Below are 72,089 nucleotides of genomic sequence, written 5' to 3'. Positions count from 1 at the left end.
CATTATACTGTATGGAGCAATATATGGGTCTCATTATACTTTATGGAGAAATATATGGGGTTCATAATTCTGTATGGAGCAATATATGGGGCTCATTAGTCTGTATGGATCTACTTATGGGGCCCATAATACCGTATGGAGCAATATAGGGGGCTCATTATTCTGTATGGAGCACTATGTGGTGCCCATAATACTGTATAGAGCAATATTTGGGGCTCATTCTGTATGGAGCAATATATGGGGCTCATTATACTGCATGGAGAAATATATGGGGCTCATTATTCTGTATGGATGAAAACCCAAAAGTCATTATCTCAGTAAATTAGAATACTTTATAACATCAGCTTAAAAAAATGATTCTAAAATCCAAAATGTTGGCCTACCGAAATGTATGTTCAGTAAATGCACTCAATACATGGTCGGGCTCCTTTTGCATCAATTACTGCATCAATGTGGCGTGGCATGGAGGTGATCAGCCTGTGGCACTGCTGAGGGGTTATGGAAGCCCAGGTTGCTTTGATAGCAGCCTTCTGCTCATCTGCATTGTTGGGTCTGGTGTCTCTCATCTTCCTCTTGACAATACTCTATAGATTATGGGGTTAAGGTCAGGCGAGTTTGCTGCCAATCAAGCACAGTGATACTGTTGTTTGTCACCAGGTATTGGTACTTTTGGCAGTGTGGACAGGTGCCAAGTCCTGCTGGAGAATGACATTTCCATCTCCAAAAATCTTGTCGGCAGAGGGAAGCATGAAGTGCTCTAAAATTTCCTGGTAGACGGCTGCGCTGACTTTGGTCTTGATAAAACACAGTGGACCTACACTAGCAGATGACATGGCTCCCAAAACCATCACTGATTGTGGAAACTTCACACTAGACCTTGGAAATCAAGGTCCCAGAGTCTGGAGGAAGAGTGGAGAGGCCACAATCCAAGCTGCTGAAGGTCTAGTGTGAAGTTTTTGCCAGGAGGAATACATTTCATTTTCTCCCAGTAGCGGGGGCTAAGTGCCTGCACTGGGCAGGATCACAGGTAGCAGGGGGCTAAGTGCCTGCACTGGGAAGGATCACAGGTAGCGGGGGGTTAAGTGCCCGCACTGGGCAGGATCATAGGTAGCAGGGGGCTAAGTGCCTGCACTGGGCAGGATCACAGGTAGCGGGGGGTTAAGTGCCCGCACTGGGCAGGATCACAGGTAGCGGGGGGTTAAGTGCCCGCACTGGGCAGGATCACAGGTAGTGGGGGGTTAAGTGCCCGCACTGGGCAGGATCACAGGTAGCGGGGGGTTAAGTGCACGCACTGGGCAGGATCACAGGTAGCGGAGGGTTAAGTGCCTGCAATGGGCAGGATCACAGGTAGCGGGGGGCTAAGTGCCCGCAATGGGCAGGATCACAGGTAGCGGGGGGCTAAGTGCCCGCACTGGGCAGGATCACAGGTAGCGGGGGGTTAAGTGCCCGCACTGGGCAGGATCACAGGTAGCGGGGGGTTAAGTGCACGCACTGGGCAGGATCACAGGTAGCGGGGGGTTAAGTGCCTGCAATGGGCAGGATCACAGGTAGCGGGGGGCTAAGTGCCCGCAATGGGCAGGATCACAGGTAGCGGGGGGCTAAGTGCCCGCACTGGGCAGGATCACAGGTAGCGGGGGTTAAGTGCCTGCAATGGGCAGGATCACAGGTAGCAGGGGGCTAAGTGCCTGCACTGGGCAGGATCACAGGTAGCGGGGGGCTAAGTGCCTGCAATGGGCAGGATCACAGGTAGCGGGGGGCTAAGTGCCTGCACTGGGCAGGATCACAGGTAGCGGGGGGCTAAGTGCCTGCACTGGGCAGGATCACAGCGCTATAAACCTGCAGATGCTCAACCACCGATCCATTCAGGACCTTCGGAGATTGTAATATTGGCACCTTCACCGATCAGCAACTTACCTTGGATCTGTGAAGGGGTCGTTTCATGATAGCTATTTGAACAAGTGTCCCACCTTTGCCCAGCGGAGCACCTTCCACCTCTTCAGGCATTATGTGGTGGGCACCCATAACATTCACCCGCTGTTGTGCCGGCACCGTACAAGTCACCCCCTACAATGGACTTTATATTTTCTGCCTCGTTCTGTGTAGCAATAACATTTTCTACCTTCTAAATAAACTGATGACTTGACGACGTGTAACCACAAGTGTCCTTCTCCTCCATGGCAGGATCAGCCATGATCTCCAACCACCGGGCGACTCATCTCAGATTAGATCCTTTCAAATCACAGGCACTTGTGAGAGCTGAGGAAGCACAAAATGGCAGGAGCCGCGCTGGGCGCGCAGACATCGCCAGGCCGGGGATCCAGATTGGGATGATGGTACCAGATCATTGGTTCCCAAAGTCTAGATGGGGCCAAAGATCTGGAAACAAATGGTGGGGGAGGGCTCCTGCTGCAGCCAGTTTCCTCACAGCCAGACAGATCTTAAAGGGACACTGTCACCTGAATTTGGAGGGAACAATCTTCAGCCATGGAGGCGGGGTTTTTGGGTGTTTGATTCACCCTTTCCCTTTCACAATCTTGCCTTGTGCAGGTGTGTAGTAGGGAGGACAGAGAATGAACTTCAATCCAATATTGCAGCCAGCATGCAGCCAGCGGGTAAGGAAAGGGTGAATCAAAAACCCAAAACCCCCGCCTCCATGGCTGAAGATTGTTCCCTCCAAATTCAGGTGACAGTGTCCCTTTAAAGGCATTTTTTTCATCATAAATAGGTAAATTGTAAAGTGCTTGTAAAAACATGTAATTGCAATGTGCGTCTTAATAAAAATCCTCTTCATAAAATAAAAAATCCCCATGTTCTTGATAATGGAGTATTCTAGCAGAGGTGGCCGGTTTCCTCGGCAAAGATGCTTCTCTCTCTGCAGCTGGATTTGGCCAGCCTCGGTATCCCTGTGCTTCAGCTAGCCCACATTACAGTCCAGTGGCATGACTCAGGTCCGAACAGTCATTCAGGAGTGGACCGTCCCCTAGAAAGTAGGACCCCATGAGCCATGGGTGATGTGTGCAATCATAAGAATAACTCATGAAAGAAGGTCAGGTCTTTGCTATGTAATCTGAGAGCAGAGACCCCGATTCCAGCAATGTATCACTTTTCTGGCTGTGGGCTATAGTTTTTATATAATCAGAGATTTATCAGCAGGAGATTATCACTAGAGGACTAGTTGTCTTGTGCCATGGAGTCTTCCAGCTCTGTATAACCCCACCCCCTCAATTGATTGGTAGCTTACTGTGTACACTGCATGGGCAGAAATCTGCCAATCAGTGGTGTGAGCGGCGTTATACAGAGCTCAGCATTTGAGCACTGCTAGATCTACAGCACAGAAAACAGGAATTTTATCAAAACTACAGCACAAAGTCCAGTAAGTGATACATTGCTGGAATCAGGGTCTCCGCCTCTACATCGTGCTGCTAGGTAGCAATAATTTAGTGACAGATTCATGTTAATCATTGACATATCAGTCAGGAGAAGATTAAAAGGAAATGTTATCTAAAAAGTTTCTTTATCGGTCGTCCATGACAGCACTACGGAGAACTACGGAGAGAGGGGATCCGCCCTTCAGGAACAGGAAACCTACAGATACATAAGGGCGGCACCTCTCCCACGCATCAGTTGGTTTCCTGTTCCTGGAGGACAGGATTCCCTTCAGATACGACGACTTCGTTCACCTATCAACACCCAGGCCGGCTGTCCAACCCGGGTAGCGAGGGGGTCTCCTACCTCGGGTAGTGCGGGTCCCTGGAAGCGCCACGGTGGGTCCGGGTAGGACTCCACGACAGTGAGCAGTGCAGAGTGGAGCGGCGTCCGGAGGAGGTCCGTCCCCAGAGGCCAGCGAGGTGAGTATGTCCCCCCCCGGGGTCCGTTCACCCTCCTGGGCCTCTGTCTTCCCCACCTCTGGTCCTCGTTGGTACGGTGCAGTGCAGGCTTCCGGGAGCACCCTCTGCGCTCCTTTCGGGTGGGGGGGGGCGGGGCCGGAGCCGGGGGTCGGACGCTGGCTTCTGCCGCGATCGCCGCTGTGCTGCGGCCGCAGGCGAATTAGTATAGTGGCGGGCGGCTGGGGGGTCCGGCGGTGCCGTCCCCGGCTTCCGGGCGCGTCCCTGAGTGCACTGCCCGATACCGGAAGTGACGCGCAGGGGGCGGGCATCGGGACCGGAAACCAAACGCCGTACAGAACGCTGCAGGGCTGCTTGTGAGCCCATCTGCAGCTATGGATGAGCCGGAAGCTACCGTCGGTCTGCTGGAGCAGGAGCAGGACAGAGCCTCGGAGAGGTCCCATGCGAACCCCAAGCCGAAGACCCGCGGACGCAGTGAGCAGCCAGTCGCAGATCTAAACAGAAGGATCTGGACCGACCCCCCAGTAATCCAGTACCTACCGCTACTGCCCGGGTAAGAGATCTTCGTGAACGTACCCTGATGCAGTCTTTTCCTATTTTTATTTCCTTAGGGGAAAAATGCGCTGGTAAGGTAAAAAACAAGGAGTGCGCGCTATGCGGTTGCCCTTTGCCAGACGACTACCCTAAGAGACTTTGTCAGTCGTGTGTGGTAGGGATAGATTGATGGGAACACTGTATAGCGGTAGCACCGGATAAATTACATAGCCTTTTTCTCCGTTCCCATAGGTGGCGGAAGAGTCTCCTGATTTTACGTCAAACCTTAGGGAGATTATCAGGAAGGAGGTGAAAGATTCCCTGAAATCCCTGTCCCGGGGGGAGCCTTCCAAAAGAAGAAGGGAGCCTAGCGCCTCAGATTCGGATTCGTCCGCTGGCCCTAGAAGGGAGAATGATTCAGACACCTCTGTCTCCTCGGCGTCCTCTTCAGAAGAGGATTCTAATCGTTTCTGCTTCCCGCTGGACCAGATGGACAAGCTGATTAAATCAGTTAGGCTAGGGTCACATTGCGTTAGTGCAACCCGTTTAGCGCTAGCGCTAGCGGGTTGCGCTAATGCAATGTTTTTAATGGGGCCGCGTCCTGGGATCTGCGAGAGCGGGGAACGGACCGCGGGCGCGCCTCGGACGCTGCAAGTAGCGTCCGCGGCGCGCCAGGAAACACCGGCGCGTCGCTAGCGCGAGCCGAACGTGGCACGTGCTAGTGCTGCGCGTTCCCATTGCCGTGAATGGGCGCGCTAACGGACGCGTTGCACGGCGTTAATTTCGCCGTGCAACGCTGTCCGTTAAGCGCGTTCCCATAACGCAATGGGAACCCAGCCTTAGATCCACCATGGGGGTGGCTGACGAAAGGCCAGAACTTTCAGCGCAGGATCTAATGTTTGGCGGTCTAGACCCAAAAAAGCGTAGGTCATTTCCGCTTAATGACAAGGTTCAGAACCTTATCAAAAGGGAATGGAAAAAGCCAGAGAAAAAAGGCTCCTTTCCACTGGCCTTTAAACGCAGATATCCCTGTGAGGACCCCCTGGTGAATACGTGGGATAAAGCACCAAAATTGGACACAGCGGTGGCTAAAGGTACCGTCACACTTAGCGACGCTGCAGCGATACCGACAACGATCCGGATCGCTGCAGCGTCGCTGTTTGGTCGCTGGAGAGCTGTCACACAGACCGCTCTCCAGCGACCAACGATGCCGGTAACCAGGGTAAACATCGGGTAACTAAGCGCAGGGCCGCGCTTAGTAACCCGATGTTTACCCTGGTTACCATCCTAAAAGTAAAAAAAAACAAACACTACATACTTACCTACAGCCGTCTGTCCTCCAGCGCTGTGCTCTGCACTCCTCCTGTACTGACTGTGTGAGCACAGCGGCCGGAAAGCAGAGCGGTGACGTCACCGCTCTGCTTTCCGGCTGACCGACGCTCACAGCCAGTACAGGAGGAGTGCAGAGCACAGCGCTGGAGGACAGACGGCTGTAGGTAAGTATGTAGTGTTTGTTTTTTTTTACTTTTAGGATGGTAACCAGGGTAAACATCGGGTTACTAAGCGCGGCCCTGCGCTTAGTTACCCGATGTTTACCCTGGTTACCAGTGAAGACATCGCTGAATCGGTGTCACACACGCCGATTCAGCGATGTCTGTGGGGAGTCCAGCGACCAAATAAAGTTCTGGACTTTCTTCCCCGACCAGCGACAGCACAGCAGGGGCCTGATCGCTGCTGCAGGTCACACTGGACGATATCGCTAGCGAGGACACTGCAACGTCACGGATCGCTAGCGATATCGTCTAGTGTGACGGTACCTTAAGGCGTCTAAAAGATCATCTATCCCCTTTGACAACATGGCTTCCCTAAGGGATCCCCTCGATAAGAAGGCTGACTCATTTCTTAAAGGGACATGGGAGATGTCAGCGGGTGCCCTAAGGCCTGCAGTAGCGGCGACATGTGCAGCCAGATCAATGATGGTCTGGCTGGATCAACTAGGGTCCAAATTGGAAGAGGGAGTCTCCAGAGAATCCATGTTAAAATTCCTGCCAACAATTCAGAATGCCGCTGCCTTTCTCGCGGACGCATCTGCAGATTCTGCAAGAATGGCAGCTAGAGCGGCAGGATTATCAAATGCGGCACGCAGGGCCCTATGGCTGAAATGTTGGCCAGGTGACCTTCAATCCAGATCCCGTCTGTGCTCTATCCCATGCGAAGGGGAATACCTGTTCGGTCCGGTCCTGGACGAGCTGCTGGAGAAAGCCGGAGACGAGAAGAAAAAATTTCCCAGTCTACCGACCACTTCTTACAGGCGCGTCCCTTCGCAGGGAAAAGGTTCTTTCGAAGGAGACCAGCTAGAGACCAGAGCAGATGGGATGATAAAAAGAAGAAAGGTACTGGATTTATGGTTGGAGGTGGGGGACGTCAGGAGCCATCCCGTGAGGTCAAAAAACCACCCCAATGACTAGTCGCCCCGGTGGGAGGTAGACTATCTGCCTTCTACCCGGCCTGGTCCAAAATCTCCAGTAGCGATTGGATTTTGGGGATAATAGCTACGGGTCTGCGGCTAGAATTCTCCTCTATCCCTCAGAATTGCTTCAGGATTACCCCGCTCAGGTCCTCTCCAGCAGAACAGGCGGCCCCAGAAACGGAAGTTCACGACCTGCTCGATAAGAATGTCCTTTCGGCGGTTCCAGAAGGAGAACAGGGTAGAGGGTTCTACTCTCCTCTATTCCTGATACGTAAACCTGACGGCTCCTTCAGAACAATTATTAACCTTAGGGCTCTTAACAATTTCCTGACCGTACAATCATTTAAAATGGAGACTATTAACACCGCAATAAAGCTACTGTTTAAAAACTGCTCTATGGTAGTATTGGATTTAAAGGACGCCTATTACCATATCCCCATTTATGCAGGACACCAACGATTCCTGAGGGTGGCGGTGCGGTTGGATGGGGTAGTCAGACACTTCCAGTATAGGGCCCTCCCCTTTGGTATATCGGTGTTTACCAAGGTAATGGCTGAAGTTATGGCACACCTACATGAGTCTGAGATTCTAATAATCCCCTACCTGGACTATCTCCCTATCGTAGGTAAAACGGCGGATCACTGTCTGGAACAGGTACATAAAGTAATGTCGGCCCTAGAGCGTCTGGGGTGGATGCTAAACGTTAAAAAACTCACGGTTACAGCCCATGAAGGTGCAGCGATTTTTAGGCCTGACCTTGGATTCCCAGGTTCAGGAATGCCGTTTGCCTCACGAGAAAATTGATCGCCTGCACCTTCAGGTGCTGAATGCCTTAAAAAACCCCACCATATCGCTACGAAGAGCCATGTCTCTGTTAGGCTCCCTCTCGTCCTGTATTCCAGCGGTCCGATGGGCCCAGTATCATACTAGGATACTTCAGGGCGAGGTGCTGATACAACAAAAAAGGTTGGGGGGGATGTCTGGAGAGCCTGCTGACCTTATCCCAAGATGCTATTGTATCCGAGTGGTGGCTAGACCGAGAGAACCTGTCGACGGGGGTCCCCTGGGAATATAATGTAACTCGTATAGTCACCTCAGACGCTAGCCCTTCTGGGTGGGGGGCTCACATGGGGGATATATTGGTCCAGGGGCTTTGGGATCAGTGTCAGATGGAAATGTCCTCCAACCTGAAGGCGTTAACGGCAGAGGCACAGGCAGTTAAAACACTCCTTGTCTATCTACAGGGCCACCACGTGCGGGTATTCTCGGACAATCGGGTCACCGTGGCATATATAAACCACCAAGGCGGGACCCGTTCCAAATCCCTAATGTGTGTAGCAGATCGTCTGTTCCAGCTAGCAGAGCAACATCTTCTCTCATGGACGGCTCTTCACATAAGAGGAGCAGAAAACACTATGGCGGATTTCTTAAGCCGCAACACGTTGAGGCAAGGAGAGTGGTCCCTGAACGGCTCCATCTTCGACCTCATCGTGGAAAGGTGGGGTCAACCGGAGGTAGACCTGTTTGCCACAAAAGGAAACAGAAAAGTGACAATTCTGCTCTCTGAACCCCCGAGAAAATCCTCTGTCAGTAGATGCCCTCCTCATAGACTGGAACTTCAGGCTAGCTTACACCTTTCCTCCCGTCTCTACTTCCTCTGGTGGCCACAGTGATAGTAATTGCCCCCTTCTGGCCCAAAAGGACGTGGTTTCCATGCCTAAGGGCTATGTCAATATCCGACCCATGGGTCTTGCCAAACATCCCGGATCTCCTATCCCAGGGCCCAGTCTACCATCCTTGGGCAGTTGGCCTTCATCTGACGGCGTGGATTTTGAGCGGGCACTGTTAAAGGATAGGGGGTTCTCTCTGGGCCTCATTAACACTCTGCTGAAGAGCAGAAAAATAATCACCACAAAAATTTATGTCAGGATCTGGAAGAGATTTCTTCAGAACTCGGGGGTAATAGTTGGTCAGTCAATACCGATAGACTAGATTTTGGAATTCTTACAGAAGGGGTTAGATATGGGGTTATCCCCAAATACTCTTAAAGTGCAGGTGTCAGCCTTAGGGGCCCTCTTTGGCTGCAACATTGCTCAGAATTACTGGGTCAGCAGATTCATCAGGACGACAAAACGGTCTAGGCCAATGGTAAAGAATAGGGTCATGCCATGGGACCTGAACCTAGTCCTCTCAGCCATGACAGAGGCCCCATTTGAGCCGATTACTTCAGCCTCTATTAAAAATCTATCCCTTAAAGTAGCCTTCCTGGTGGCTCTAACATCGGCACGTAGGATAGGAGACATCCAGGCATTATCCAGGGTTCCCCCTTACATGCTGCTTAGGGATGATAGAGTGACACTATCCCCTGATCCAGCATATCTTCCTAAAGTAGTGTCCAGATTCCACAGAACATAGGAAATAGTTCTTCCATCTTTCCTCCCCAATCCTACTAACGATAAGGAAAGGAAGTTACACACTTTAGATGTAAAAAGATGTATCCTAGAATATCTAGCGGTAACTGATCCCTGGAAGATAGATAACGCCCTATTCGTATCCTATCAGGGTAGTAGGAAAGGACATAGAGCATCAAAATCTACTCTAGCTAGATGGATCAGGGAGGCTATCTCGCTGGCATACATCTCAAAGGGCAACCGGCGCCTGAAGGTCTAAAAGCGCATTCCACTAGAGCTATGGCGGCTTCGTGGGCGGAAAGATTGGAGGTGTCGATCGACCAAATTTGTAAGGCTGCTACTTGGTCTTCTCCAAACACATTCTATAACCACTATAGATTGAACCTGGGTGCCTCTTCTGACCTCTCTTTTGGTGTAAGGGTGCTGCAAGCTGTAGTCCCTCCCTAGTTAGTTACTCTCTGTAATTCTCTCCGTAGTGCTGTCATGGACGACCGATAAAGCCTTAGTTACTCACCGGTTAACGGTGTTTCTCAGAGTCCATGACAGCACCTGTACATACCCTCCCGTCTTCTTAAATTCTGGGTGTACACGTCTTCCTTTATTTATATAATTCACGGGTAGTGAATAGTTAGTTATTGTATCATTATTATGTATGCTATTAACCTTGGTGGTCCTCTTGTGCTCTGTAAACCAACTGATGCGTGGGAGAGGTGCCGCCCTTATGTATCTGTAGGTTTCCTGTTCCTGAAGGGCGGATCCCCTCTCTCCGTAGTGCTGTCATGGACTCCGAGAAACACCGTTAACCGGTGAGTAACTAAGACTTTTTTTTTTTCACTAAGGAAAAAAAAAATATACATCTTTACCTCCGAGTGTGGTCCAATTTTTTTCACAGACTCAGATTAGGCCGGGATCACACTACAGAGAGATACGGCCAAGTTTTGGGCTAAAGGAGATTTTTAATACTTTTAGTCTCTCTTAAAGGCACCAGAATTTGATGCAAACTTCCTATACCTAATATTGATGAGACGCCACCAGCGCTGAGTCAGCAGGAGAACGGCACGGCCGGCACCTGAGGACACAGCTTTACTACATCATCCTGTCCTAAATACGGTAAAAATAATGTAACAAACCTTTTATGCCCCGAATCTATAAATTACACAGACCTATTTTATTCTAGCAGGTGACTTTACCGGTAGAGATGTGGTGTGAAGCTGCTATCAGCAATATATGGTCCAACGACCAATGCCCACCCAACCGTGGGCAACACTACAGCGCCCGCATAAGAAATCCTAGCATTGTAGTGTTTTGCTAAAGAATATCCAACACATTTGGATTTAAAGATAAAATAGTAACAAGGTTCCTTTTTTTTTATTTTTTCCTACGAGGATGCGGTCATCTGGACCTTTTTTTTGGGGGGGGGGGGTGGGGGTCAAGTAATTTTACAATTTTTCCAGTAGAGTAAAATGATAATATTCTGCTTTCTGGTAGCGGCCACTAGAGGGAGCTCATTGCAATCTATGCATAAACTACAAGACCCTGCCACTGGAGGGAGCTCATTACAATCTATGCATACATAAACTACATGACTCAGCCACTAGAGGGAGCTCATTGCAATCTATGCATAAACTACAAGACCCGGCCACTGGAGGGAGCTCATTGCAATCTATGCATACATAAACTACATGACTCAGCCACTAGAGGGAGCTCATTGCAATCTATGCATAAACTACAAGACCCGGCCACTAGAGGGAGCTCATTGCAATCTATGCATAAACTACAAGACCCTGCCACTAGAGGGAGCCCATTGCAATCTTTGCATAAACTACAAGACCCGGCCACTAGAGGGAGCTCATTAAAATCTATGCATAAACTACAAGACCCTGCCACTAGAGGGAGCCCATTGCAATCTATGCATAAACTACAAGACCCGGCCACTAGATAGAGCCCATTGCAATCTATGCATAAACTACAAGACCCGGCCACTAGAGGGAGCTCATTACAATCTATGCATAAACTACAAGACCTGGCCACTAGAGGGAGCCCATTGCAATCTATGCATAAACTACAAGACCCGGCCACTAGATAGAGCCCATTGCAATCTATGCATAAACTACAAGACCCGGCCACTAGAGGGAGCTCATTGCAATCTATGCATAAACTACAAGACCCGGCCACTAGATGGAGCCCATTGCAATCTATGCATAAACTACAAGACCCTGCCACTAGAGGGAGCCCATTGCAATCTATGCATAAACTACAAGACCCTGCCACTAGAGGGAGCTCATTGCAATCTATGCATAAGCTACAAGACTCGGCCACTAGAGGGAGCTCATTGCAATCTATGCATAAACTACAAGACCCTGCCACTAGAGGGAGCTCATTGCAATCTATGCATGAACTACAAGACCCTGCCACTAGGGGGAGCTCATTGCAATCTATGCATGAACTACAAGACCCTGCCACTAGAGGGAGCTCATTGCAATCTATGCATGAACTACAAGACCCTGCCACTAGGGGGAGCTCATTGCAATCTACGCATAAACTACAAGACCCGGCCACTAGAGGGCGCCGAAGAGCTAACTGAATAATGGATCTTATCTGTGCAGATTTGGGAATCTAGATCAATAAGTCGCAGTCACCCCAAACTATTTGTAAAACTGAAAACCGGGAACTTAAATCAGATCTGTGCTTCGGACCCACTTTTTATTCATTTTTTTTAATGCAAAATACCAAATTATGAAGAAAATGCCAATTACTCTAATGAATGGCTGTTTGGTCGGGAAAATGAGTGTGTGGCAGGGGTTCAGAGCAAGGATCCCCCCCGTAATAGATCATTAATTTATTCCCAATACCAGTAGAATGTATTGTAATCGGAATCCCTCGGGAGATGGAAGTGACGTGTAACCTTCGGCTGGTATCCGCGGGGTACAATGCACCGTATCCTCCGCTCTGTGAGGTGCAGCATATTATCTGGCATATAACAGTCAGGCAGCGCGATCCATAACTCGCTCTTTGATTTCTTGCCAGCGTTTTATTCAGGTTCTGGCTCAGCCATTTCTGGGGATATTTATAGCAGCTGATCAGTCACGGAGGGGAGGAAGAGGAGGCGCGCAGGCACTTGTGCAGCACCGTCATTTGTATCCGCCATTCCCTTAGTAGTGGGGCGGCACACCGTGGAGCTCGCCCATTTACTATGGCCTTTTATCCCGCACATCCATCTCTGCTATATTCTGCTGGGAAATACGAATCAATATTCCTCGGCTTGTAAAAGTGTAAATATTTATGCCGGCGAGTGCTCGATGCAGCTCCGACCGTCGCATTATTTTATCACGAACCGTCCACGCATCTGGCGTCAGGCCTGTCCGAAATGTAGGCGATCGTCACAACTGCCATCATAACCATAGTATCAGGGGAATAGATAGGGGGTGCAGAGGTAGCGATTGTATTACAACCCTCACATCTGCCAAAGCACGTGCGTGTGTTTTATTCCAATGGCCAAGATGTGTGCACAATACCTGGAGATCGGGCACGCGTTTCGGCAGGTGTGTTGGGTTATTACCCAATGTGGAAGTTTGCAGCCCAGGCTAATATCTTTAAAGAAGCATTTCTCCTCCTCCTATCAAAAGTTCTTATCCTCAATAAATTGCAGTCATCATATTATATAGCACTGTGTACTTACAATTGCTCATTTTCCCTTTCTACCAAGATAATTCTTCTCTTCTCTGCTCTGTGTAGAAACAGGAAGTCTCTGGTCCCTGCATTTATCATTCCCCTCTTAAACTCCTGACCCAGCTGTTCTTTCCTCCCCCTGCCATAGACTTTTGCAGTGACTCATGACATGTGCAGAGAAAATTGACCTCCTGTTTCTACATACAGCTTAGAAGGATTCAGCTAGTCCGTTTTTAATCACGTGATGTCATAGAACTAATGGAAAAGGGAATTATCTGGGTAGAAAGGCAAAATGAGCAATTGTAAGAACACAATACTATATAATATGATGACTGCAATGTATTAAGAAACAGACTTTAATGGAAAGTGATAAATCCTTATATTTATACGCTAGTACATTGCCCACAGGCTATCAGGTAGCATCATGGCCATCTGAAATATCTCCCATCAGACTAGCTGGACTTAGCTCAGTGGGGAGAGGCTCCTGCTGCAGAAATTTTATCCCACAGCCAGAAACGAGCTTGTGAGCAGGATTTTTTACACAAGAGAATGGCGGTAAACCTAAAACTCACCATATATCCATCTGATCAGCGTAGTTACACCTGTAAGATCGGCACCTTTGTAACCTTTATGGTCGCGAATGGTTTCGACCCTACCCTTCCACACAACGATATCCAATAAAAACTCTTGATACCGAGTTTCCAAAATGTCTCAACATAATTTATTTTTTTTTTAACGTTAAAATGTACAGGTTTTTTTTTCTTCTTTTTTTTCTGAAAGCACTTACTAGAAAGGAGGAAGAAGAGGTGGATGGGGAGGGAAGGAGGGGAAAACCGGGGGGATTTGGGGTGAAAGTTTTATTACATACAAACCAGACGGGGGCCGTTCAAACCCCACAACGTCAAGAAAAGGCCGGAGGAAAGGAACATAAAAAAAATAATAATAAAAAAAAATAATCATAATACAATTACAATGAGGCGGAGGAAAAAACCCATTTAGAAACAGGCAATTATTAAAACCCTAGAAATGTAGGGAAGAGACATTTGTATACATATGGTATGGACTAACTGCCTTCCTTCAGATTGGTGATCGGCGAGGAGTCACAGTGTCGAGAAGTCAGGGGTACAGAGAGCGGCCCTCACTAACCCTCGGGGGAAGCGACGAACCACAGGTCCTCCCTCTAGAAAGTGTCCGAGAACCATTATAGCTCCATCCTGAAGATGCTCTATGAATACTGATCCTTACAGAAGTGATGTGCCTCCTTCACTCACCCTATGGCTTGGGGCACACGTGCCACCTTCAGCCGGCCGTGCGATTCGGATACTAGTCAGCTGGGCTACCGCACACTGGGATCGGTCACGTACGTCAAAGTTGTTTTTTTTCCTTGTACACACTTCAATTGATGCATAGTGCTGCACCCCATTGTTATCTTATTCATTTAGCTGTGCATCCCTTTCTCTTTTTGGACGTACGTCGAGGTGATATCAGTGGTGCCACTCGTCATCCAGGGAGCGAAAAGTTAAGAATCAAACATGCCCGATCCTTGCTTTCCCTCATAGCAGACATAAAATGTTTGTGATGGGATTTTACACCGTCATCCAATCCCTCGATGCACATGTACACTCAGTTCAGCAGAGCGTGCAGTCATTTTCAAAGGAAATACTTACAGATTTGCCCCTGAAATTATCTAGAATGGCGTTGAGGACAGCAAGGATTAGACCTTTTTTTAAATTCTAGCTAATTCTTATCCTCTGGAGATAAGCGGCACCTATTATATCAGGTAAGTTCAGCCAAGCCGAAACTGCATGAATCAGAACCGAAAATGAGTCACACGGGGGACGCTGGGCAAGGTCCTATGTAGAAAATGACTGGTGGCACCGCCATACATGTCCAACCGTTACATAGTATACGGTCTTATTTTTTTGCATTACGACTGCCATCTAATACACGCGGCGCTAGTCTTCCCGATTTCCCCCTTTCCCGAGTGTCTTCTGGACCAAGTGACTAAATCACGTGAAAGTCTCTCCTAGTGTTACCTTTCATCAACCCAAGTAGATGTGTATCTTCATGCGGGTTTTTTTTCTAGTGATATTTTTCTGTATTCCTATACAAGAGCTTGACGCATCAATCCTAGTCGACATGCCAAGAATGAAAATAAGTGGGAGGTGGGGAAAGAAAGCCAGGACGCGGGAGGTGGGGAAGAAGGCGAGAGGACGCGGGAGGTGGGGAAGAAGGCGAGAGGACGCGGGAGGTGAGGAAGAAGACGAGAGGACGCGGGAGGTGAGGAAGAAGGCGAGAGGACGCGGGAGGTGAGGAAGAAGGCGAGAGGACGCGGGAGGTGAGGAAGAAGGCGAGAGGACGCGGGAGGTGAGGAAGAAGGCGAGAGGACGCGGGAGGTGGGGAAGAAGGCGAGAGGTGGGGAAGAAGGCGAGAGGACGCGGGGGGTGAAGGCGAAAGGACGCGGGGGATGGGGAAGAAGGCGAGAGGACGCGGGAGGTGGGGAAGAAGGCGGGAGGTGGGGAAGAAGGCGGGAGGTGGGGAAGAAGGCGGGAGGACGCGGGAAGTGGGGAAGAAGGCGAGAGGACGCGGGAGGTGGGGAAGAAGGCGAGAGGACGCGGGAGGTGGGGAAGGAGAGAGGACGCGGGAGGTGAAGAAGAAAGCGAGAGGACGCGGGAGGTGAGGAAGAAGGCGAGAGGACGCGGGAGGTGGGGAAGAAGGCGAGAGGACGCGGGAGGTGAAGAAGAAAGCGAGAGGACGCGGGAGGTGAGGAAGAAGGCGAGAGGACGCGGGAGGTGAGGAAGAAGACGAGAGGACGCGGGAGGTGAGGAAGAAGACGAGAGGACGCGGGAGGTGAGGAAGAAGGCGAGGACGTGGGAGGTGGGGAAGAAGGTGAGGACACGGGAGGTGAAGAAAATGAGGACACAGGAGATGGAGAAGAAAGCAAGAAGACGTGGGAGGTGAGGAAGAAGGCAAGAGGACGCAGGAGGTGAAGAAGAAGGCACGAGGACGTGGGAGGTGGGGAAGAAGGTAAGGACACGGGAGGTGAAGAAAGTGAGGACACAGGTGAAAAGGCAAGAAGACGTGGGAGGTGGGGAAGAAAGTGAAAGGACGTTGGAGGGGGGAAGAAAATGAGAGGATGCAGGAGGTGGGGAAGAAAATGAGAGGACACGGGAGGTGGAGAAGAAAGTCAGAGGACACTGGAGGTGGGAAAGAAAGCCAAAGGACGTTGGAGGTGGGGGAAGAGTGAGAGGTGAGGAAGAAAGCGAGAGGACGCAGGAGGTGGGGAAGAAAGTGAAAGGAAGTCAGAGGTGAGTAGGAAAGCGAGCTGGGGAAGAAATCAAGCGGGAACTCGCGGCAATGATGATAAATTAGGGAACGATTACGGCAGGAATGTAAAGCTTCTGTACAGAGGCACTAGTCTTGTGAGGAAGTGGGTTCAGATATGGCCAGCAGCCGTCACCTGACACAGCTGTAGTCAGCGGGTATCCCAGGTGGCAGGCACACATTATTGCTATGACAAGGCATGAATCAGCACCAATGTCAACAGCATTGCCGTACTTTGTGGTAATATTAAATCGCTTCTTTCTTTATCCTATATGTGAAGGGTGGGATTTAGAAAAAAAACAAAAAAAACAAACAAAAGAAACGCGGATCTGCCCCTTTGATAAGAATCCGGCTGGGGAGGACAGCAACGATATATAATCACAATATATACATAGGGTCTCTCGTCTATGCGACGAAACAGAAACAAAAAGTCACAAATATAAAAATATTAAAAAATAATTCTCTGCCATTTAACTAGGTTTCCCTCGCTGTAGTGATTCGACTTCCACCACTTTGCACAAGGGCGTGCATGTACAGACTTACACAGTATCACAGAGATTAATTATGGATCTAGGAACCGTCACACACTTTACAGTGAATTCCCCCCTCCCTAAACCGATGCAAAATTCTTAAAATACTTTTTTCTCTAGCAGTTGAGAACTTCATTTTTCTGATCTAGAACTCCAAAAAAAACAAACAAAAAAACCTCCTGCATAGATATAAAATGTCAAATACTTGGCACTACCAGCAGTTACCACCAGAGGGAGCCTGTGAGTTACTTTGTACATAGGATGTTAGCTCCACCTAGTGGTGACTGCAGGGAGCCAGAATTTTTTTTATTTGCCAAACGGATGTAAGAAAATGTAAAGGAGCTCCGACGGCTATAAATAAAAATATATTAAGAATTTTATACGGGGATAAAAGATGGGCACTCTTCGTGAAGAGACGAGGGGGGAAAAGGCGACAAATGCGGTAATTCTGGTGGACAAATGCCAACTTCTCGAGCCTGAAGACAAACTTTTCTTATGCGGCAATAAGTGCTTATTATAAACGGAAGGTAATCGAGTCCAAGTAGTATACAGCAGAGGGAGATTAAGATGGCGGAGGACTACCTCTCCCACAAGCTATAGTATAGCAAAAGAGACCATAATAATACGCGTATAACCGCTCCTTTTGCTATATACCATAGCCCGTATTTTGGCTACCTCTATGTATGTGCTTAATGCCCCTCTGCCACACCTAAGAGCCATTTTTAAGTGTTTTCTCCCTTCAAACCCCATCCTAAAAATTGGAAACAATGAGCCAAAAAAAAAAAAAATGCAGCGGACGCACGGTTAATGTGGACAGTTGCCGCGGCTCAGTGAAAAGCCCACAGCGGAATAAGGCTACAGGGTTACATATTTTTTATTTTTTTTGTCTTTCTATTTTTTTTTCTTTTAAACTTGATTTCTAAAAATGAGATTTGTCAAACTTCCTATTTCCGTGCGATTTTTTTTTCCCGCTAAAACTGTTTTTTTGTCTGTAGTTTTTTAGATTTTTTCTTTAAAAAAAAAAAAAAAAGGAAGGGCTTCAAATAAAATAAATCCACCGACGCTTTTTGTATAAACTGGAGAGTGAAAGAAATTGAGGGGAAAAAAAAAAAAAGAAAATTCTTTCTACAGAAAAAAAACAGGAAAATTATATATATATTTTTTTGCAAGGGTTGGAAATAAAATAATAATTAAAAAAAAAAAAAAAAAAACATAATATTAAATCTACAGCAAAGGGATATAAGGAACAGGGGGATAAAAGTCCTGTCAGTATAAAAGGCCGTATTTATAGTCTGCAAGAAGACGAGGGGCAGGAGGGCATCTTTTTTGGGTGGATCCGGTGCCCCCCTCATCTCCTCATATAGGGGGAGTTGAGAGTTTGTTTCGGGACGGGAGGGGAATTCATATAGGAGTGGTGAGGAGGAGGTGTGTACATCATATTTCCATGGGGGTTCGGCTGCATAGGTTGCTGGGTATAGGCCTGGGCACCCATCATGCCCATGCCAACTTGCATGGGGTATTGTGTTGTCTGGTTCATATAGGCCGCATTGCTGTGATAAGAACTGTTGACCATAGGTTGGGACATGCGGTAGCCACCCATGGCATTCAAAGGGTTCATGGTGTTGACATTATACGGTGAGGTGGGCATAAGATTGACTCCCATGTTCATGCTCCGCTGGACGGCGAGTGCTCGGGTAGCGGGCTGCATACCTGGCGTGCTGCGCCCATACAACTGCTGCTGGTGAGGGGATGGTGCAGCAGGGAGAGGCGCAGATTTGGAGCGGATAGAGATGTGCCCCTTGACGGGCATTTGACTCTGGATACGCTGGCTATGGGAGATGCCAAGGTTGCCCGCTGACATATTACACGAAAGTAGGTTCATAGCAGGAGGTGGGGTCATGGTGGCTTGTGCTTGGGGTGTCCCCGCCAACGGGTGTGAAGACGTGAGCTGGGACAAGCCCGGATTTGAAAGGGACACGCTGTTTGCATAGGAGGTGACGGCCGGAGCGTGGCTGTAAGGCATAGGATGAGTGTCCATGATAGTGTTGGTAAGCTGCTGCAACTTTGCCAGGCTGAAAGTGGCCGAGGGCTGGGAGTAGCCGCCGGCCCCAAAATCCCCGGGGTAGATGCTGAGATTGCCGCCGTTGCTCTGGTCCGGTATCTCCATGATCATGGGTGAGGGGCCAAAGCTGTTGTTCATGCTGCACTGTGACATCGGCGGCTGCTGCTGGGGCGGCGGCTGTGGCTGCTGTGGGGGCAATGGCGGCGGTGGAGGGGGCGGTGGTGGCGGCTGGTTGTTACCGCTGCTGCTGGGAGGACGTTCGGAGGCACAACTCTGCGGAGATTTTATGCTACAAGCCTGGGTTGTCTGTAACATGCTTGCCATTCCAGCCATTTGCTGGCTCACGGCACAACCATTCTGTACCAAGCTGGCGGAGGAGGGCAGCCCGCCAGCTCCGCTGCCGTTTCCCCCATTGGCATAGGAACAGCTGCTCTGCGAGGAAATGCTGCCACCCCCCATGCTGGAGTCATAACTGCTGGGATTTTCATAGTTTTCAGTTGTGCTCTCAATGCTGCCCAAGTCGCTGAAGCCGCTGTCCACCACTTGCTGCGAATGGTCCGACACCGAGGGCACATCCATCATTGGACTGGTCGTTTCCAGATTCTGCATAGATGGGGCAGAGAGGGAGCCCGCGTCTGGGCTGATCTGAGGGTACCCGCCTGTCCCATTATTCTCCAGAGCTGGAGGCACACTCGGGCTGCTTGCTGACCGCACTGACTGACTAGGGTGAGAGTGAACAGAGGAGATTGGGCTGTCGTGAGCAGAGGGATGGCACTCATCTGACAAACCCAGCTGCGGGTCGTCCTCTGCCGCCGTAAAACTCTGCAAAGTCTGGCAAGCTGTCAGGGTCTCATCCTCACAATCCCCATAGGCCCCATCATCCCGCTCGCTCCCTTCTTCCTGGGTCAATGATTGCACTGCTTGTACAGTCTCTAAATCAAGTTCTGTGTGAGGGATTTCTTCTTCACCTTCCTCTTCCTCCTCTTCTTCGTCTTCCTCCTCCTCTTTGGGTTCCTCCTCTACCTTTTCTGGGCTGTTTTCTTCTTCAAGACAAGGCGGCTGATCGTTGCCTTCGCTTGTTTCCTGTTCACCATCAGCCTTGTCTTCCTCTTCGCTACTTCCCAAGCTCGTCTCTTGTTGCTCCGCTTCCTCGTTCACAGGGTCCTGTTGTAGCGGTTCCCTTTCATCTGCCTCTTTTACTCCTTCATCCTCATCATCTGCATCATGGTCTTCTTGCTGGTTAGATGCTGGTACTGCTACAGCCTCTTTTTCGTCAGTCGCCCTCTCTTCCTCCTCCTCTTCTGGCTCTGCTTCCTCAGGGATAGGTTGGAGTTCTTCCACAGGCTGCCTCTGGGGTTCTGGAGACGCTGGATGGGTTTCAGGTTCACGGGAGGAAACCTCACTGCTGCTGGTACTGCTGCTGCTTTCCGAAGGTGATGCTGGCGGCACGGTAGCAATGGCTGTCTCCTCTTCTTCATTAGCTTTTGTATCTACCACCGTTGCCTCAACCTCCTCTTCGGGTTCCTTTACCTCAGGGACCTTCTCTTCTGCAGGAAGCGGCGGTGGTTCCTCCCTAACCCTGGGCTTGCGCCCTGGTCTTGAAGGAGCCGGAGGAGTAGGTGCTGGTTCTGGAGGGGGATCTCGCTTCAGCTTAAAACCTGGTTTGCGTCCAGGTCGCTTTTTCCAGTGAAGAGGTTTTCTGCTCTTGCCCTTCGGCCACCCTTTCTTCTTTACAGGAGGTGGAGGATTAGGATCCGGCACTGTGACTGCTTCCTCTGAGGGTCTCAGGTTTGCAGGAGGTGGTTGTACTGATGACGACACTGGAATGACAGAATTGCCATACAATGGTATTCGATTTTCCACGTAACACTGTAAAATGTAACATCTCACACAAACTAGACGTTAAAAACTGACCTTGAAGCTGTTGACTGCTTGATCTGGTTTTGCCTAATTGGCGGCTTCGTCTTAGAAATGGGTGTGGGGGGAGGTAGGAGAAGTAATCCGGTGGTAAGCTGGCACGACGGCCTTTGCTTTCTTCTTCAGGCTCCAGTGTTGGCATCGGACGCTCCGAGTCAGAGTCGTCAAATGGTTCATCCAGAACCTGAGTGGTCTCAGAGATGGTTTCTGTAACCACGCTGCTGTTGTGATGGTGCTTGCGCCTCCGCACACGTCTTTTTCTATGAGGTCCAGGTTTCTGGAAGGAGAAAAGGGGTAGAACAAAATATAAAATATTAAGTGTAGCTGATCATAAGGGTTTTCCTACATTACCCCCATTAGTCACCAAGAGAACGAATCTGAGAACATGCACCAACGCAGCAAATGTCTTCTCACCTTCCGTTTCAACATGGGCTTTGTTAGGATCGGTGGGGAGTCTGATCGCAGGCTGTGGTTCTCCTCGTCCTCCTCATCTTCGCTGCTCTCGCTAAACCGTCTCAGCTGAGGACGCTCGGTCTCATAGCGCTGGGAAAGCCTTTGCTGATGTTCCAGGAAGTCCCTCCGCAGCACCGAGTCTGCCAGTCTTTTCAGCCGCCCCCTGCGAGAGCCAGAGCGCCCGCGTACTCCGGTACGTTTGGGAGGTCCGGGGACTTCTCTTGCCAGTAACCGCAACAGGTCAGCGCTCCGGTTGGAAGCAGAGCAGGGCGCTCGACCCCTCCTTCCACGCCTTCCTCGCCGCCCCCGTCCTGTTGGCCGAGTGTTAACAGGCAAGCTGCATATTAAGTCTTGGAATTGACAAGGATGTGGGAAACGGGGCTCTGGAGATGCCGGACTGACGGGACAAGCTGCCGGACTCTTCTTCTCCAGAACATAACACGTGTCCCTTTCTTTGAACTCCAGGGTCATGCTTCTCAACACTGGCTGCTGGGGAGAAAATGACAGGTTTATATCTCACACGTAAGGGACACAAGTACAGCTACATATGATGTTTCCGGGGGTCTAATATTACTGGCCTGCCCTGGATAGGTTACATGTATTGGATGGTGGGGTGTGGACTTCCATGCATCTCCATTATTAACCAGACATGGCTCTATACCAGACCTGGGCAAAGTGCGGCCTGCGGGTCACATCCAACCCTCTGGTTGTCTCAGTCCGGCCCGTGGACCGAGACAGTCGTGGGGCTGGAAACTAGAGGTCCGTGGGCCGCACCGTGCCCACCCGCTCGCTGTCTCTGTTATCTCCCTAGGCGCAGTCAGCACTAGTGGAGGAGGGGCCACTTCATCCACCAATCAGCGTGTGAAACAGCTGACACGATGACGTAATTTCATCACAACAGCTGTGTACCGCCAGAGAGTCAGCGCACCGGAGAGTCAGCGCACCAGAGGCAGCACAACAGAGGCAGCAACAGAAGCAGAGCGCCGGGGAATGGGACTGAGGTGAGTATGTGGTTTTTTTGTTGGGGATTCTATGGGGGTGACATGCAGCGCATGGGGATTCTATTGGGGCGACATGCAGCGCATGGGGATTCTATGGGGGCGACATGCAGCACATATGCTGTATATCGGGAGGCTATGTGGGGCTCATGCTGTATATCGGGAGGCTGTGTGGGGCTCATGCTGTATATAGGGAGGGTGTGTGGGGCTCATGCTGTATATAGGGAGGGTGTGTGGGGCTCATGCTGTATATAGGGAGGGTGTGTGGGGCTCATGCTGTATATAGGGAGGGTGTGTGGGGCTCATGCTGTATATAGGGAGGGTGTGTGGGGCTCATGCTGTATATAGGGAGGGTGTGTGGGGCTCATGCTGTATATAGGGAGGGTGTGTGGGGCTCATGCTGTATATAGGGAGGGTGTGTGGGGCTCATGCTGTATATAGGGAGGCTGTGTGGGGCTCATGCTGTATATCGGGAGGCTGTGTGGGGCTCATGCTGTATATCGGGAGGCTGTGTGGGGCTCATGCTGTATATCGGGAGGCTGTGTGGGGCTCATGCTGTATATCGGGAGGCTATGTGGGGCTCATGCTGTATATAGGGAGGCTATGTGGGGCTCATGCTGTATATAGGGAGGCTGTGTGGGGTTCATGCTGTATATAGAAAGGGTGTGTGGTGCTCATGCTGTATATACGGAGGGTGTGTGGGGCTCATGCTGTATATACGGAGGGTGTGTGGGGCTCATGCTGTATATAAAGAGGCTGTGTGGGGTTCATGCTGTATATCGGGAGGCTATGTGGGGCTCATGCTGTATATAGGGAGGCTATGTGGGGCTCATGCTGTATATCGGGAGGCTGTGTGGGGCTCATGCTGTATATCGGGAGGGTGTGTGGGGCTCATGCTGTATATCGGGAGGCTGTGTGGGGCTCATGCTGTATATAGGGAGGCTGTGTGGGGCTCATGCTGTATATAGGGAGGGTGTGTGGGGCTCATGCTGTATATAGGGAGGCTATGTGGGGCTCATGCTGTATATCGGGAGGCTATGTGGGGCTCATGCTGTATATCGGGAGGCTGTGTGGGGCTCATGCTGTATATAGGGAGGCTGTGTGGGGCTCATGCTGTATATAGGAAGGCTGTGTGGGGCTCATGCTGTATATAGGGAGGGTGTGTGGGGCTCATGCTGTATATCGGGAGGCTGTGTGGGGCTCATGCTGTATATAGGGAGGGTGTGTGGGGCTCATGCTGTATATCGGGAGGCTGTGTGGGGCTCATGCTGTATATAGGGAGGGTGTGTGGGGCTCATGCTGTATATAGGGAGGGTGTGTGGGGCTCATGCTGTATATAGGGAGGCTATGTGGGGCTCATGCTGTATATCGGGAGGCTATGTGGGGCTCATGCTGTATATCGGGAGGCTGTGTGGGGCTCATGCTGTATATAGGGAGGCTGTGTGGGGCTCATGCTGTATATAGGGAGGGTGTGTGGGGCTCATGCTGTATATAGGGAGGGTGTGTGGGGCTCATGCTGTATATAGGGAGGCTGTGTGGGGTTCATGCTGTATATAGAAAGGGTGTGTGGGGTTCATGCTGTATATACGGAGGGTGTGTGGGGCTCATGCTGTATATAAGGAGGCTGTGTGGGGTTCATGCTGTATATCGGGAGGCTATGTGGGGCTCATGCTGTATATCGGGAGGCTGTGTGGGGCTCATGCTGTATATAGGGAGGGTGTGTGGGGCTCATGCTGTATATAGGGAGGGTGTGTGGGGCTCATGCTGTATATAGGGAGGGTGTGTGGGGCTCATGCTGTATATAGGGAGGGTGTGTGGGGCTCATGCTGTATATAGGGAGGGTGTGTGGGGCTCATGCTGTATATAGGGAGGGTGTGTGGGGCTCATGCTGTATATAGGGAGGCTGTGTGGGGCTCATGCTGTATATCGGGAGGCTGTGTGGGGCTCATGCTGTATATCGGGAGGCTGTGTGGGGCTCATGCTGTATATCGGGAGGCTGTGTGGGGCTCATGCTGTATATCGGGAGGCTATGTGGGGCTCATGCTGTATATAGGGAGGCTATGTGGGGCTCATGCTGTATATAGGGAGGCTGTGTGGGGTTCATGCTGTATATAGAAAGGGTGTGTGGTGCTCATGCTGTATATACGGAGGGTGTGTGGGGCTCATGCTGTATATACGGAGGGTGTGTGGGGCTCATGCTGTATATAAAGAGGCTGTGTGGGATTCATGCTGTATATCGGGAGGCTATGTGGGGCTCATGCTGTATATAGGGAGGCTATGTGGGGCTCATGCTGTATATCGGGAGGCTGTGTGGGGCTCATGCTGTATATCGGGAGGGTGTGTGGGGCTCATGCTGTATATCGGGAGGCTGTGTGGGGCTCATGCTGTATATAGGGAGGCTGTGTGGGGCTCATGCTGTATATAGGGAGGGTGTGTGGGGCTCATGCTGTATATAGGGAGGCTATGTGGGGCTCATGCTGTATATCGGGAGGCTATGTGGGGCTCATGCTGTATATCGGGAGGCTGTGTGGGGCTCATGCTGTATATAGGGAGGCTGTGTGGGGCTCATGCTGTATATAGGAAGGCTGTGTGGGGCTCATGCTGTATATAGGGAGGGTGTGTGGGGCTCATGCTGTATATCGGGAGGCTGTGTGGGGCTCATGCTGTATATAGGGAGGGTGTGTGGGGCTCATGCTGTATATCGGGAGGCTGTGTGGGGCTCATGCTGTATATAGGGAGGGTGTGTGGGGCTCATGCTGTATATAGGGAGGGTGTGTGGGGCTCATGCTGTATATAGGGAGGCTATGTGGGGCTCATGCTGTATATCGGGAGGCTATGTGGGGCTCATGCTGTATATCGGGAGGCTGTGTGGGGCTCATGCTGTATATCGGGAGGCTGTGTGGGGCTCATGCTGTATATAGGGAGGGTGTGTGGGGCTCATGCTGTATATAGGGAGGGTGTGTGGGGCTCATGCTGTATATAGGGAGGCTGTGTGGGGTTCATGCTGTATATAGAAAGGGTGTGTGGGGTTCATGCTGTATATACGGAGGGTGTGTGGGGCTCATGCTGTATATAAGGAGGCTGTGTGGGGTTCATGCTGTATATCGGGAGGCTATGTGGGGCTCATGCTGTATATCGGGAGGCTGTGTGGGGTTCATGCTGTATATAGAAAGGGTGTGTGGGGCTCATGCTGTATATACGGAGGGTGTGTGGGGCTCATGCTGTATATAGGGAGGCTGTGTGGGGTTCATGCTGTATATAGAAAGGGTGTGTGGTGCTCATGCTGTAGATAGGGAGGCTGTGTGGGGCTCATGCTGTATATAGGGAGGCTGTGTGGGGCTCATGCTGTATATAGGGAGGCTGTGTGGGGCTCATGCTGTATATAGGGAGGGTGTGTGGGGCTCATGCTGTATATAGGAAGGCTGTGTGGGGCTCATGCTGTATATAGGGAGGGTGTGTGGGGCTCATGCTGTATATAGGGAGGGTGTGTGGGGCTCATGCTGTATATAGGGAGGATATGTGGGGCTCATGCTGTATATAGGGAGGATATGTGGGGCTCATGCAGTATATCGGGAGTCTGTGTGGGGTTCATGCTGTATATCGGGAGTCTGTGTGGGGCTCATGCTGTATATGGGGAGGCTGTGGGGGCTCATGCTGTATATGGGGAGGCTGTGGGGGGCTCATGCTGTATATAGGGAGGGTGTGTGGGGCTCATGCTGTATATAGGGAGGCTGTGTGGGGCTCATGCTGTATATAGGGAGGCTGTGTGGGGCTCATGCAGTATATAGGGAGGGTGTGTGGGGCTCATGCTGTATATAGGGAGGCTGTGTGGGGCTCTTCTGCACATAAGGGGCTGTGGGGGGGGGGGGGGGGGTTCATACGATATACAGAAAGGGCTGTACTTGGATTCAAAGATAAAAAGGGGGGTGTCCGCATACTTAATTATGCTCAATATTAAATGATACAAATAATATTGAGTAGAATTAATTTCAAGCTATTGGTTCGGCCCTCCACAACAGTCATGGTCTCTCATGTGGCCCCTCGGGAAAACCCCTGCTCTATACAATTTAGCTCGGGAGTGAACTGCAATATCAGGCGGGGTGACCGCAAAATGTACAGAGCCATGGCTAGTAAATGACAAGAGACTCCCCAAACTACAGCTGCTCCGACAATCGGCTGATTGGCCGGTGTGTCGGAAGTCATGTCCCTGCGGACCGGACACTGCTTGCATATTCTAAGGCCAATGTCCAAAATAGTAATGATGTTTTAAAGGGGTTAATATAAAATAATAATAATTAAAAAAAAAAAAAAAAAAATTACCTGCTGAATCCTTCATCATTTCTTACCCTACACCCAAGTGACTGCTGCAGACAATCATTCTAGTGTCGTACAAGACAGTAACTGGCTGCAGAAGGATTTATTTTTTGCTTTCTATTTTTCCTATGAACCCAGCTAAATCGAGTGGTCCCATACAGGACTGTCCGTTAAGAAGGTGGTCGCGTTCGCCTTGGATACTTACCATGCTGTCATTGTTTGACTGTCTTCTGGTCTCATCTTCATCGTCCTCGGACTCCACATCGCCGTCAGAAACGACAGAGTTGCTGACAATGACGGGGGTCCACCTCAGAGCTTCGGGGTCTACCTCCACTTGCCGAGGCCGGGATTGTAGTCTGCTCATGTGCGTCTGGATCTGCTGCTCTCGTCGCACCAGCACGAAGCTATCCAGACATAAAGGGTATATATTAATATGTACGCACATCGATCAAGATGGGGAGAAGAAAAAAAAAATGTATATATAGGTATATCTTACCGGTCCCCTCGCAATTCAATCATGTGCAACTGGTGCAGGGTGGCCGCAATGTCCTGAGGACAGATGCCAGTCAGTTTGGTGAGTTTGCTGATGCTCAGCTGCCGCTCACGATTGTGGTGCAGACACTCCAGCACTACGCTCTTCCAATAAGCCATGTACGACAGGCGGCCGAGATCGGACAGGGGCTTCTCTGGAGACCCGGCTTGGCCTTCTCGTTTAGACAAAAGGTAACCTTAAGGGGGCAATCAAGAAAGACGAGACATTAATGAGGAAGAAGCAGCTGCAGCGGAAAGTAGAGAGCCTGCCGTGCTCGGGTCTCAGATTTCGGACAGGCCAGTGCGGCTTCTGCTCCTTACTGAAGTCTATGAGGAAGCGGCCGTATCCTTTTCTCTGGTATTGGGGAAGGATCATGATGCAGGACACGTTGTACTTTTGTTGGCAGTGCTTCTCCTGAGAAGAAACCAAGAGACAAAGCGAGGTTAAAGCAGACAACCACCCGGCCGATCAGGACACCCCCCAAAAAATGCATGTCCCCCCATAGGAAAGCGATGGTTGTACACAGTAGTTAAGCAGGACTCCTATCTGCTGTGACTATGTGCCGAACACTAACATACATGAAAGAAAGCAGGCAGAGATGACTTCATGGGGTTGGGGTGCAGAGGACCCCAATAAAAAGGGAGTGGAGGGTCTCCTGCATCAATATGTACAGCCGGGTCCATGACATGACAACTACAGATAAGTCCGGGGACGCACACACCGCTGCAAATGCATTAGACAGGTGGCCTGTACCTGCAGATTGAAGAGCCCCTCATCTGGAGATGTGATAATTGGCGCCTCTCATCTCCTTATCCAGAAATAACGCGCGCCCGATTAACATAAAGGGGTGATGACCGATTCCTAAAAGAACCTTCTAAAAGGGAAGGAATCCTAATGAACAGTCTGATCATGGAGCTAACGTACGGAAAGGACAGCACAGGAAGGACCTTTGTAGCTTTGCATCAACGTCCGGGATCATCCTGTGAAATTTCCCACTCACAAGACCCCAAACACAATCCACGGAGAGATCCTGCCCCCTGAGTGGTAACAGACGAGATACGCCATTCTACACACTATTAATGTTCAGACAATTGCAAGCCTGTGTCATCAGCACTCGCAGGAAACCCCACCGCAGGGGCCTGAAGGAATATGTCAGTAATATCGTATACTCGGGGGGATGAATATTGTAAGACTAGAAATCAACAGGGTCTTCCAAAGCCAAGCACTAAATGGCCTGTACATGTGACATTTTATTAATGGCTGATCCCGGGTCTCCGATTCCTGGCAATCAGGACCAGAAATAAAGGCTCCCACGATGCAGAACGCAGCTATACAGACGGAGCGATCAGCCACTAGTACTGTACTATGTATGCGTCATCGAGGTGTTCGCCCAAGAAAAAGCCTTAAAACGTAATCCTACAAGATACCTACATGATTGTGGGGGGGTTTTCTATAATTTGGGGTAAAACTGAAGGGAGATTTCTCAAGCTAGAGATATATTGGCACGTTTGATCCATTACTCAGGTCAACAGCGGATATGTGAGCAGGCATATAAATGATAAGGGTCTGTGCACACGTTGCGGATTTGATACTGCGGATTCGCAGCAGTTTTCCATGTGGTGTACAGTGCCATGTAAACCTATGGAAAACCAAATCCGCAGTGCACATGCTGCGGAACATTCCGCGTGGAAACGCTGTGGTTTATTTTCCGCAGCATGTCAATTCTTTATGCGGATTCCGCAGCGGTTTACACCTATTCCTTTATAGGAATCTGCAAGTGTAAAAAAGCAAGCGAAATCAGCACAAAATCTGCAGAATATCTACAGGGAATCTGCAGGTAAAATGCAGGGCGTTTTACCTGCGGATTCAGCGGAAAAATCCACAATGGGATCCACAACGTGCGCACATACCCTAATGGTTACATGCTCCATAAATGAAAAACACGGACGTCTGAACGAGGCCGTAGGCTCAGTGCACACTGGCGGCCAATAAGAGTGTATGGGGCGGTAAGCTTTAGTACACCTTTTCGTGAAAAGTAGAAAACACAGCACTGTCCTATACAGAAGGAAACCAGGAGAAAAGAAAAAAAATAATAGTATATCTATACATTACAATGGCTGCCCTAAGCGACATTCACCAATACGTGACTACTCAAGACCATCAGCAAGAGAAAAATGTACTAAAGGGGGACACCGTGCGACATCCGCCACTATATGACTACACGGAGGCATATCCTGTATCCTTCCAGCCACGTATCCTACAGACGATGTGCAGAGACCTCCTTGTGCCAAATGACAACCCCTGCTCTGCTGTGCACGTGTATGTAAGGTCGCGGCCCGTGGACGTTGAACTGTACTCTCCATTCTGACGGTGACACTTTAGCAGTAATAGAAAGTTGGAAATGCCTTTTTGAGGAGCAAACTTGAACGTAAAACAAAAGACAAATCTGGTAATCTCCATCCGGAAATTCCACGTTTCCATAGAACAATAGCGGACACGTGGATATTTATCACCAGTGATCTCCTACATGGGCTCCAGATCAGGCGGCACGGATGCAGGTGCGGTCTGCAGCACAACGTGTGGAGGTCACAGTGACACGGCCATATTGTCCCCGCACACGAGCTACAATCTTGTGTAACCTACTTTTACCAATCAGCAGTCAAGAGCGCCAAGACTCCAGAAAAAAAAAAAAAAAAGAAGAGCTTAGCCGCCGGCATCCAACTCACCTTGGAGAAATATCCGACCAGATGACATCCTTTAGCGTCATTCTGCGTTAGCACGTAGAAGAGGAAGGGCTCGACGTCATAATACAGGGTCTTGTGGTCCAGGAAGAGCTTGGCCAGAAGGCAGAGATTTTGGCAGTAGATCGTACTCACTTTCCCGTCCACCTAAAGTCAGAAATAAAGAAATGCAATTACATAGCTAACCCCTAAAAATACCGGTCATGGCTGCAGAAAAAAACAAAACAACAATATGGCGGCACAACAGAAGATCCAACTGCCATGAAGAATGTGAGTGGCAGTGTAACTGTACGGCGCTGGTTACCTCAAAGACGGAGAGGCTGTCCTTGCGGTAGATTTCGTTGGCCGGCGGATGGAACCAGCCACATTTTTTCTTGTGCTGCTGTAGCATGGTTTGACTTTTCATGTAACGGAGGCAAAATTCACATAGGTACAACTTGGGAAGCCTAAAAAAAAAAAAAAAAAAAAAAAAGAGAGCGGTAATAATATAATACTACGGCAAGTGAGAATATAATGTGCCTGGATAATATACAATTATACACGCACATCTACAATGTACAAACATTAATTAAAGAAATCATATACGGTATTTTTTTAGTATAATTTCTCTCTCACGCCTGGGGTGCCGTCACCAATACTTATAACCGGCTGAGCTGCACCCACCTTGTGTACTCCTGTGGGTACGGAGACGAGTACCACGTCTGAATTTCATATTTTCCAAATTCTATCACTGATGGGCAACGAACCTGAGCGTCCGGGGGGCCGCTGACACCAACTCTCTGCAAAAGGAAAAACGAGGAAAAGAAAGTCAGAGACCAAAAGGAAAGCGCAAGGCACTAAGGAAGTGTTACAGGTACCTAGAAATATAAAAACTATTTTTTTGGTAAAGTCGTCTACCCTCTGAAGGAGACACTGTGTGAGTTAGGAAAAGTCACAGCTAAAACTGCAGCGATGGATCTGACATGCCACGTCATGTACTTTGCTACCAGCAGGGCAGAACGTGAAAAGACTTCACTAACCTGAGCGATGGCAGACTGGGTTGTGACTTCTTTGCCCAAACCTTCCTCCAGCTGAATGCCCAGGGTCAGCGTGGTCCCAGGACTCCAATACAGCTGCTTGCACATACTTCTGTGTGCTACGTGGGGTCGGGGGCACCTGAGGTGCCGTCACTGCCCTCCCCTTTTTTAGTGCTCTGCTCCGCGCACTTGTTTGTCTCTCCTTCCCCTGGGCGCTCTCCTCCCTGCTCCCTCCCCGTGCAGGCCGTGCCTAGGTGACAGCAGCACCGAGGCCTCCTGTGGGTACAGTCACAGCTGGGATCAGCCGCAGGGACGCTTCAGTTAACCAGCTGCAGACCAGGACAGTGACCCAGACCCGCTACCTGTAAAGCCGACAGCGTAACACCGGGAACTTAGGCAAGCAGTCCAGAAATGATTTGAAAAAAAAAAAACCTGCTGATCTGTGCAAGGAAAGCATGATGCAAGTGTCATGCAACCTGCCGGCCACCAGACCTGCACGTCGGAGTCATTGTCTGACCTTGGCGCTGGGACATTTAACAATTTAACTACCTGCCATGTAGTCGTTTCATATATATTCCCAAATGACTGATAGCAGCGCCGCCGAGATCTCCTGGCCATTACAGGCTTCAGTTGTGACTAACGTCGGTGGAATCGGCTGACAGTATAGGTATTGGGGCCTCCGCCGGGCTCTCGCCCAGACAGACATGTCGGGGGGTGTTAAGGATCTGACGTGTCTGGTTTTTGTCCTCAGATAAGCAGCCGTAAGAGGAGTGTTTCGGTGTACGAGTCTGGAGAGAGCGGTCACCATGGTTCGGCAGACATGTGTGTTGTGCATGTTCCTCCTGATGACCAGCAACACTGGGAAGTCATGATAGAAAGCATACAAAGTCATGTGGGCCACGCAGAAGACTGGACACCCCAAAACCCCTACCTCCAGTGCCTGCTGCTGGATGTCTTCAAAGAGCTCAATTTCTTTGTCCGAAATCATTCCCAGATGGTCGTCCCCATCGTCATGATTGTCTGGAAGTAATGAAGACAAGGCTCCGCGTCAGAAACCAAGTGTCAGAGGCTGCAGACCATATACACAATCACGTATTCTTTATTACGGCCCCACCAGCCTTCCGCCTCACCCCAATCTGCCTGCCCCGATTTCCGGGGTCCTCTTTTGCGTGAACGCTGTAAGGAATAGTCCAGTGCCTCTGCCCGTGCCTTGCGGCCATCGGGAGAGGGGGTGAAAAACTTGGTCAGCCCATCGATAAGACCTTTTGTCTTTTTGTTGAAGGGTACGGACGAGCCGAAGCCATGCGACCGCCCCGACCCCCGGCAGTCATCTTCGGACGACGAGGACGTACACAATGACAACTTGCGCTTCCTTCCTCTGCCTTTTCCGCCACGGCCTTTTCCGAAGGGGACTTTAGTCCTATAACGCAAATTAACAGGTCAACGACATTTCCAATGGTCCGAGAAGATCCGTCCGGATGTCCGCGGAGTGCGGGCGGAGGACACTTACGTTGCACTCTGCTTCTTTAATCGATTCTTAGGGCGCCCGATGGGGTTAGTGTAACGCCTCCGAATCTGTGCAGCCTTCTTGTGAAGTAACTTCCTACCTTTCTTCCGAGGTCGACAGATCTGACATATCCACATGCCTGCGACAGAAGAACAGACGTCAGCACGACATATGACTGCATATAAAAACAGGCTGTGCACTATAGGAAAACTTTTTATTCAACGTCCGGGACCCCGGAGAAAAGTAAGAAAAGCTTATAATCTCCTCCAGCACTGGCTCCCTGTCTTGTTATGTTTCACCACCACTGCAGTCAATCAGGGGCCGCTGACTGGCTGCAGTGCTCACATGACCTGGTACCGACATTGCTGGAACAGCGAGTATAGGCTTAAATGTTACTTGGGGGGACGGTCATATAAGAAGAGGGACGCCCTTTAAAGGTCCGTATTTGTGCGGCAGAGGGGTCTTTGGGTCCCTTTATGGAAGGTTCAAATGCAGGTTCATCCCTGAGGAAGGGGATCCTTACCTTTCGGCATTCTTGTAAGAGGCGGCTCACAGCACTCCATGTGAAAGCCTCGGTCACACGAGTCACAGAATAGCATATTGTCCTATGAAGAGTATACAAAGAAAAAAAATAAATAAAAAATCAGAATACCACCTTATGGATCATACCAATGCATGCTGGTGCTTGTGGTACCGGAGTCACAGATCCACAAAAGTAACGTTAACTGGACCTGTATAGTATTGCTCGTATTAACACCATGGAAGGACTTACAGCATTTTTGCCCTGGTCGCGGCACGAACTGCAAGTCTTGCATTCAATACACTGCCAGCGCAGGGCTTTAACACGTATTGTAAGCTCAGGAGAGAACTTGAGACAGGACGGGTGACCTAAGAAGGAAGAGTGAAAAGAAAAGTCAGCCCGGGAAATAGTCAGAATGCCACAGTCGGTCATTCCAAGGATAGACCCGTCATCTCCTAAAACGATGGTGTATCGCCAAAACATTCTGTAATGGTATCATCAGAGGGGTCTGACCTTGGGGACCGGCGCCGCGCCCCAGCCACCTAAAGCAGCGCTCAATCCATCCTGCTGGTCCTTCGTATTTAGACTTCCCGGAGGGGCCCAGAGGTAGGATCCCCTCTAAATTTCAGGAATATGCACACTTTGTGGGGAATTAAAACAATTTACACCAAAATAAAAGCGTTGCTGACACAGTTTGCCACTTTAGAGCCACTCAAGTGAATTGTGAAATACTGAACACCCCCCTTCTAACCTACTGCTCCCATCGTCACCTTGCAATTCGAGATACCACGAGGGGTTAAACAGTTCTCCTTTCTCCCTGGAAGGCTATAAAGTCTCTTTCCAGCAGGTTAGTAAAGCGACCGCCTGATATCCTGGATTACAGAGCCACCTGGTGGCACAATTAGACTATTACACCATAGAGACACTTGGAAGACTTTCACACCAAAGGTTTTTTTAAGGATCCGCTTCAAAGTCAGCATTTAAAAAAAAAAAAAAAAAATTCTGTATGAATATTCACTTAAGGCTTCGAAATACTGAGCTAATATTAGAGACCGCTGCAGCTGGTCTGCAAAGTGCCGTCACTAGAGGAGGCTAGTCCGCCTGCAACATGCAATTGGGTTGCTATAAAGGCACGTTCCCTTCCAATTTGGGCACAATGGGGGGGGGGAGGGAAAATCGGACATCGATGGCTTGTACTTATTTTGATGCATTAAAAAGAATTTGTTCCTCAAAACAGTATTACCTGCAGGGCAAAAAAAGAAGTTATATCCTCCCTGCAGCCGCTTGTTTCCGGTCATCGGGGAGGTGCGGAGGCTGCAATCAGTCAGCACCGACATCCCTCGCTGCACACATACGATACAGCGGGATGTTGGCACTCAGCGGTCACATTGATTACAGCCATGACTGGAAGTGACGGCTGCCAGGAAAACAGAACTTTGCTTTCTCCCTGTAGCCACTCTTCCCATTGGGCAACTGCAAATGTATAAAATGGGATTTTCCTTGCAAATAGTTTTTTTTTGCTGACAGGTTCCCTTTTTAGAGGAACAGATCATCAAATTGAGTGGGACCTGAAAAAGGGAAAACATTGCGGCCCAACGGAGAAGAAGGTCCCACCCGGGAGGAGACTTACCGCTGTTCCCGCAGTCCGCGCACGATATGAGCTCCTCTGGTTTCTTTTCTCGATTATGTTCCTTGGTTCCCAGACAAAAACTGCATATTGGGATGGGCTCAGCGACGGGCTGGAGGGGACAGGATGGACAAAAATGTGAGAACCAAGTCATTATCTTTCATTGTATATTGCATATCATTTTTATTAATTTTTCCAATGAATGATCCAACGTCCGTTACAAACTAAAACCTTAATTGCGAAAACAAACAAACAAAAAAATCAATTCTGCCAAAAGTATCCGTTTAGTGTACACAGGTCTGTCGTTTCCCATGCGTCTCCATGGTTACAGCCTACAGATAGGTGGTCTCACTTTACAGCACTACGGCTGCTGCCAGGCCACATGTGACCAATGTCGAATTAACCCTCTCTAGGCCATGTAGTTTCACCACATCCCATTGATGGCATGAATTCAAGTTTTTATGCCAAGACGACACATGGAGGTCACAGAGGAGACCCCCCGAGCTGCCAACGCTCTGGCCCGTGGGGCTCCAGATAGGACTGGGATCCGTTACCAGTACTGTGCCCTTATCGATGCTGTCAGGGCGTGCTGAGAGTTGTAGTTTCACAACAGCAAGTTGCCAATTGCTGCTCTACGGTTATCCCGGTTAACACACAGAAAAGTTTTGCATTGACGATGGGAATTTATACCGCATCCATTGACGCCGGGGCTAAACGAGCAGTGACGGGAAGTGTTGTCATGGGGGCAGAGGGTGGGAAACATTCTGCATTTGGATTCTTAAAAATCAGAAGAAAAATTAATCCTGAAGAAGAAGTCACATGGGCATAATATGGCCAGGCTTTAATATAAGGGGTCTTGTGGTTGTACTACAGCTTGGAAAAGGACCCTTGAATGGCCCATCTGGAGCTGGAGGAAGACCCTCGCCTCCCCCCAAGTGGGGCATACAGAAAGGAATTATGGAAAATATTCCCAGCCCCTAAAGATCACATCCTGGGACCCTCTGTATGGGAACACGGCCTCATATACACCATTGTCTGCTGGGGGGGTAAATCCATTTGTGATGGAGATGAGTAACAGATAGAAACAGGTGGGAACGAGACAGAAAGAGGCCGAGCAGCCCTGGGTGAGCTAGCAGGAGCCGGCAGATCATTACGGGCCGGGCACAATGCTTCTGTAAGGGCTGGCCAGGCTCCCAGCTGGAGAAGTGTCACCACTCGCAGCAGATGTCCTCCATCTGTACAAAGAAGAGGCGAGAAGGCTCCCACCGATCTGTGCATAACCTCTGCCTGCTGAGGACGACGACAGACGGATGATGAGCCCGCACCGAGATGATGGAAACGTAGTCTGTGCTGGCCACGACCTACAGCGACGTCAGCGGCCATTATACCCAACACACGGCCCGGTCCCTGCAGCATCCGTCTGTATACGGACCACAAAGCCCAGGACGCCCGCGAGCCTCCGCACCCAAACCGACAGCCTTATAGGCATGTGTAAAGTTCGGAGATCTGCACGCTCCACAAGAGGGGCCAAAAGCCCCCGAATAGGGTCTCAGAAGTCGCCCCCAATGATTTACAACTTCCTTTTAGGCTATGTGCACACGTTGCAGATTATTTTCGGTTTTTTAGCGTTTTTGCGCTGTAAAAACGCTATAAAACCGCAAATAATCTGCATACATCAAGCATCCTATCATTTTTTATGAAATCCGCAATTTCTGTGCATATGATGTGCGTTTTTCCGCATGAAAAAAAGCATTGCGGAAAAATAATGAACCTGCTCGTTAATTTTGCGTTTTTTTTCGCGGTTTTCCCACTGTCTAATGCATTGGGAAGTGTCTGGGAAAAACCGCGCAAAAAACGCGTCAAAAACGCACAAAAAAACGCATGCGGATTTCATGCGGAAATCTGGCAGAATTGTCCGGATTTCCACAGGAATTTTCTGCATGAATTCCTGAACGTGTGCACATAGGCTTAATGTGTTTACACGGCTGCTGTGTATTACTGGAAGAAGCGCAAGTAAAATCTGGACTTTTTTACATGGGACTGCACATGACAAGCAAAGACTGCTATGTACCAAGAGGCCCTGGGGCAGGGGACACCTAGGAAGCCGGGCGCCATGTTCAGGGTTTGGGCTTCTCCTTGCTCGGTTTCCGGTGGTAAGAGAACAGTCAGGGGGCTTTCTGCTGCAGCAAGTTGCCCCACACGAGTCCAGAACGTATCTATGGCAGACAGGTGCCCACCATTACTGAACAGATCATATTCCTGCATCACTAGTGGAGGCCACCGAAAATCTGACTTCCATTAGACCCAACATGTCACACCGCAGACTGGCTATAAGGGTCTGATTAGGGCGAGCGGGGCAGAGCGGCAGATCCCCGGCCGGGCAGCATCCGGCTCTCCAGTCACTACCAGACTAGCCTTATTTCTGCGTCCTATTTTCTTCCTTCCCCATAGCTGTACGAGGGCTATGGCATCTCTAGGACGAGCTGTGCTTTTGGAGGACACTGTCCATTTATAATATAATGTGCTGGAAGATGAGAGAAGAATGCCAAGTGGGGTGAAATTATGAAAACAAAAATCATCAGTCTGCCTTTGTTTTTTGGGGGACTCATTTTTATGCAAAAAAAAAAAACAAAAAAAATCCTGACAACAATTCTACAGGTGATGCCAACTTTTCTTTTTTTTTTTTATGGAACTGGGTTCGTCATTTTCCAAGACCAATAACTTTTTGTTTATTTTTCCATCTCTGGAGCGGTTGGAAGGCTTTGATTGGTGAACTGTAGGACGATTTTGGCGATTTTCGGGTGCATACAACGTTTTAATTGCAGTCTTTAGAGGAGGTGCGGGGACCGAAAAACAGCAATTCTGGTGTTCAAGGTTTTTTCTCCTCCCAGAATTTCACATACAGCTAAATAAAATTTTATATGGCCAGAGATAGACATTTTTGCATCCTCAAAAGCCCTAAAAAAAAAAATTGATGTTTTTCCCCACTTATTTTAGTTGGCATTATGGAGGCAATTACAATTATTTCTTATTTTTCTTTTTTTCACCCCCTTTACTTTTTAGGGAAGATGATCCTGCGATCTATATTGTACTACCGGTTCTATATACAGTGGTACGAGTGATGGGTTCCAGAATGGACATGCGGCGCCATTGTTCTACTGAAACACCGGAGTCCCAGATCGACAGCAGCATTGTTACACGGCAGTGATGGGATCTTGCTCTTTTTGCGACACCCGCTGTTCCCATTGTCGGCAGAAACTGCTCAGTTACAGAGCAGCGCCATCAACAGAATAGTGGCCATGGCCAGGTACTGCACATATATTGATGTAAATAAGTGGTGGATGTGCAGTACCCAGCCGCGGCCACTATTCTGTTGATGGCGCTGCGCTGTAACTTGGGCAGTTCTGGCCGCCGACATCAGGAACAGCTGATCGGCGGGGGACGCACCCCCAGACATCGATGACCTACCCTAAAGGTACGCAATCAACATTAAAGTCCCAGACAACACCTTTAAGGCAGGTGCTGGCTGTAGAGTACAGCTGGCAACTGCTATGTATGGTGCAGACTCAGCTCCTGGGGCCCTTCCATGCCCCGCGTCCAACAGAGAACATAAAGCTACATCCTGAATGCTAGCTCTCAGCCGCAACCACCAGGGGGAGCTGCTTTTGACCGAATGCAAAATCATGTGCAATCATAAGGTCCAAAGCGCCCTCTAGTGGTGGGTGACTGTAGATACACGATAACTTGCCAATTAAGCAGGACCACCAATTGAATGGAGCGATTGATGGCCCCGCGTGGTTACCACCACTCCAGTCATTGCATATATATGTAATATATTTGTTATGGCAGTGAAAAGATTAATCAAAAGCAAAAAAAAAAAGAAAAGTTTAGTCTCTATAAACCCATCCGTCACTGTCCATAGGGAGAGGATCAGCGCCCGGCGTCACGGACAGTGGAAACAGGACGCGCTTGGCATTGCTCGGTATGACGGCCGCAGACAACAAGCAGAGGCTATAAATAGCCGGATCCTCCGGACTGCTGACACCGCCTGCCTGGAAACGTACACGATACCTTCCGGGAATAGCGCACAACCTGTACACTTGGCTCCCGGCTGTGCGCCGCACCCACAGGATGCCCCTGCACGCTCCTGCACCCAGGGCACCTGACACAAACCATGGAAAAAACACATGAGCGCGGCTTATCCCCCCACTCATTCAGATAAGAGCCAGCAGGGGGCGGCACACGGGGAGCAAAACAACTGAGGTTTTTTTTTTTAGACACACAGTTTTCAGGAGTCTCATTATCATCACAGACAGGATAACAGCTGATAACACAAAAGACACACCAGCCACAATAGACAGTGTCACAGCTCACCTTCTCCCCTTCACAATTACTTTTGTTACTTTTGCACACACTCATTAGATGCTTCAATACAAAGGATAGTGTTGGGGGGACTGGCCATTGTGGATAATGTTCATGTGCATTTCCTGAAACAGGAATTTAGAGGCTAATAAAGCCCCAGTGTGTAAATTGAAAGATTTCTCACTTTTATTTTTTTTAAATAGTGATATGGGGGGGGGGGGGGGAGGAAGCCATTTAACACAACAACAAAAATACACACCAATTTATATAGCCAACTAGCATGGTAACGATAATTCTAATCAGAAATCTATACCACTAGTCAAAACAGAACCTAAAAGACCTATCATCAAAAACATAGCAACAACATGAAAAGGATGATACACGGTCAAAAGAAGTATCATACAAAAATATAAACTTTATTAATGTTTAAATATAACAAGTACATTGAAGGTGATACAGAAAATGGCGCCACAGAAAAAGACGCTGCAAAAACTAGCAGGAGGCACGTGCACAGGAATATCAGTCCACAAAGATATAGTAATCACGTACTTATAATATCTACGGACATAGTCCAGAAAAAATAAGCAAAAATATGTAAAAAAAAACAAAAAAATAAACATAACATAAATATGGCTATATATGGAATAATCCATTTAAAGTGGGAACCAGACTGCCAGCAGCAATCAAAACAAATAACCTCAGATCACAGTCCTAAGAACACTAATAGATTAACAGTGCACTATATAGGAATCATATTCAGCATAGGACTGCCGATCTACATCATCTATAGTTAATAATATGAAGCAGCTATACAGCGTAAGCCGCTGCAGAATGGTACCTACCACAATGTGGACTGAGGATCCTGGGGACACGCCTCCGCCCCAACGCGCGTTTCGGTGAGAAAACCTTCGTTTTTTTTACACAATAGGGCATTTTCTAATGACCGTTTCACTGCAACATATGTCGGTTTTGACCATTTTCTCTGTTAATATGTAATATCAATCATCTACCTGCAGAATTTACGATCAGCGGGGCCGGGTCATTACCAGTGCGCAGTGGGTGCCCTGAGACAGACACCCAACAAATACAGATCTATAGGTGGCCTCTCCGAAAAATAGGTCATGAATATATACAGTCCCGGAAAACCCATTTAAAGAATTTATACCCAGTTAAGTTATACCCCTATCAACAGCATGGTGGTACTTTATTGATCGCTGGGGGTCCAATCCAAGCATTGGGACCCCCAATAATCCAGAGAACGGCGAGTACAGCGTTTGGGTATCTCCGCCATTCCTCCGGAAAATAAATAAAGCAGTGGTGCGCACCCTCAACCCACACATCACTTAGACGCTGTGCTGTTCTCAGGATGGTTGGACCCAATCGATCCTATTGACAGAAGATAACACAACTTGGTGCAACCCATTTAAGCCCTAAAGGGGTCTAACCCCACCGATCAGCTAGTTATCACCTGTCCCAGTGGTCTAACCCCACCGATCAGCAAGTTATCACCTGTCCCAGTGGTCTAACCCCACCGATCAGCAAGTTATCACCTGTCCCAGGGGTCTAACCCCAACGATCAGCAAGTTATCACCTACCCACAGGAGTCGCAGTAGTCTAACCCCACCGATCAGCAAGTTATCACCTGTCCCAGTGGTCTAACCCCAACGATCAGCTAGTTATCATCTGTCCCAGTGGTCTAACCCCACCGATCAGCTAGTTATCACCTGTCCCAGGGGTCTAACCCCACCGATCAGCAAGTTATCACCTGTCCCAGTGGTCTAACCCCACCGATCAGCAAGTTATCACCTGTCCCAGTGGTCTAACCCCATCGATCAGCAAGTTATCACCTGTCCCAGTGGTCTAACCCCACCGATCAGCAAGTTATCACCTGTCCCAGGGGTCTAACCCCACCGATCAGCAAGTTATCACCTGTCCCAGGGGTCTAACCCCAACGATCAGCAAGTTATCACCTACCCACAGGAGTCGCAGTAGTCTAACCCCACCGATCAGCAAGTTATCACCTGTCCCAGTGGTCTAACCTCACCGATCAGCAAGTTATCACCTGTCCCAGTGGTCTAACCCCACCGATCAGCAAGTTATCACCTGTCCCAGTGGTCTAACCCCACCGATCAGCAAGTTATCACCTGTCCCAGTGGTCTAACCCCACCGATCAGCAAGTTATCACCTGTCCCAGTGGTCTAACCCCACCGATCAGCAAGTTATCACTTGTCCCAGTGGTCTAACCCCACCGATCAGCAAGTGATGTCACCGCTCTATAGACCTACAGTGACACACTGACAGGAGACAATGGCTCCTGCAGTGCATCACTGAGGTTACCTTAGTTCAGAGTCTCACTTTATGGCATTGCTGCATGGGAACTTTCTCACACAGCAGAGCCACAAGTGAGATTAGGGACTACTTTTTACAGTGGCGGAGGAATACAATGCGGAAGGATACCTTCCATCATTGTATTCCTGGAGCCCCTGGAGAGCGGTCGCATCAGCTGATGCTGCTGCTCTCCACAGAAGATCGTAGTGGGACACTCGTTTTAATTGGATATCTGCGGATCAGGGAGTATAGTGTTTATTATTTTATAATTTGTTACAGGTGACAATGGCTTCGGGGGATCAAGGTGACAAGTGATGGTGAGTATGTACTCTGTTATATGTACTGTATGTCTATATGTATGTATGTTATGAATGTTGCATGTTCCGTATGTATGCACAGTATGTTGCATGTCACATGTCGTCGCATGTTGTATATGCACACAGTCTAGACGAGTCCAGCTCTGCTACCTCTTATGCCTGATATCCAGATGTAGCAGAGCCTGTAGATGATCGCTGGAGATAACTCTCCAGCGATCACCTACACTGCAGCGTTCTCACAATCAGCTGATCAGCTGTTTGTGAGAACCAGACTAGTGACCGGAGATAAGTCCCGATCACGTGCACGGCAGTTCTAGGGATAACATAAGTTATTGCGAGAACTGCAGTGGACGAGAGACTTCGGGTGGCGGGACAGGTGAGCCGGCAGACATGCGTAGTAAGCTGTGTGTACGCAGTTTCTACGCATGTGACTAATCATTAGATGTGATTTTATCGCATCTAATGATTGTCTATGGTAAATTTACGGGGCGGCGACGTAGCGTCGCCGCTTTGTAAACAGAAATGTTGTGTTCTGGAAAGACACACCACATGTCCGTTTACGCAGGACCGCCGCCTGCTTGTTTTACCGCAAAGTGGAGACGGGATTTCATGAACTCCCCTCCGCTATAACATCTGGACGCTGCGTGTTTGACGCTGCGGCTCTACGCTCTCAGCGTTTCCTGAATCTGGAAACATACCCTAACGCTCCTGAATCTTTGCTCCCAAAAAAGATATGCAACTGCCCAAGCAGAGTGTGCCTGCTTACTGAGGGAACATTCAATTGATGAATCTAGGGTCAACTTTCCGCTCACCAAAAGAAAAAATGGCACTGGCAGAGAAGAAAAAGACGCGAAGCTCTAGCGATCTGCACAACTGATGGATTGTTGTATGCTGCTGCATCATCGAAAATGTATAATTAAAGGCAAAGCCTTGCACTGGCATTGGTGTGTACCCATTTATTAATGGGGTTTTCAACCACATAGAGCAGAAATCACAGTAGGGACTGGCACAAGCCGAAACATTCAGATCAGCGACCCGTTTGGTACTTGGACACAGATCTCTGGGCTGAGTTACCATGTGTGCCGGGGCTTGTAACTGGGCTGACTTGACTTTGGCCCCCAGTAAGACCTGTAAGATTTATGATGAGGACCCTTCTCCCTCTCAGCCCCGATCTCAGGATTTTGGAGCTACAAGGAAGATAAACAGAGGTTTCGGGAACATAAACATTTGGGGCCGGGGTCTCCTTCCTCTGTCTGCGCATTGTCTCCTCCGTGGCGGTGATAATAAGAGGCATATGCTGATTTGGGTGGAGCATTGGATAGTGCTCACATTTCTTGGCATCGGTTCTCCTTGTCTTGTGTTCTTGGCAAACTGTTTGCAATAAAATATTTTTGTGTGCTAACATAACAGATTGTCAGAACCAGGTAGGGGCCACATGCACCGGTCCGCCATGACTGCAAACACCGCTATCAGCGGACGGGAATAACTGTGACAATGGCCCCTATCGGGGGGATTAATGAAGGCAGCAAGCGAACAGTCAGTTCTTCAAGTTGACGTTTAAAAGCAGAAAAAAAAAGTGGCAAGCGACTATGACCAGACAAAACAGTAATATTGCGATGATGGGGGCATGATCCCTGTATGTAATGGTCCTAGGAGAAGGAAGGACAACTGGTGACCCAGCGATGGGGTCATGGGTGACCAGGGGTCACAGAAGAGCTCCCTTAGTAGACATTGCAGGAAGTGTTAATGATAGGGGTCAGGACTCCTGTGTAGTCACAGACGGGTGCTGACCCCTGGCCACCACCAGAAACCCCTGCTATGGGCACAAACTGGACCTGGAGCAATAGAAGAAGGTATCCATGCCTGATGAATCGCGGTTTACATCCTGTGAGAACTAGTAAGTGCGCCCACAGGCTTGCTGCGGACAGGTTACCTTTTCTTCTCCTATTTAAAGGGATTGTTCGATGGTGGAAATTGTTAAGCCTAATTTAAAGGGGGACGTCACCAACCGCTGGAACAGTGACCTCAGACTCTGCAGATGGTAGGAGTTGGTCCTGTTCTGGTGATCCGTAGATGACCTTGTGGCGGAACCAGTCCCCATTTAACAATTATCTCCGCTCCAGTAGACGAGTGGTCATCTGTTTAGCCTGGAATACCCCTTAAATCCAGACAGACCACCACATTACTTTACACCGATAATGACCTCATTGGACGCCAGTAATGTCGCAACATCAAACTTGCACACAAAATATAAATACAATAATGAGGACTTAAAACAAAATTGCTCACCCCGCAAAGGAAAAAATAAATCCTAGAGCGATGACACCCTATGCAATCAATCGCATGATGGCTGCAGACAATCACTGGCCCCGGGAAGCTGACAGCATGTAAATCACATGTCAGCTGAGAGCAGCGATTGGCTGCAGCAGTCACATGAATGAACAACGTACGTGATCACTGCGGGGCCACCGGGGTGGTGAAATGATTAAAGGGCTTGTCCACCTTTGAGGCCACTTTTCTTCTTACTTTAAGTGCTGAAATTACAACCTTGTAAACCTGTGTAAGGAATGTAGTGTAAGTGGGGGTAACACAGCCCCCGATCACCATCTTCCCAGCACCGCTGTGCTCCTCTTCTGGGCCACATGACTTCTATCCTGACGTGCCGGATCACTCAGGTGTGTGTGTGTGTGTGTGTGTGTGTGTGTGTGTGTGTGTGTGTGTGTGTGTGTGTGTGTGTGTGTGTGTGTGTGTGTGTGTGTGTGTGTGTGTGTAAGAGCCGGAAGACGCTTTTACAGTGCAGGTCTATGGAGCCACCCAGTGTGAGCCGGCGTGACCCAGAAGAGGCCCGGAGCGGCGCTGGGAACGGGGAAAGATGGTGATCATCGAGTATATAAATACCCCTGAGCTGCACCACATATACAGGTTTATGCAATAAGGGTGCGCTTTTGTTTAAATGCACGATTTTTCACCAACAAATATATGAAATGAATGAAAAATATAAATATCAGCAACTTCCTTAAGGCCCCTTTAAAAGGGAATCACCAGGCTTTTGTCACCAAAAATCGCAGAGCATCATAATGTAGAGACAGAGACCCTGATGATGTTATGTGTCACTTCCTGGGCTGCTTGCTGTAGTTTTGATACAATTAGTGTTTTATTAGCAGAAGATTATCACTAAAGGACTAGTAAACCTGCTGCCAGGTAGTCCAACCCCGCCCCCAACACTGATTGCCACCTTGTGGCCAATCAGTAGTGGGAGGTCTGGTTAAACAGAGCTCAGCATTTAAAGCCCTGCAGCAGAGAAAACAGGGATTTTATCAAAAGAACAGCAAGCAACCCAGTAATTGACACATTGCTGGAATTAGTGTGTCGGTCCCTACATCATGCTGCTGTGAGATTACATCACAAAAATCTGGTTACAGATTCCCTTTAACTAGCCAATAGAATTGACGATTTATTTTCCAACACTAGATGAGTAATTTTTCTACAATGTAGATTAGGCTACTTTCACACTAGCGTTAACTGCAATCCGTCACAATGCGTCGTTTTGCAGAAAAAAACGCATCCTGCAAAAGTGCTTGCAGGATGCGTTTTTCCCCATAGACTTGTATTGACGACGCATTGCGACGGATTGCCAGACGTCGCATCCGTCATGCGACGGATGCGTCGTGCTTTGGCGGACCGTCGGGAGCAAAAAACGCTACATGTAACGTTTTTTGCTCCTGACGGACCACTTTTTCCGACCGAGCATGCGCGGCCGGAACTCCGCCCCCACCTCCCCGCACCTCACAATGGGGCAGCGGATGCGCCGGAGAAATGCATCCACTGCCTCCGTTGTGCAGTGCGTCAAACGCTAGCGTCGGAATCTCTGCCCGACGCATTGCGACGGGGAGATTCCGACGCTAGTGTGAAAGTAGCCTTAACAAAAGCAATAAAGTGGTAAACTGGTCAATACCAGGAGACAGAGCGAATGAACAGCACAAACACAGCTAAGCCGCCTGTTAATGTTTTCCAGATGAACGTGTGTCGTCCACATAGCAGCACAACATGTCTATAGTACAATATCACATCATAGGGGCAGCACAACAAGAACCAGCAAGGTGTACCCCCGAGAAGGAACCCGGAGATGGCAGACACCGGGAAGGGGCTCCTTGTCGCGGTGACCAACTAGGATAGACTCAAGGCCTTTAATAATCCACAATAGTGCACACCACATATTGCAAGAACTTGCTTTGTGCTTCTGCCCAGATTTTCGACACCACAACCAATGAGTGAAACCAATGTTTAACATAGGCGGCGTGTGTAGGACATTGCTATTTGTACAGATGGGGTTACGGGTGACTTTCAGAGGATGGTCCTCCTGCGGAAGGGACTGGTACCAATGACATTATGACTTGCACACCTGCCGAGACAAGTTTAGGACAATCAGCGGGTTGTGACCAGGGATGTGGAGTCAGAGTCTGTATAAAACTGACCAACTTCTAAAATATATAAAAATTAGGTTCAATAGTTTAGCACAGGCTGTGCTGTTAATGTTATCATAAAAATTTTGGAACGTTATGAAAGGTCTGTTCTGTTCCTGATGTAAGGATCTCGGCTTTAGTTGAGATGAATCTGTGCTGCACTTTATGTACATGCTCAGTAGTGAGGCATTGCTGTGGGGTCGGAGCTGAGATGAATCTGTGCTGCACTTTATGTACATGCTCAGTAGTGACCAGTGCTGTGGGGTCGGAGCTGAGATGAATCTGTGCTGCACTTTATGCACATGCTCAGTAGTGACCAGTGCTGTGGGGTCGGAGCTGAGATGAATCTGTGCTGCACTTTATGCACATGCTCAGTAGTGACCAGTGCTGTGGGGTCGGAGCTGAGATGAATCTGTGCTGCACTTTATGTACATGCTCAGTAGTGACCAGTGCTGTGGGGTCGGAGCTGAGATGAATCTGTGCTGCACTTTATGTACATGCTCAGTAGTGACCAGTGCTGTGGGGTCAGAGCTGAGATGAATCTGTGCTGCACTTTATGTACATGCTCAGTAGTGACCAGTGCTGTGGGGTCGGAGCGGAGATGAATCTGTGCTGCACTTTATGTACATGCTCAGTAGTGACCAGTGCTTTGGAGTTGTAGTTGAGATGAATCTGTGCTGCACTTTATGTACATGCTCAGTAGTGACCAGTGCTGTGGGGTCGGAGCGGAGATGAATCTGTGCTGCACTTTATGTACATGCTCAGTAGTGACCAGTGCTGTGGAATAGGAGTTGAGATGAATCTGTGCTGCACATTATGTACATGCTCAGTAGTGACCAATGCTGTGCGGTCGGAGACAGGGAAATTGAGGGGTCAGAGTCTGTGGTTTAGCTTATAGACGCCACAGCCCTGGTTGTAATGTCATCGATCCGCTCTGATGTCGCTGAATAACCCCTTCAAACAGGATAAATGTAACAGTTATGGGACTCTGTCTACCCACAGGTGACATCAGTGTGACAGCTTACCAAAATCCATCAACCTTGTTAAATCAATAAGGTGCCAATTTTGTTTTGTTAAGTTACCTGACAGTAGCAAATGCAATAAAAAAAAAACAAAAAAAAAAACAAAACAAACCTCAATTTACTTGCTACACTTCTGCCACTCCGGTAGTGTCCGTGAGCCCTCGGCCAAACCAATGACTGGTGCAGACTGTGGCCTCAGCACTCTTAGGGAACAGTCAGACTGCCATACAACTGGGACAGGGTTTGCAACGCAATGCTCGGACTGGCAGGCGGCTTTCCCCCGATCCGAGTGTGACAGCACGTGTTTCTATGCAGATGTCGCGATCGGCAGACCCACTGGCCAGTCCGAGCGTTGCGATCCCTGTCTGACTCTTCCCTTATGGCAGGCGGCAGCACACAGGCCACAAGCAAGCAACTCCAAGCTAATGGCTGTCCATCCATGCAGAATGGACCACTGGGCACCAGACAATCTAGGAGTCTGGCTGATCCCCCTGGGAGCAAGTATCTATCACTTTCAGTAATGCTTGTCTCCATTACTGGGGGTCCAGGTGTCCGTCCAGCCCCGCGGCACCCAATGATCCATGGGGCAGACAGCACCAACAATATTAGTGTGAAGATGTAACAAGCGCAGAAGGCCTGCCATACTACGGAATTATCGCAGCATGCTATTCTGAGTGTGCACCGCCTGTCTGATTACATCTGCATAGTCAGGATTTCCACCAATACCTTATTTTTTAACCAACAAATTTATCATCTGAACAAGCCGAAGCCGACAGATGAAGACAATGCAACTGAGGGATCAGGTTACACTGCATTTGTTTGTAGTCTGTTGCTATAGAGACCCATTGCACAGAAGCTGCAGACACTAAACAGGTGGGAGACTCATAAGCAGGACAACCTGCAGACTGTTAATTACACAAATAATATATTTTTGGTGCAGTAGTTAGGAAGGGGTTGTTTATGAGCGGACAACCCCTTCTTAATAGCTCCACAGCGCAGGAAAAAAAATAGCGAATGCTGTCAGATTCGCAAAGGATGCAGCCAATCAGCTGCGGCAGTCACGTGACATGATGCCGATCCGGGAGGTTAAGTATTAATATTTGTCTATTTTGTCTGCTCTGCGGAGCCGTTCGGAAAGGTGGGCTGCACTTTGCTTAACATTTTCTTTGGAAAACAAGTCAATGATTCTACTGAAACCAGCATTGACGACACTATAGGATAAAAAGTCCATAGAAAGCAGCGGTGGCAAACGTAAAAGGGGGTTATCCACTATCTGGACAGGCCCTTTTTAAATGAAGTAACCCCCCTCGTAAAATTATAGTAAGAGTTATTCACCTTCCGTGCCGGCGCCGTTCGAGCGATATCTGCTGGGGTGTGCATGGCATTATTGTGCCAAGTGAGCTCTGCCGGTGGCCACTAATGGGCAGCACTTCTCTCGCATCCTTAAGACAAATGTCGGACATGCGGAAGACGCGAGATCGCAGCAGCCCAATAACAGCCGGTGATCGGCTGCAGGGCTCACATGGCATAACGATGACATGCAGACCCGGTGCCGACATTGCTGGAGGGGCGTATCTGTTATTTTTATTTTACAAGGGAGACTACTTCATTTAAAAAAAAGGGGTTGTCCAGAAAATGGGCAATCCCTATAAAAGGGTATTTTGATCCCAGACAGTCATGATATATCCCATGAAAGTTTAATCGCTATCCTGAGAACGGGGCCCCAGCTTGTGCTGCCCGACATGGAGAGGTGGCAGCTTATGTGCTCAGCTCTCCATTCCCAGCGGCTCCAGACAGGACCCCTTTCTCAGCACAGATGGGCGTCCCAGCGATGAGACCCAAATCTAGCACATTTTTCCTCTGGCTATGCCAGGAACAACTCCCCTTTAAGGACTGAGAACTTTACAGTTTGGTAGAAGCAGGGCTTACGTGAAGACCAGCTCCCGGCCAGACACAGAATGATGGGGATGGATAGATTTTCCTTTACCGCCACCGTACACCTAAAGGCCCCATCACACTTAGCAACGCTAAAGCGATCCCCACAACGATACGACCTGTCAGGGATCGTTGCTGCGTCGCTATGTGGTCGCTGGTGAGCAGCGATGCGGCCACCTGTAGCGACCTGTACAACGATGTCGTTGGTCGTTGTGACCCTGTCACATGACAGCTATTATGCCGATTCAGACCTCGATGAGGGACGTCCTGTGTGACGTTGTAGTGCATTTGCGTTGCCTTTTCCGCGCCCATTGTGTTCCGATTGGTGGCGGCCTTGCCTTATGAGGCGACACAATAGCCCTTCGGTGGGAACGCATTTGAGACCCCAAACGATACCTACCGTGCACAAAAGGTGTCAGAAGAACCGTTGAAGAATAGATAAATCGAAGAGGAGTCGCAGGCCGGAGAACTCTACAACAATCTGCAAACCACCACGCGGTCAGGAACAAAGGATGGAAGCGCTACTATGTCGCCTTCTGTTGAAGGCATGACCTCCAATCAGAACGCAGTAGCTACCACCAATCGGAGCGGAGGGGTGAGGAAAAGGCAACGCAAATGCACGCCTATGTGTCGGTGTCTGAGTCGTCAACGAGGTCGTTGGTAAGGTGTCAGACACAGCGATGTGTGCTACCCAGCGGGACCTCAACGATCAAAAAAAGGTCCAGGCCATTCCGACACGACCAGCGATCTCACAGCAGGGGCCTGGTCGCTGCTACGTGTCACACATAGCGAGATCGCTACTGAGGTCGCTGTTGCGTCACAAAACTTGTGACTCAGCAGCGATCTCGCTAGCGACCTCGCTTAGTGTGAAGGTACCTTAATCCTTACCGGTAATTCAGAACCATTTATCCAGAAGGTGGAACTGACGGGTATCACTCACCTTGTCTTTTTCATGAGGCAGTAAACATACTGGTGGCAGAGAGGCCAACGATTCCCACACTTGCTTGGCCTCCGTCAGCTTGGGATTCAGCTTGTAGAGGGCACCTTCCTTTGTTATTCTCCCATGGCCCAGCGCCCGCTTGATAGCAAGCCGTAACTGCTGGTGGAAAGCTGAAGACGGACTTGTATTCCCCCCATAGGTTGCCACCACATCCCTCTGACTACGCAGAAAGCGTTCAATGCTCTTCAGAGAAGAGCCCCCAGACTCGGAGAGCCCTTCTAGTGCCCTCCTCAAGAGTCGCTGCAAGTCTAAACCTTCTGGCCGACCTGGGTTCCTGCCAGTCTTAGGTAGTGCCAGGCGGCCGGGGTTATCAGGGTCTTTGTAGGAGTTTTGCCCCTTGTTGGTAACCTTAAGTACTGTTCCATCTTTAACACTGAGTTCCAGCTGCTCCAAGACAGTGTGACGATCCAGGCCGTGTGATGTGGACACGGCGTTGCAGACACGCTCCTCTGACGGGCGCTGCTTCTGTTTCTTTACCTTCCTGATGGCCTCCAGGATCCATTGCGTATACAAAGGATTAGCCAGCTTCACCATGATGACTGTATATCCATAGAGGTTTAGCCCTGGTCCTGGAGGGAGGAAAGGAGGCTGGCGCTGCCCGGAGGCTGGATCACCATAGCACACACCAAGCTCCTCCTCAAGCCAACCTCACCAAAGTCCACCAGTCTTGGTGCGGAGTGAGAACAACCTTGGAAAGTGTTAGTGTACAACACCAGAGACTGCGAACGATGACCAGTAGCAACGATCGGGTTATCAAACCTGAAAGAGAAGATAAAAAAGTGAGACACAAGATGGGACAGGTCACAAGCATCCCCACCATATACATACACAGACATCCCAGGTAATGAGGGACCCCGTAAGCATCGGGTGTACACAACTAAGTGGTTACTGCATCCAGGCAACGCTAGGGCTCAGTCTCAGGTAATTAGGCAGGGACCAACCTGTGTGTCTGGGGATGGCCCAGCTCACTTCTAATGACAGGTGTCAATGACAAGAAGATTGAGCTGCTAGATTCCAACATGCCCGACTCTTGTATTCTCGTGGGAAGATAAGTCACTGCCAGGGGTGATGGCAGAGGCTTTATCATCTTTCTCCATCCAATCTATGGATCTCTTAACTAAAAAGTGTCTATCGCTTTACCCTTTAAGTGAAGCAAGTGATGTCTACACAAAGTCTAAGGATGGCCATATACATTAGACGTCTGTTGGCCATCTCGGCTAAGCACTCCTGTGTTCTCTATGAAAAAGTCACAGACTTATCTCCAGAAAAAGAATGCAATCGGCAGTCTGAAATCGGACATGCTGCTGATAACGAGATCCTGTATAGGGACTGATCAATCACCAGACGTTGTTTCTCCATCATTGTTCATCTGCCTGAGTGAGCGGCGAACGACTTGTTATATTGTCGACTGGCGCAAGTCAAGGGGCCCGGACGACCTGGAATCGGCCCATCAAAATGCACCAGAAAAGCACTCATTTTTATCCCCTTTTATTGAATACCTAAAGTCACAGTGAATGAACGTATGTGATCCAATAAGAATCCCACGTCACCAGCCTTATGCTATCCCAGACTCCGTCATACAATACTGCACAGGCCGAGCAATGACGCTCTATGCCCCTCACACAGGGGCCGCCGTACAATGGGGCTTCATCCAGTATCGTCACGTGTACACAGATCTCTATAGAAGTCAATGGTGTCATAAACTGTGGGGGGAAGAATGGGGGAATCATAAAACGCAATCATCATGTCACAACATATTTGGCCATCTAACAAATACCATCAGAACACTGCTTATATGTCATAGTCAGAAAACCCATTGGATGGTTGTTCATGTGCCGGGACCCCGACAGGTTAATAAAAGGGGGCAGAAGCTCTTAGCTCAGCTTTCTGCCCCTCCTCATATGGTGCACCTGCTTTCTATGGGTGAGGATTTCAGCATCAGGACCCCACTGATCAACACTCCTGACGTGTCCAAAAGGGACGCTGCTTGGACCCGGGGCAACAGCCGGAGGCTATGGATCCACTTAGCCTGCATGTCTGAAATTTTTCATAAACATCAAAGGGGACATTGACACCCAACTTCAGGAGAACACTGCTCCCCAGCCTCTTGACAAGCAGCCTTGTGCTTCTGATGACTGACAGTTCTGGGCAGGGTCGTGCCCCTCGTCTGATCTGTGCACCCTCCTAAGCTGCTAAATGAGGAAGATTTGCCTCTGTAGCATCAGAGAAGAGTAGGGGGACCAGCGCAAGCTTCATAGCAGAGCTTACAAGCCAGGAAACCCAGCCACTACTGACAGACTAGAGAGGTGGCCGGTAACCTAGGCAACGAGCAGTAAACTAAACAATTAATGGAATGATGATCCCTTTAAGCGAGGATCAATAATGCCATTACAGAACCCATTTCTTGATATGGAGGGCAGCTCAGAGCCAGGGGGCAGGATGACAGCCAGACCTATGAGCATGCGATCCACAAGGATTAGTATAGGAGTTCAGGTGTCATTTGTGCTACAAAAAATAAAAATAAAGGGAACCTGTCAGCGAGAAGCTCCGCCCACTGGACTCCTAAGCCCACAAATCATACAGGAAATATCCGGCAGAAGGCAAGAGAACAAACTGGTGACCAGGGTGCGAAAAATGAGGAAATACTGCAGATATTCCCACAAAAGGCTCCCTGGATGATAGGTCCGCCATGCCCAGGTGTAATGCATGCAGCGAGTGTCTGGCAGGACATGCTGGGAGTTGTAGTGCAAGGTGTGCACAGAGCCAGGTGATTGGCCAGGACATGTCTGTGCCCCAGGACTGAGGACGGCGGCCATAGCCTGGAGGGCAGCAGTGTACAAGGTCCAGACATCCCGTGCTCTCCTCAGTCTGAGGCTTCACACGACGCCGGCCCCCTGCGCACCTGCCCGGGCATGAATTCTACGCGAGTCCCCGGCTCGCACAGGCGGCGTAGGCCTTAGGCCAGGGCCTGCCAAGAGGTCGGAAGGCGGCCCTGGGTGGAGTCAGGCGGTTACACAGTGATCCCCTGTAATCTAGGAATAAGCAGCGGTCAGGGACAAAGAGGAAAAAGATAAAATAAAGCTGTTCTCTTACCGGGAGTCCCAGGAGGCAGCAGCTACGGAGCGCGGAGACACCCCGGGCTGATGCGGCGGCCATCTTGAAAACTGAAACCCGGGGAGGTAAGGCGAAGCTGGGAACAGCGCGGAGGGCGGAGGTGTTGGTGAACGGAACAGCGCGGAGGGAGGATAGAGAGGTGAATGGAAGCGTACGGAGGGAGGCGAGAACAAAAACTAGAACAGCGCGGAAGGAGAGACACGGAACAGCCAGAACAGGGGGCGGAGATGTTGTGTGGATGTCACTTTGTGGGCGTTGCCTCAGACCTGGCAACGGATCTTTGCTATGAGATGGGAGGAGCCGCGAGTAGAGTAGGTCAGGGAGGGAACCAGTGAGGGAACAGCAGCCGACGCCGGGTGCTGATTGGCTGCATGACGCCATCGGTAGGCGGGGCCGTGATGTTGTTGTTAGAGGGATTCAGTGAGTCAGAGAGGGAGGGGCGGACGTGAGTGGAATAGCGCGGAGAAGAGCGGTCAGGGGGAAAAGGCGCTTGGGGTAGCGGGCGAGACCACGTGACCGAGTGAGGGCAGCGCCGCGTGCCGCCATCTTAGTTGTGGGCATAACAAAGGACGTTCATCTTGTTAACCCTTTCCGTGCCCCGTGCTTTGCGTTACCCCACATAACCCCTCCCTTCATGCATATGCAACACTATTATTAATATTAGGATGCAAACGAGGTGCATTTGCATAACAGTGAGGGGAATAATGAGAGGAGTGGGGGGGTTGTCAGGATTGACGGCATTTGGAGAAGTAGTCATCCATTATCCAGTCGTGACTTAGCCACGTAGTCATAGCCCAGGAGGGCTGTCTATGTACAGGGAGGGGGAGCACTATAAGTCCCAGCAGTCACTGTCAGCTGTAGGTCGTCGATAGGTTATAATCATTTGGGGTCTTATTTGCCGTGGACGATGGTAATTAGTGAGAAATCGCCTATAATTAGCGTTCTTACTCGTTTCCATGGTAACAAAACAGCGGCTTGCTGCTGAGGGTACAGATAAGCGTTGGTATAATGGGGCCGGTCACGTCAGCATCGCGGAGGGTGCGGGAGCTGCCTAATATGACAGGGTTATACAGAGACCCCCGTGGCCCCCTCTTCGCTTTCCAAAAGCGATACCTTTTTCATCTTTTTGCTCAATGGCGTTGTGTCAAGGCTTGTTGGCTGCGATGCCGTGTTATTCGATGGGACAGGTTCCCTTTAAGAGGTTGTAACGTGAAAATTGGGTAAAAACGGGCGACTTTGCAATTTTCTTGTTCTCAAGAAGGTGGGAATTATTTTATTGTGTACGGGTGGTTACCCAGGTTACCGGCCACCACTGCTGTTTATCAGCAGCGGCCCGGCCAGTATACCAGGCGCGGAGCGTGGTGCCCTTTTTTTGCTGCTCTGAAGCTGAGGAGAGCGGCAGACGGCCATATAATTGGGACGGGGATCACAACGTGACACTCGGACTGGCCGGCGGCTCTCCTAACAGGAGCGTGACCGTACGTATTTCTATGCAGCTGTCAGGAGAGCCGCCGGCCAGTCCGAGAGTCACGTCACGATCCGCGTCCGAGTTATATGGCTTCCTCAGGGGAGAGGTGAACTTGCAAATAGAACTTCTTGTGGTGAACTTCCAAAAAGACAGAAAGCTCAATAAAACATGGTGGCTCAGTGGTTAGCACTGTATGGTGGCTCAGTGGTTAGCACTGTATGGTGGCTCAGTGGTTAGCACTGTATGGTGGCTCAGTGGTTAACTCTGCAGTCTTGCAGCGCTGGGGGTCCTGGGTTCAAATCCCACCAAGGACAACATCTGCAAGGAGTTTGTATGTTCTCCCCGTGTTTTCTCCAAAGAAATACTGATAGGGAAATGTAGATTGTGAGCCCCAATGGGGACAGTGATGATGTCTGTAAAGCGCCGTGCATTTAATGGCGCCATATAAGTGAGTAAAATAAATAAAACGTTAACAGGAATATATAAAGGTTGTGTTCACCCAGTGTTTTTGGAGAAGAAAATCTTCAAATTTTTGTCTAGTTTTTTTAAGAAGGATTTTGGAGTTTCCACTCCAAAAAAAACGCAACAAAAAACTCAGTGTGCACATACCCCAAAGCTAGGTTCAAACAGGTAATATAGAGGTGGCTTATGAAGCTGGCCGGCTGCAAAATCCACATCAAAAATCATTTTAAATCCTATTTCTATGCATTTAAATGGACAATCCTCTTTTGCTGTTCATACAGTAATTTTTGCGGGAGTTTTTTTTTCCTGAGAAAGTCTCGAAAAGTCGCTTCGAGGCAGATCAATTTTGGAATCGCCTTCAAACTTGACACTGCCAAGTCAAAAGGCTGCAAAACAACACATAGTAAAAAAAAAAAACTTAAGGAAAAATAAAAAAAGGAGCTTTTCCTAAAAAGGATTCGTGTTTAAAAACATTGTGCCCGATTTATCAGAAGTTTCATGCCAGAATTTTGAAAAGTCGCAATATTTAGGCACAACCCAGAACTGTTTTTCATCTGCTCCAAATTCTTTGAATTTGCTCCTTTTATTAAGTTTCTTTTATACGTGTTCGCCTCTTTATTTTTTATGTTTGCCCTTGTGGGCAGGGTTTGGGATCTCTAGACGATTTCGGCTAACTCATCAATCTAAAACATTTTAAGTGCCCAAATTTGGTTGCTTTATTTGCGCAAATTTTGCAAAATCTCAGTGGAGCATGCGCCTTTTCGCACTAAAAAGTCACAAAAAAAGGTTAAAAGCAAAAATCAAGAGCTTTTTTTAATATATTGCTCAAAATACATGAACGGCGCACACCGTTTTGAAAAATGTGGCGCACAAAAGCGTCACAGAAATCAAAGAAATCCACAAGACATTAAAAAAAAAAGAGGCTTAATAAACAATATGTAAGAATAATAATATATATATATAAAAAAAAAACAATTATGCAAAAGTTGCCTGGAACCGTAATAGAAAGTCACACGTCCCTAGAGAGGAGTGAGAGCAGCTGCAGCTCTGAATTCCTCCGGATGTCATTTACGCCCATACGGGAAGAGAGTGAAGTGGCTGCAGATTGGCTGCAGGGCTCGCGGAGAGCCAGTGGAACCGGATCGGAACCGGAGGTGACTAGAGAGTTATAAGGGGGAGCATAGTGATTGAGAACATTCATTGCCAAATATAACATCCAAAAAAAAGCCCTTGTAACTAGAGAAGAAGAGGTTGCAAAAAGGGACAAAAACTACCATGTCGTAAAGGGGTTGAACGAAATCGAGAATTAAAGAATTTTTATTAAAAAAAAAACAAGTTTTTTGTATTCCCTATTTTTTCTCTACTTTTTATTGCCTTGTCGGTGTTATTTGATCTATTCGGGAACACAAATTCTCGGGGAATCGTCGTTGTCATTACGGTCACGGAGTTGGAAGAGATTCTCAGTGATACGTACGGGTGCAGCCCATCAGCAGCTGCAGAGAGAGGAGGCAGCTGTGCGTCCATCTGTGGTGCCTGCTACATAGGCAGCCTCCTGGGTGAACCCAGTGGTGCCACCTGCTGCCTTTTTGTAGCTGGTTGTGTGGGTGAATACCGTCCCCGCTAACTTTATTTATGGCGTTCTTTAATCCCTTCACTAACGGGCAAATTTTTGTTTCCGCACTCTTGTTCTTTCCTCCTTTCAAGAAGTCATCATTTCTTAATTTGTCTGTCAACCTAGCCTTACGAGGACTTGTTTGTTTTTTTTGGCAGGACGACTTGTAGTTTTGAATTACACCGATCGCTTTCTCATATAATGTATTGAAAAATCGGAAAAAAATCTAAGAAATATAAAAATTGCAAATCCTTCATTTTTTTGGTTTGCTTTCATTGTGACTTGACAATACGATTAAAAAATAACTTGATGACATGATTCATCGGGTGAGTATGATCACGATGGTACCATACATACATATATACAGGGTGGTCCAAAAGTAGGTGGACAGTATGTGTAACAGGGTTATGAAGGGGGAGATTTATTAAACATGTTTTTTGGGGTTCAAGTTCTCACCACACATCTAGATAAGTTTCTTGGGGGGTCTAGTTTCCAAAATGGGGTCACTTGTGGGGGGTTTCTACTGTTTAAGTACATCAGGGGCTCTGCAAACGCAACATGATGCCCGCAGACCATTCCATCAACATCTGCATTCCAAAACGTCACTACTTCTCTTCTGAGCTCCGACATGTGCCCAAACAGTAGTTTACCCCCATATGCGGGGTATTGGAGTACTCAGGACAAACTGGACATCAACTTTTGCTGTCCACTTTCTCCTTTTACCCTTGGGAAAATAAAAAAAATTGTTGCTAAAAGATCATTTTTGTGACTAAAAAATTAAATGTTCATTTTTTTTCTTCCATGTTGCTTCTGCTGCTGTGAAACGCCTGAAGGGTTAATAAACTTCTTGAATGTGGTTTTGAGCACCTTAAGGGGTGCAGTTTTTAGAATGGTGTCACTTTTCAGCCATAAATTTTGTAAAGGTTGTTGTAAAAATGAGAAATCGCTGGTCAACTTTTAACCCTTATTAGTTCCTAACAAAAAAAAGATTTGTTTCCAAATTTGTGCTGATATAAAGTAGACGTGGGAAATGTTATTTATTACCTATTTTGTGTCACATAAATTTCTGGTTTAACAGAATAAAAATTCAAAATAAATAATAATAATAAATAAAAATAAATGTTATTATTTTCTGTCCACCTACTTTTGGACCACCCTGTGTGTGTATGTATATGTATATATATATATATATATATATATATATATATATATATATATATATATATATAGTGGGTACGGAAAGTATTCAGACCCCTTTGCATTTTTCACTCATTGTTTCATTGTAGCCATTTGGTAAATTCAAAAAAGTTCATTTTTTTCTCATTAATGTACACTCTGCACCCCATCTTGACTAAATTTGCGAATTTAATAAAAAAGAAAAAACTGAAATATCACATGGTCATAAGTATTCAGACCCTTTTGCTCAGTATTGAGTAGAAGCTCCCTTTGAGCTAGTACAGCCATGAGTCTTCGAGGGAATGACAAAACAAGTTTTTCACACCTGGATTCGGGGATCCTCGGCCATTCTTCCTTGCAGATCCTCTCCAGTTCCATCAGGTTGGATGGTGAACGTTGGTGGACGGCCATTTTCATGTCTCTCCAGAGATACTCAATTGGGTTTAGGTCAGGGCTCTGGCTGGGCCAGTCAAGAATGGTCACAGAGTTGTTCTGAAGCCACTCCTTTGTTATTTTAGCTGTGTGCTTAGGGTCTCACAACTTTCCATAAGCAGGAATGGGTCGAATGCTCTCAGGCTCTATTGATGATGTGCCATGGAAACCAGGAGGACTGTTTCAACAGACTGATCACACAGGATGAAAGCTGGGTCCATTACTGTGATCCTGAGACTAAAGTCCAGTCAATGCAATTGATGTATCATGACTCACTGCCTCCAAAGAAGGCACGTGTCCAACCCTCCTCAGGCAAGGTCATGCTCACTGTATTTTGGAACCAGCAGTGAGTAACATTGATGGATTTTGTAGCAACGGGTACCATGATCACTAGGGCATACTATGCTTCACTGCTGCGGGAATTGCGGGAGGCCATCAAAACCAAGAGACGTGGCATGCTCACCAAAGGTGTCCGCCTTATGCAAGACAATGCACCAGTTCACAACTCACATGTTACCCAAATGGAAGCTTGCTCCTGTGGCTTTGAAATTCTACTGCGTCCCCTTTATTCACCCGACCTCTCACCATCGGACTTCCACCTCTTTCCAACAATGAAGTTATTTTTGAAGGGCAAGCATTTTCCAGATGATGTGACTTCTGTCGACTTCTACAAGCGATGTGTTTGTGCGGCGCCCCAGTGTCCTGGTCGTCGCAGTGATGTCATTATCCTTTCAGGGGGAGAAGTGATGTCATGTCTAAAGGCAATGAAAGACAACTACATTCAGGTATCACACACATGCAACATGTTCACACTCCAGACCAGAAGGGGGAGCTCTAAGCCTGTTTAGGGTGAACTCCCCTATTTAACATCCTGGCTGGAGGAAGTCAGGGTTCAGTTCCTTTCAGGAGGACAGAGGGAGAGGAAGGAGTCCTGGAGCCTGAAGGGCTGCAGCTCCTGGAAGAAGACACTAAAGTGAATATATTGCAGAGAGTGTGCAGGAAAGCAGAGCACAGGAGAAGAATATCAGAGGGAGTTCAGCCAGGAACAAGCTGCTTCCCTCTGAGGCGCAGAATCCGGTAGCCAGAGAACCGTGGAAGTAAGTGCTCTACGCCTTGCTTCAGAGACTGGCAGGGCAGGTGATTCCAAGTTGCCTGTCCGCCCTTGTATACCCAGGAGGCACGGTGACACCGCTCAGAGGCCGGGGCGTGCTAGAGTCCCTAACCAAAGTCTCAAGTCACCAGCCATACGGGTTTGTCCTATCCATACCATCTGGGGGACAGAGAGAAAGAGACATTCCATCTACAATAGTTGTGAGGACCTTACCGAGAAGCTCAGCAGTAAGGTACTACAACACACAGGCGCTAGAAGGAAGGCTACTGATTTCCACCTGGATAAGGGGACTCTGGAATTGCCTTCAGACCAACCAGACTCTGCCTGCCCTGTCATCTGGCGCTCCGGGCTGAGGATACCATTTGAAGTGTTCAGTAAGCCGAGTACCCCATTGCCCTACTCTGGGGGCGCTCCATTTTGGCGTCACGAACAGGATCTACTTAAGCCTGCAAAGCAGGTCATGTGCGCCTAAAAGGACTGTGAGACTGTTGTTGAGATTTGCCGGCAAAATCCGCCATTGCCGCGCCGTGTGGAGTGCGAGGGGAGGAGCCATACCTTCGTGGGCGGAGCCGGCCGAAAAGAGTGCGAGGCAGGAAGGCGGGTGCTGTGCTGCTGCCTGGAAAGCCGGAAGTGAAGACGTCGTGCAGCAGAGCCGCAAGAAAAGATGCTGCAAAGTGCCGATTCCGGAGAGGAGCCCCAACTTCTACCAGGTTAGCTGAGGGCAGGAAAGGCCATGTCCGACCTGGGAGGGGAAGTAGCGGCGGGTGCAGCCGCAGAACTAGAAGCACCCGCAGGCCTAGCGATACCCCCAGACCCCGCGATAGGTGCAGCCGCAGGCCTTGTACCGCCGCTGGGTCCCACAGAGCTTGCCGCTTCCATCAGCCAGCGGTCACCGCCGCGACTACTACTGCCATCATGCCTTCCCCCACACCGTACATACCCGGAGCAGCCTGGCTCCCGCAATACTCTGGAGAATCGCATACGTTCACTGACTTTAAAGAGAGAATTTGCAGTCTGCTTGAGTTTTATCCCCTGACAGAGCCTCAGAAGGTTCATATGATAACGGGCCAACTGTTTGGAGCGGCTCTGGGAGAGGTGAAGTCCTGGCCCGCTGCGGATAAAGGGACCGTGCAGCAGGTCTTTGCAAAGCTTAAAACCACTTTTGACACCCGCACCCCTACAGAAATCAAATTGAAGTTTTATGGGTGCAAGCAGAGAGCGCAGGATAGCCTACGGGACTATGGAGGCAGGAGGAGGCACTGCGGGCAATCAAACAGGTTGATCCTAACAGCATGCAAGATGAAGATAAACTCTTAAAGGAGCGGTTCATTGAGGGGCTCCTGTGCAATAACCAAAGGGCCCAACTGCACCTCCTGGCCATGCAGAATCCTGACCTGGCCTTTGTGCAATTTAAGGCAAGGCCATCGAAGTGCTACAGGAGCGACAGCCCAGCCGTGCAGTACTTCCTAGGCGTCAAGCCCTCACGTACCACCAGGAGGTGGCGCTAGATCCTCAAATCTCTGCTGAGGCCGATGCCCAGACCCTGGAAGACGATTCCCCTGCAGGACTAAGTTTCCAGATGCAGGAGCTGACCAAGAGCGTTGCTGCCTTAGCTCAGACCGTGCAGTCCCTACAGGAGGCCCCTAAGGAGAAGATCCAGCTGGCTTCCAGACCGGAGGATGTTCCCTGGCGACGACAGAAGCGCATCCCGCCAACCAGAGGGAGAGACGACTGTCGCTACCATCAGGACGGACGACCCATTTGCCACCGCTGTAATAAAGCAGGCCACATTGCAAGGTACTGTCATTTAAACGAGCAACCCCTGGGGCAGAGGGCTAACCCCCAGGAGTAGTACGTCCAGGCCCGCAAAACTGGAGAGCCAAATATGTTGGAGGGCGACCTGTTCTCCCCATTGGGATCGACGGTATCCCCATGAACGCTTTGTTGGACATTGGTTCTCAGGTGACCACTATGCCTTACATTCTTTATAAGTGTTATTGGGCTGATTCTGACATTACCCGCGGCCCTGATGACGATTTCACCATAGTAGCCAGTAACGGCCAGCCATTGCCACAAGTGGGGTACAAAGAGGTCACCATTAAAGTGGGAAGGGTAGAATTACAGTCCCAAGGGATCGTGATTGTTGATATTGATCACCGTGAATGTAACCCTATGATGACCATTGGCACTAATGTTATTGAAAATTGTCTGTCCGAAGTTATTGTCTTGTTACGGCACGTGGCAGAAACAGCTGGTTACAGTGAACAACGTGCCCTGCAGAAGGAAATCAGAGCTCTGATGCAGAGACAGCAGGTAGAAATTACTGGTGGAGAAATTGGCCGTGTCACAGTGAGTGATTCAATCCCCATTGCAATACCCCCCAGGTAATATGGTGTCGGGCAGCAATAGGCCTCAGAGGTAAAGATTACCAAGCCCTGGTAGAACCTGTGTATTCAGATAGTAGGCCCACCCCCCTGACAGCCAGAGGGGTGGTTGAAGTCCACAAGGGGAGGGTGCCAGTACGTGTCCTTAACTGTGGAGAGGAAGAGGTCCACCTGAGATATGCCACACTTGCCAAACTGTTTACTGTTGATAATAATGCGATACAGACAACAGAACCCTTGGTCCCGTCCAATCAGGTGGAGGACAATGGCTCTGCAGGACAAATGGAGGACTGGTGTCAGAAATTGCACGTGGGCACTGACTCTACCCCATCACATCAAAAACAAGGGGCTTACAGGGTAGTCCGTAAGTATGAGCGGGTATTTAGCAAGCACTCCTTAGATTTTGGGCAGGTAAAAGGGATTCAACATCATATCCCCACAGGAAATCATCCGCCCATCAAAGAAAGATACCGTCCGTCCTGTACCTCCAGCTCATTATCAGTGTGCCAAGGACATGTTACGAGAAATGAAGGAGGCTGGGGTAGTTAGAGACAGTTGTAGCCCCTGGGCAGCCACAACGATGCATACCCACAAAGATGCATACCCACTGCCCAGAATAGAAGAGTCATTAGCTGCTTTAAAATCTGTTAACTACTTCTCCACCTTAGACCTCACCATTGGGTACTGGCAGGTCCCGTAGTGGAGGAGGACAGGGAAAAGACAGCCTTTACCACACCAATGGGTCTCTGTGAGTTTAACTACATGCCGTTTGGACTGTGCAACACCCCAGGAATGTTCCAGAGGATGATGGAGTACTGTCTGGGACACAAGAATTTCGAAACCGTCCTGCTGTACTTGGACGATGTCATCGTCTTCTCCAAAACCTATGAGGACCACCTGAAGCACCTGGCAGAGGTGTTCGAAGCTCTGTCCAACTTTGGCCTAAAGGTAAAACCGTCCAAATGTCATCTATTAAAGCCCAAAGTGCAGTACCTGGGCCATGTGGTGAGTGCCGAAGGAGTGGCCCCAGACCCTGACAAGGTCACTGTGATCAGAGACTGGCCGAAGCCCAGCAACCTCCATGAAGTCGGGCAGTTCCTTGGGTTGGTAGGCTATTACATCAAGATTCATCAAGGACTTCACCAAGAAAGCCGCACCGCTACAAGACCTGTTAGTGGGCCAATCCAAGAAGATCAAGGATAAGAAGACCCCATTCGACTAGGACGACGGATTGGAGAGGTCCTTCACTTGTTTGAAGTTGGCTCTGATGGGAGACGAGGTACTGGCCTACCCTGAATATGACCAACCGTTTGTGCTGTACACAGATGCCAGCAACGTGGGACTGGGAGCCATGTTGTCCCAGGTCCAGAAAGGCAAAGAAAGGGTCACCGCTTACACCAGCAGGAAATTGCGTCCCACTGAGAGGAACCCCGAAAATTACAGTTCCTTTAAGCTGGAGTTCCTCGCCATTGTCTGGGCCATAACAGAAAGATTCCAGCACTACCTGGCTTCAGCAAGATTCACCGTTTTCACGGACAACAATCCGTTGACGCACTTGGACACAGCCAATCTTGGTGCCTTAGAGCAACTGTGGATAGCCAGGTTGTCCAATTATGATTTCACCATCAAATACCGTGCAGGGCACAAGAATGCGAATGCCGATGCCTTGTCCCGAATGCCCAACTTGCCAGAGATGAGAGAAGAATCAGAGACACTTGAAGAGATAGAGTTGCCAGCTTTCCATCTCCCCAAGGCGGATCAGTATTCCCATCATGTGAGGGACATGTGCAAGGACAAGCAGGATGTCACGTCGAATCTCCAGCCCCACCATGGATGGGCGGAAACCCATGACAGTGACCCCGCGGTCCGCCTGGTGAAAGAGCTACTGACACAAGCCGACTCGCCCCCCGGCCCAGATGCTCCACCAGAGACCCGACAGCTGTGGAAGGAGAAAAGTAAATTATTTATCTACGATCGTAAACTGTGGCGGAGAAACATCGACCCACGCACCCATGAGTTAGTCTGGCAGATAGTGGTCCCAAGACAAGATGCGCCAATGGTTCTGGAAGCGTACCACGATGGAGCAGGACACTTTGGATGGAAGAAGGTAGAGATACTACTTCGGGGAAGATTCTACTGGATTGCTATGAGGAAACATATTGAGAAGTGGTGCCATGAGTGTGGTCCATGTAGCCTGCGCAGAACGGACCGTGACAGCCAAAGGGCTCCCCTACAGCCCATCATCACCAAACGGCCGCTTGAACTGGTCGCGCTCGATCATGTGAAGCTAACACCAAGCCGGTAAGGCTATGTCTATGCTCTAACCATTGTGGATCACTACTCCAGATTCCTGGTAGTTGTGCCTGTCAAAGATCTGACAGCAAGGACAGCAGCCAAAGCCTTTCAGCAGTACTTCTGTAGACCACACGGGTACCCAGAGAAGGTACTGACTGATCAAGGACCAGCCTTTGAAGCGGAAGTGTTCCAGAAATTCTGCAACTTATACGGGTGTAAAAAGATCAGAACAACACCGTATCACCCACAAACCAACGGGATGTGCGAAAAGATGAACCAAGTGGTGATTGACTTACTGAAAATTTGCCATTGGAAGAAAGAAACTTATGGCCAGCAAAGTTGCCCGACTTGGTAGACATGTACAACCACATCCCAGTGAATTCCACCAACTGTACACCAGCATACTTGATGAGAGGAAGATCCAGTAAGTTACCTATTGATCTAGATATGGGAGTCTTAACCCCAGAAGATACCTCACCGGATGCAGATTGGGATATAGAAAGACAGCACAAGTATCGCAAAGTACAGGAATGCGTGGAAAGAAGTCTAGCCCAAGCCAGACAAAAACAAGAAAGGGACTACAGCCAGCATGCTCCTGCAATACCCTTGTCACCAGGTGAACAAGTACTCAAACGGAAAAGGAAGCTACACAAACGTGACGACCAATGCGAAGCAGAACCATATACCATTCTGCCATCCAACTTTGAACAAAAGTCTGTCTCATCAGCAAGGATGGAGGAGAAACTTCGGTAGCAATATCCAGGGACCACCTCAAAATATGCCCTGATAAGTTGAGAGACAGAGAAACAGATCCAGGAACATCTCCACCCGTGGAAGAGGAGAAGATGATACACACTGTTCTTGGAGACTTTCCCCAGTCTTGGACTCAAATAAATCATGCCATCGTGGTACCTGTTTTGATGTTTCGTCAGCCGAAACCAAATGTGATGCTAAACCATCTTTAGCCAAAAGAGACTCTGCACCAACAGATTCAAACAGAGGCACAGATGATTGGCCTCGGGGAGACCAAAACATCCAACACCGCGGAGACACCATCATGTGTTTCTCAACGCAGTGATTCCAGAACACTGCCCCCATCCCTTATGGGAAATATGCAGATGCATGAAAAGAAGCTGCGGAGACACCATCACGTGTTTCTTGACGCAAGCAGTGAATAGCCAGGCCTTTCCCCGGGAAGGAACAACCACGGGAAGAACAGCATCCTATGAAGGATAGCCACCTATGCCAAGCATGGTATCCATCCACAGACAGCTGTTTCGGGGTTTTTCTAGGCACTGCTCCTAATAGCCAGATTCCTACTCCACACTGATGAGGGGCAAAAACCCCGAAACAGCTGTCTGTGGATGGATACCATGCTTGGCATAGGTGGCATTCCTTCATAGGATGCTGCCCTTCCCGTGGTTGTTCCTTCCCGGGGAAAGGCCTGGCTATTCACTGCTTGCGTCAAGAAACACGTGATGGTGTCTCCGCAGCTTCTTTTCATGCATCTGCATATTTCCTATAAGGGATGGGGGCAGTGTTCTGGAATCACTGCGTTGAGAAACACGTGATGGTGTCTCCGCGGTGTTGGATGTTTTGGTCTCCCCGAGGCCAATCATCTGTGCCTTTATAGCCTTTTTACTAGGCACTGCTCCTAATAGCCAGATTCCTACTCCACACTGATGAGGGGCAAAAACCCCGAAACAGCTGTCTGTGGATGGATACCATGCTTGGCATAGGTGGCTTTCCTTCATAGGATGCTGCCCTTCCCGTGGTTGTTCCTTCCCGGGGAAAGGCCTGGCTATTCACTGCTTGCGTCGAGAAACACGTGATGGTGTCTCCGCAGCTTCTTTTCATGCATCTGCATATTTCCCATAAGGGATGGGGGCAGTGTTCTGGAATCACTGCGTTGAGAAACACGTGATGGTGTCTCCGCGGTGTTGGATGTTTTGGTCTCCCCGAGGCCAATCATCTGTGCCTTTATAGCCTTTTTACTAGGCACTGCTCCTAATAGCCAGATTCCTACTCCACACTGATGAGGGGCAAAAACCCCGAAACAGCTGTCTGTGGATGGATACCATGCTTGGCATAGGTGGCTTTCCTTCATAGGATGCTGCCCTTCCCGTGGTTGTTCCTTCCCGGGGAAAGGCCTGGCTATTCACTGCTTGCGTCGAGAAACACATGATGGTGTCTCCGCAGCTTCTTTTCATGCATCAAATAGCAGATGTGACCCCAGCCGTAACTCAACAACAGCAGACTCCAATAGAGGATGCCATGCCAATAGTTGAATCAGCAAGTCCATCCTCTGCTATCGGTGAATCTGCCATGCCTACAGTTAGTAGAAGCAGTCCTGAGAGCTCCAGAATACCAGTGCTACCTAGACTCAGTGGAAGTGTAGCCAAAAGACAGTGCACTACACCAGCGATAGCAAGCACAGCAGACCCTGTTAGGTCACTAGCAACCCCTGTACTGCGGAGGTCTACACGTAGCACCAAAAATCAAACCCCAATTCACTACAAAACTTGGAAATATTAATGGTTGCTGCTGTTTGTTTGAAAATGTCTGTATATATATCTTTGTTACAGGTTTAAATGGACAATGGAGTAATGGACAGTGAATTACTCAAAAAATTTCATTATACTGTTAAAAGGAATCCCTTTGTTTACCCGGGATCCTTGCTGTTTCAAGTTTGCACTCACTGAACTGGGAGCATGAACTGTGCAGACCAAGACTTTTGCAACGTTCAAGTGTCCTCACCTCCCATAAAGGGAAGCACCACTTTTGCACAAGTTGTTTATAGCATTTCAAAATTGTATGTCTTTTGCTAACATGTATTGTTGTTCTTCTTTTCCCAGTCCCGGAGTACTGGATTTAACAGGGGGGAGTGCGGCGCCCCAGTGTCCTGGTCGTCGCAGTGATGTCATTATCCTTTCAGGGGGAGAAGTGATGTCATGTCTAAAGGCAATGAAAGACAACTACATTCAGGTATCACACACATGCAACATGTTCACACTCCAGACCAGAAGGGGGAGCTCTAAGCCTGTTTAGGGTGAACTCCCCTATTTAACATCCTGGCTGGAGGAAGTCAGGGTTCAGTTCTTTTCAGGAGGACAGAGGGAGAGGAAGGAGTTCTGGAGCCTGAAGGGCTGCAGCTCCTGGAAGAAGACACTAAAGTGAATATATTGCAGAGAGTGTGCAGGAAAGCAGAGCACAGGAAAAGAATATCAGAGGGAGTTCAGCCAGGAACAAGCTGCTTCCCTCTGAGGTGCAGAATCCGGTAGCCAGCGCACCGTGGAAGTAAGTGCTCTACGCCTTGCTTCAGAGACTGGCAGGGCAGGTGATTCCAAGTTGCGTGTACGCCCTAGTATACCCAGGAGGCACGGTGACACCGCTCACTGGCTGTGGCGTGCTAGAGTCCCTAACCAAAGTCTCAAGTCACCAGCCATACGGGTTTGTCCTATCCATACCATCTGGGGGACAGAGAGAAAGAGACATTCCATCTACAATATTTGTGAGGACCTTACCGAGAAGCTCAGCAGGGAGGTACTACAACACACAGGCGCTAGAGGAAGGCTACTGATTTCCACCTGGACAAGGGGACTCTGGAATTGCCTTCAGACCGACCGGACTCTGCCTGCCCTGTCATCTGGCGCTCTGGGCTGAGGATACCATCTGAAGTCTTCAGTAAACAAGGTAAAAGACTGCAAACCCGTCTCCTCGTTCTTTACTGCACCTTGCCCATATATAAACTCTTTTACTGGACCCCCTGAGGGCCACGGACCGGGTCAGCCACCATGACATTCGCCGAAACGAAGGAACCGGTGCCGAGTACCCCATTGCCCTACTCTGGGGGCGCTCCATTTGCAGTTGCTTAAAGAGATGGGAGAAGTGTGCGTCCCTAGGTGGCACCTATGTAGAGAAGGACTAATAATTTTGTAAAGTTTCATTGCTTTAAGTCCACAGGAAGTGGGCCAGGGGAAATCTTTAATGAACTTCCCTCGTATTAGTGATTGTCAAGTCTCTACCGTTTTACAGACTTGAATTTTGCCTTTTTTTAGCTTTTTATTTTTGCATAGATGGTAGCTGTGTGGGTCTTTTTCTTCTTACAGGGTGAGTTGGATTATTTTTTTTTTGCCATACTTTATATGTTTTAACATTAAACACAGTCAGTTGTCATTGCCATTGGCCCTCTAATAACCTGAAGTTTAAACTTAGTTCAACCTTACACCTGAAAAAAAGGATGTTATATATGTTAGTGGAGTTTCAGTCCACAATCTTCATTCCTTTCTTCATTTTCAAGCATTTTAACCTCTTTGCACCTTTTGACGTACATGCGTCATCAGTGACCTCTGTTTCAGGAGCTGGGCTAGTTCATGCTCTACTGAGCATGCATTGGTTTTCCATTCCGTCAGATGCTCTGTTGATTCCTGTCACTGTTATTATTATTATTCTCAGTGCACAGTGGCTATGCGATCTCTCAGTGTTGAGACTTGTAGGGGCGGCGCTGTTCTCTGCTTGCTATTTCTTTAGTTGCATGTGCAATGACAGTGCGCTCTGTTGCTGGCTCTTCACTTTTGATCAGAGCAGGCAAGAGAGTGCACTGTCACTGGGCATAGTAACAGGAATCCACTGAGGATCCATCCGAATTAAAAACTGGCACATGCTCAATAGAGCAGGGACTGGCCCATCCACTGGGATGGAGGTCACTAATGATGCTTAGTTTCAGGTAAGGTGCAGAGGATGTGGCAGTGACCGCAGCCTCTGCCCCCTGATGAGGCTTTGTTTAAGCATACCAGCATGTACTGGGGATTCTCAAACGAAGCATCATCAAAGAGGAAGTAGTAGAAAAAAAAGTGTAGTTGGAGACAGGATAAGGAATTTTTAATCAATGTATTTTAGAGCCAAAATTAGATTATGATATTAAATAGAGCTTAGGATGAATATAAAATTTTAGTTTTGGAACACCCCTTTAAGGAAAGGGTTGCTCCCGGGGACACACTACTATTAGAAGATTATTCCCTGTCGCTCTTCATCTTCACCATCTACCATTGTCATACTGGTCCATTCTAACTGGAGTGGAAATGCGGTCTTCTAATAAAGTGCAGCGATGTCCCCAGGAGCCGTCCGTATGGGAACATTTCCAGGTCTAGATGTCACAAATTATTGCGAGATCTCCTCTTAGTGCAGAGAGAGACCAGGAAGTGTTATCACATGTGCGGCTCCTGGGGACATCGCTGCACTTTATTATTATTATTTATTCACCAATGGGAAGTATATTTTTACAGTTGTATCTGCCGTTCTGCAGCTTCGCTATATCGCTATCACACTGGTCTTTGCTTTGATCGGAGCATTTCTACTCCGATCAGAGCACGGACCACTGTGACAATGATAGTGAAGCTGAGGAGCGACAGGGAAAAATATTCTAATAAAGTAGCAATATGTTCAGAGGAGCAGCATGCTTTTGGTCTCTATGCATGCGCATTAGAAGCATGCGTGGTGCATAGGGATCAGTGAGAAGCTGTTACATCCACAAGATGGCAGCGTACTTCCATTGAAAAATAGGTTTTTAGATGGATACTGACTTTCAAAGCTGCCTAAATTATATTTATGCAACCACATTATTTTAGTTTTGTATTTTTGTCTTTTTCCACCAGAACAGATTTCAGTCAATTTTTCATTTTCCACTCAAAGAGACTCCCTGGGCCCATGTGGACAGGGGGTTGGTAAACGGACAGCACAATAAATTCACAACAGGATGGAAAAGGTAGGAGGAAGGCCCTATGAATAAAATGAAGGAAGTGACGCACCTGAGCTCAAGCCTGAGCCTATCCCTGCACTCCCCTAATGCTCTAAGTGGGTCCTTCCACCCACCGCCATCAGGATACCTCATCCCTGACTGTCACCTAACTCTGCCCTGGATAATGTATTGGCCTTCGATGGGCACTAGCCGCACCACTGGAGATATTACCACATGGGGGATAGTGACAAACATGAAAGGGATGAGGAAATAAACACTAAGCTTTCTCTGCTGCAAAGCACCGCGTAGCAGAATAAAGGCACCAGGATAATTAACCCAGCAGAAGCACCACTGCACCCAGAGAGCTCCTCGCTCAGGCTTGGTCACTGAAGATTGCTCTATCACCAGTAGTCAGCTGATGCATCAGGTGACTATGGAAAGGATAGTGGGAATGGTCACCACCACATCAGCTGACCCAGCGACACTGCAGTTATACCAGATAGACAGCGGGGGGGGGGGGGGGGGGGGGTTGGGGGAGGCGGACATTAACCCCCGATGGGCTGAAAGAAAAAAAAACTACATTTAAACAAAGTTGAACCAGAGCTGCCACAAATCCAAAAATGGATTGTGACAGGGCCTGTGTGACAGAAAATATCCAAAAATGACACCATTCTAAAAACTGTACCCCTCAAGGCACTCTAAACCACATTCAAGAAGTTTATTAATCCTTCAGGTGCTTCACAGGAATTTTTGGAATGTGGAAGAAAAACATAAACATTTACTTTTCTTTCACAAAAAATTTCATTTAGACCTAATTTTTTTTACTTTCGCAAGGGTAATAGGAGAAAATGGACCATACATTTTGTTGTTCAATTTCTCCTGAGCATGCCGTTACCCCATATGTGGGGGAAAACTGCTATTTGGGCACATGGCAGTGCTCGGAAGGGAAGGCGCGTCATTTCACTTTTTGAATGTAAAATTTGCTGGCATAATTAGCGGACACCATGTCATGTTTGGAGAGCCCCTGATGTGCTTAAATAGTGGAAACCTCCAACAACTGACACCATTTTGGAAACTAGACCCCTTAGCGAAATTATCTAGATGTGGGCACCTTGAACCCACAGGTGCTTCACAGACGTTTATAACGTTAAGTCGTGGAAATAAAAAAAGGTAAATTTTATTCACACATTTTGCATTTTCATAAGGGTAACAGGAGAAATTACTCCATATAATTTGTTGTGCAATTTCTCCTGAGTACATCGATACCCCATATGTGGGGGTAAACCACTGTATGGGTGCATGGCAGGGCTTGGAAGAGAAGGAGCGCCGTTTGACTTTTTGAATGCATAATTTGATGGAATAATTAGCAGATGCCATGTTGCGATTGAAGAGCCCCTAATGTGCCTAAACAGTAGAAACCCCCCACAAATTACACCATTTTGGAAACTAGACTCCTTTGGAATCTTATCTAGATGTGTATTGAACACCTTGAACCCCCAGGTGCTTCACAGAAGTTTATAAAGTTAAGCTGTGAACATTTAAAAAAAAATCACATTTTTCCCACAAAAATCTTTTTAGCTACAAATTTTGTATTTTCACAAGGGCAAAAGAAGAAAATGGACCCCAAAGTTTATTGTGCAATTTCTCCTGAGTTCACCGATACCCCATATGTGGTGAAAAACTACTTTTGAGGCACAGTGCAAAGCTCAGAAGGGAAGTAGTGCCATATTACAGTGCAGATTTTACTGCACTTGTTTGAGGGTGCCATGTTACATTGGCAGAGCCCCTGAGGTGCCAGAACAGCAGAAACCCCCATATATGACCCCATTTTACCAATTAAACCTCTCAATGAATTCATCTAGCGGTGCAGTGGTTATATTGACACCACAGATGTGTCACAAACTTTTATACCATTGGGCAGTGAAGGAAAACTAATTTACAATTTTACCGAGCTAACACACATCATTGTCGCGCCCGCTGGTTGACGCTCATAGCAAGTGAGCATTTCTGCTACATACAGGGGATCTGATCATCGCCTGTATGTAAATACACCTATAGAAAGAGGCACCACACATTGACAATTTAAAAATAATGTTTATTCATAGCAAAAGATAAAGCAAGACCAAACATGGTCATAAAAAGCCAATAACAGGCACAGGTAAAGAGCCACAGACACAGAAAAAAGAAGATGGACAAACCTAGAGACTCATAATATAAATACCAGTGCACAAGTATGACTCTCATTAAGGCAAAATAATAGTAAATATAAAAAAGACACAAGATGGCACTTATTTATTCATTCCTAGCCAGTGCTATAACCTCTATACAAGGGAATAAATAAATGTATAAATAAATAAATAACAAGCAAGTATAGGGTACTAATGGATAAAAATATTCCAAA

At 48.7% G+C, this 72,089-nt stretch overlaps 1 protein-coding gene across 2 annotated transcripts; it reads right to left on the bottom strand.

Moving 5' to 3' along the window:
• Positions 1–17,691: 17,691 nt before the first annotated feature.
• Positions 17,692–53,123, bottom strand: KAT6A (lysine acetyltransferase 6A). Of its 2 annotated transcripts, none has more exons than XM_069766912.1 (17): positions 52,991–53,123; positions 49,838–50,656; positions 34,474–34,582; positions 33,096–33,211; positions 32,847–32,928; positions 32,327–32,462; positions 31,947–32,236; positions 31,748–31,836; positions 30,464–30,579; positions 30,105–30,246; positions 29,786–29,947; positions 27,380–27,473; positions 27,024–27,255; positions 26,733–26,931; positions 21,177–21,704; positions 20,760–21,039; positions 17,692–20,665 (listed from the first exon to the last, which is right to left on the bottom strand). In XM_069766912.1, exons 2-17 carry the CDS (start codon positions 50,429–50,431, stop codon positions 18,132–18,134), a joined length of 5,703 nt encoding a protein of 1,900 aa, XP_069623013.1. In that variant the 5' UTR covers positions 50,432–50,656; positions 52,991–53,123; the 3' UTR covers positions 17,692–18,131. The 2 variants fall into 2 exon arrangements, with proteins under 2 accessions (XP_069623013.1, XP_069623014.1); XM_069766913.1 differs by having other exon boundaries at positions 17,698–20,665; positions 21,177–21,701.
• Between the last annotated feature and the right edge of the window lie 18,966 nt (positions 53,124–72,089).

This window comes from Ranitomeya imitator, chromosome 4 (assembly GCF_032444005.1).
Source record: "Ranitomeya imitator isolate aRanImi1 chromosome 4, aRanImi1.pri, whole genome shotgun sequence".
In the NCBI taxonomy this organism is placed as follows: Eukaryota; Metazoa; Chordata; class Amphibia; order Anura; family Dendrobatidae; genus Ranitomeya; species Ranitomeya imitator.
Note: the sequence above shows the minus strand (reverse complement) of the source record. Positions and strands in the feature narration are given on the sequence as shown.

Coding starts and splice junctions, on each gene's coding strand:
- KAT6A (XM_069766912.1), bottom strand. CDS start 50,431: ATGGTGAAGCTGGCTAATCCTTTGTATACGCAATGGATCCTGGAGGCC. Junction 32,237..32,326: donor TTAAAGAAGCAGAGTGCAAC/GTAAGTGTCCTC, acceptor TTTGCGTTATAG/GACTAAAGTCCCCTTCGGAA. Junction 26,932..27,023: donor ATTGAATTGCGAGGGGACCG/GTAAGATATACC, acceptor ATGTCTGGATAG/CTTCGTGCTGGTGCGACGAG.